The sequence below is a fragment of the Oncorhynchus clarkii genome, chromosome 5 (assembly GCF_045791955.1).
Source record: "Oncorhynchus clarkii lewisi isolate Uvic-CL-2024 chromosome 5, UVic_Ocla_1.0, whole genome shotgun sequence".
Taxonomy (NCBI): domain Eukaryota; kingdom Metazoa; phylum Chordata; class Actinopteri; order Salmoniformes; family Salmonidae; genus Oncorhynchus; species Oncorhynchus clarkii.
This window is the reverse complement of record NC_092151.1, coordinates 1462562-1534492: the sequence shown is the minus strand read 5'-3', so window position 1 is coordinate 1534492 and position 71931 is coordinate 1462562. Positions and strand designations below refer to the sequence as shown.

General features: G+C 45.8%; 2 protein-coding genes across 5 annotated transcripts; one reads left to right on the top strand and one right to left on the bottom strand.

Moving 5' to 3' along the window:
• Positions 1–17645: 17645 nt before the first annotated feature.
• LOC139408250 (Ras association domain family member 6) lies at positions 17646–45583 on the top strand. Its single transcript, XM_071151926.1, has 11 exons — positions 17646–18188; positions 19496–19571; positions 20975–21053; positions 31942–32096; positions 32191–32294; positions 37057–37259; positions 42179–42280; positions 42400–42451; positions 42696–42814; positions 42924–43021; positions 43296–45583. The coding sequence occupies exons 2-11, from the start codon at positions 19525–19527 to the stop codon at positions 43366–43368; spliced, it is 1032 nt and encodes a 343-aa protein (XP_071008027.1). The 5' UTR covers positions 17646–18188; positions 19496–19524; the 3' UTR covers positions 43369–45583.
• Positions 45584–50222: 4639 nt separating this feature from the next.
• Positions 50223–59216, bottom strand: LOC139409814 (cystatin-1). Of its 4 annotated transcripts, none has more exons than XM_071155196.1 (5): positions 58695–59216; positions 54230–54349; positions 53231–53382; positions 51151–51255; positions 50223–50551 (listed from the first exon to the last, which is right to left on the bottom strand). In XM_071155196.1, the coding sequence occupies exons 2-5, from the start codon at positions 54333–54335 to the stop codon at positions 50465–50467; spliced, it is 450 nt and encodes a 149-aa protein (XP_071011297.1). In that variant the 5' UTR covers positions 54336–54349; positions 58695–59216; the 3' UTR covers positions 50223–50464. The 4 variants fall into 4 exon arrangements, with proteins under 4 accessions (XP_071011297.1, XP_071011295.1, XP_071011296.1 ...); XM_071155194.1 differs by having other exon boundaries at positions 54230–54367; positions 58695–59215; XM_071155195.1 differs by lacking the exon at positions 58695–59216 and adding an exon at positions 54448–54921.
• Between the last annotated feature and the right edge of the window lie 12715 nt (positions 59217–71931).

The window sequence follows — 71931 nt, the reverse complement described above, 5'->3', positions numbered from 1 at the left end:
GGTCAGTCAACTGGGGTGATTATCTAGAAAAAAGGTTTATATAATAGCACCACCAGTGTTGCTACTGGGTTCTCACCTTATTTCCTGCCATTCAGAAGGGCTCCACTGCTACCTGTTGACCTTGTCTTTGGGTTACAGATAAAGGAACAGGATAAATCATATTTATTATGCTAAGAAGTGGCAGCAAGAGATGCCAGAAACCTACGACATTCCCATAAGAAACATAGAGAAATCAACAGTAAAGGGAGAAGCCTACTACGATGGGAATAAAAATTAGTTATGGTGAGGAACATGTCAGGAACATGTCAGAAAGCAGGGGACCAAAGAGCTAAGATTACCCCAGCATAGAGATCACACTGGGAGGACCGAGGAAAGGTGATGACAGCACTGTCTATGAGGTCAAACCTGAGAGGGGTACTAGCAGGGCCTTGGTTCTGCATCGCAATATGCTCATGTCATGTATTTCCCTACCATTTGAGGAACCAGTTCAAGCACAGAGTAAAGATCATTGGAGAAGGGAACCACTCCAGCATAGAGGACTGTGGAGAAGGGAACCAACCCAGCGTAGAGGACTGTGGAGAAGGGAACCACCCCAGCGTAGAGGACTGTGGAGAAGGGAACCAACCCAGCGTAGAGGACTGTGGAGAAGGGAACCACCCCAGCGTAGAGGACTGTGGAGAAGAGAACCACTCCAGCATAGAGGACTGTGGAGAAGGGAACCACCCCAGCGTAGAGGACTGTGGAGAAGGGAACCACCCCAGCGTAGAGGACTGTGGAGAAGGGAACCAACCCAGCGTAGAGGACTGTGGAGAAGGGAACCACCCCAGCGTAGAGGACTGTGGAGAAGGGAACCAACCCAGCGTAGAGGACTGTGGAGAAGGGAACCACCCCAGCGTAGAGGACTGTGGAGAAGAGAACCACTCCAGCATAGAGGACTGTGGAGAAGGGAACCACCCCAGCGTAGAGGACTGTGGAGAAGGGAACCACCCCAGCGTAGAGGACTGTGGAGAAGGGAACCAACCCAGCGTAGAGGACTGTGGAGAAGGGAACTACCCCAGCAAAAGCAGCAATATGCTGGGAGCGCTGAGTCTGAGAGCTCAGACGAGGATTCTTAGCCAGTATTCATCAACAGGTCCCGAAGGGGTGAAGAGAGCAGACAGTGTAGTACACAGCTAGTATGTGATAATAGTGAGGAACAGGGTCAGAATGATAGAAACATCACTGTGAAGGAGTGCCAGCCTGTCCTCGGGGAGACCCCGTAGGCTCAGAGACTATAAAGTGGACACTAATTCATTGGGGTCACATATGACCTTGCCCTGCCATTCATCCCTGCAGAGGAGGCCCAGAAACATTCTAATCTATAACACTTTAGGTCTGCCAAGCTCTTATCAGGATACCAACTAGAGATTATCAGGTTTTTTCTTAACCTTAACTAATCCCAGCATGATAATGGTGCGTGTGGGTCTTTGTCCATACAGGTAGATATGTCTAACTAGTTATATGGCTGGTAGTTCAGCTTTCTCAGGTGTTCTCATGACTTATGTCCTCTGATTTTGTTTTGGGGCCAGTGAAATGTTTGGGATAACATTAACATTTTGATGGGAGGGTGTTGTAAAGGGGCTTAATACACCTGTATACACCTATTGTATTCCAGCCACTAGGGGGCGTGAAGCCCCACCTATTGTATTCCAGCCACTAGGGGGCGTGAAGCTCCGCCTATTGTATTCCAGCCACTAGGAGGGCGTGAAGCCCCACCTATTGTATTCCAGCCACTAGGGGGCGTGAACCCCCACCTATTGTATTCCAGCCACTAGGGGGCGTGAAGCCCCACCTTTTGTGTTCCAGCCACTAGGGGGCGTGAAGCCCCACCTATTGTATTCCAGCCACTAGGGGGCGTGAAGCCCCGTGGGAAATAAATATGAAAAGTTGAAGTGGAGAGGAATAAAAACAAAGCAAAAATGCTGTAAACTGTTTCATCTAGGATTACAATTCACCTTTCACCTTTCACCTTGGAGTGTCTACTACATGCTCACAGGCAAGGAAACATAAGTATATAGGAGAACCTGTTTCTTTGTTAACGGAATAGCCGCATGTGTGCACTCCCTCAAATCGTTTGGAGTAAATATAATTTACATTTTTTTCATTTTTGTTCAATTGTATTTTTCATAATATATAAAGGCTGTAACGTATCAAAATGTGGAAAAAGTCAAGGGGTCTGAATACTTTCCGAAAACACTGCATGTTAATTAACGGTAAATTGCCGTGAGACCTGCAGTTATTTGCTTGACAATCACTGGCTGACAAAATGTCATGAACGCCACAGCCCTAGAACAGAGTGCCCCATGATGGCGGTGGCGTTATGGTGAGGGCAGGCATAAGATATGGACAACAAACACAATTGCATTTTATCAATGGCAAAGAGAGATGAACCTGGGGTAGAGTCCCCTAAGCCAACTGGTCCTGGGGCTCTGTTGACAAACACAAACATACCCCACAGAGCCCCAGGACAGCAAGACAATTAGACCCAATAAGAAGTTCAATACTTGGCACGTTGGAAAGAATTAACAAAAAAACAGAGTAAACTAGAATGCTATTTGGCCCTAAACAGAGAGTACACAGTGGCAGAATTCCTGACCACTGTGATTGACCCACAAATAAGGAAATCTTTGACAATGTACAGTGAGCATAGCCTTGATATTGAGAAAGGCCGCAGTAAGCAGACATGGCTCTCAAGAGAAGACATGCTATGTGCACACTGCCCACAAAATGAGGTGGAAACTGAGCTGCACTTCCTAACCTCCTGCCCAATGTATGACCATATTAGAGACACATAATTCCCTCAGATTACACAGACCGACAAAGAATTAGAAAACAATTTCCAATTTTGATAAACTTCCTTATCTACTGAGTGAAATATAGAAGGTAACTACACCCTGCACTGCCCTCTAGTGTTATAGAAGGTAACTACACCCTGCACTGCCCTCTAGTGTTATAGAAGGTAACTACACCCTGCACTACCCTATAGTGTTATAGAAGGGAACTACACCCTGCACTGCCCTCCAGTGTTATAGAAGGTAACTACACCCTGCAATGCCTTCTAGTGTTATAGAAGGTAACTACACCCTGCACTACTCTATAGTGTTATAGAAGGGAACTACACCCTGCACTGCCCTCCAGTGTTATAGAAGGTAACTACACCCTGCACTGCCTTCTAGTGTTATAGAAGGTAACTACACCCTGCACTACCCTATAGTGTTATAGAAGGGAACTACACCCTGCACTGCCCTCCAGTGTTATAGAAGGTAACTAACTACACCATGCACTGCCCTCTAGTGTTAGAGAAGGTAACTACACTCTGCACTGCCCTCTGGTGTTATAGAAGGTACCTACACCTTGCACTGCCTTCTAGTGTTATAGAAGGTAACTACACCCTGCACTGCCCTCTAGTGTTATAGAAGGTAACTACACCCTGCACTACCCTAGTGTTATAGAAGGTAACTACACCCTGCACTGCCCTCCAGTGTTATAGAAGGTAACTACACCATGCACTGCCCTCTAGTGTTAGAGAAGGCAACTACACCCTGCACTGCCCTCCAGTGTTACAGAAGGTAACTACACCCCACACTGCCCTCTAGTGTTATATAAGGTAACTACACCCTGCACTGCCCTCTAGTGTTAGGGAAGGTAACTACACCCTGCACTGCCCTCTAGTGTTATAGAAGGTAACTACACCCTGCACTGCCCTCTAGTGTTATAGAAGGTAACTACACCATGCACTGCCATCTAGTGTTAGAGAAGGTAACTACACCCTGCACTGCCCTCTAGTGTTAGGGAAGGTAACTACACCCTGCACTGCCCTCTAGTGTTAGGGAAGGTAACTACACACTGCACTGCCCTCCAGTGTTATACAATGTAACCACACCCTGCACTGCCCTTTATGAGAAGTATGTTACTGAGGGGACTGTTACAGAGGAGACTGTTACAGAGGGGACTGTTACTGAGGGGACAGTTACTGAGGGGACTGTTACTGAAGGGACTGTTACTGATGGTACTGTAACTGAGAAGACTGTTACTGAGAGGACTGTTACTGCCATTGGGGATGTGTTACTGAGAGGACTGTTACTGAGAGGACGGTTACTGAGAAGACTGTTCCCTAGAGGACTGTTACTGCCAGTGTGGACGTGTTACTGAGGGGACTGTTACTGAGGGGACTGTTACTAAGAGGACTGTTACTGAGAGGAATGTTACTGAGAGGACTGTTACTGAGAGGAATGTTACTGCCAGTGGGGACGTGTTACTGAGAGGACTGTTACTGAGTGGAATGTTACTGAGGGGAATGTTACTGAGGGGACTGTTACTGAGGGGACTGTTACTGAGGGGACTGTTTCTGAGAGGACTGTTACTGAGAGGACTGTTACTGAGGGGACTGTTACTGAGGGGAATGTTACTGAGGGGACTGTTACTGAGAAGACTGTTACTGAGAGGAATGTTACTGAGAGGAATGTTACTGCCAGTGGGCACGTGTTACTGAGAGGACTGTTACTGAGAGGACTTTTACTGAGAGGACTGTTACTGAGAGGAATGTTACTGAGTGGAATGTTACTGAAGGGACTGTTACTGCCAGAGGGGACTGTTACTGAGAGGACTTTTACTGAGGGGACTGTTACTGAGGGGACTGTTACTGAGGGGACTGTTACTGTCGATGGGGACTGTTACTGTCGATGGGGACTGTTACTGTCGATGGGGACTGTTACTGAGAGGACTGTTACTGTTGATGGTGACTGTTACTGAGAGAACTGTTACTGTTGATGGGGACTGTTACTGTGAGGACTGGTACTGTTGATTGGGACTGTTACTGTGAGGACTGGTACTGTTGATTGGGACTGTTTCTGTGAGGACTGTTACTGTCGATGGGGATTGTTACTGAGGGACTGTTACTGCCAGTGGGGATGTGTGACTGAGAGGACTGTTACTGAGAGGACTGTTACTGAGTGGACTGTTACTGAGAGGACTGTTACTGAGACGACTGTTACTGAGAGGAATGTTACTGCCAGTGGGGACGTGTTACTGTGAGGACTGTTACTGTTGATTGGGACAATTACTGCCAGTTGGGATGTGTTACTGAGAGGACTGTTACTGTCGATGGGGACTGTTACTGCCAGTGGGGACTGTTACTGAGAGGACTGTTACTGAGAGGAATGTTACTTAGGGGACTGATACTGAGGGGACTGTTACTGCCAGTGGGGACATGTTACTGAGAGGACTGTCACTGAGAGGACTGTTACTGAGGGGACTGTTACTGAGAGGACTCTTACTGAGGGGAATGCTACTGCCAGTGGGGACATGTTACTGAGAGGACTGTTAATGAGAGGAATGTTACTGAGAGGACTGTTACTGAGAGGAATGTTACTGCCAGTGGGGACGTGATACTGAGAGGACTGTCACTGAGAGGACTGTTACTGAGAGGACTGTTACTGGGGGGACTATTATTACCAGTGGGGACGTATTACTGAGAGGACTGTTACTGATAGGACTGTTACTGAGAGGACTGTTACCGAGAGGACAGTTACCGAGGGAACTGTTACTGAGGGGAATGTTACAGGGGGGACTGTTACAGAGGGGACTGTTACTGAGGGGACTGTTACTGAGAGGACTATTACTGAGAGGACTGTTACTGAGGGGACTGTTACTGAGAGGACTGTTTCTGTCAATGGGGACTATTACTGAGAGGACTGTTAATGTGAGGATTGGTACTGTTGATTGGGGACTGTTGCTGTGAGGACTGTTACTGTCGCTGGGGATTGTTACTGAGGGGACTGTTACTGCCAGTGGGGATGTGTTACTTAGAGGACTGTTTCTGAGAGGAATGTTACTGAGGGGACTGTTACTGAGAGGACTGTTACTGCCAGTGGGGACGTGTTACTGAGAGGACTGTCACTGAGAGGACTGTTACTGAGAGGACTGTTACTGAGGGGGCTATTATTACCAGTGGGGACGTATTACTGAGAGGACTGTTACTGAGAAGACTGATACTGAGAGGACTTTTACTGAGAGGAATGTTACTGCCAGTGGGGACGTGTTACTGAGAGGACTGTTACTGAGGGGACTGTTACTGAGGGGACTGTTACTGAGGGGACTCTTACTGAGAGGACTGTTACTGAGGAGACTGTTACTGCCAGTGGGGACATGTTACTGAGAAGACTGTTAATGAGGGGACTGTCACTGGGGGGACTGTTACTGAGAGGACTGTTACTGAGGGGACTGTTACTGAGGGGACTGTTACTGAGAGGACTGTTACTGAGAGGACTGTTACTGAGAGGACTGTTACTGCCAGTGGGGACATGTTACTGAGAGGACTGTTACTGAGAGGACTGTCACTGGGGGGACTGTTACTGAGAGGACTGTTACTGAGGGGACTGTTACTGAGGGGACTGTTACAGAGTGGACTGTTACTGAGGGGACTGTTACTGAGGGTGACTGTTACTGAGAGGACTGTTACTGAGGGGACTGTTACTGAGCGGACTGTTACTGTCAATGGGGACTGTTACTGAGATAACTTTTACTGTTTATGGGGACTGTTACTGTGAGGACTGGTACTGTTGATTGGGACTGTTGCTGTGAGGACTGTTTCTGTCGATGGGGATGTGTTACTGAGAGGACTGTTACTGAGAGGACTGTTATTGAGGGGACTGTTACTGAGAGGACTGTTACTGAGGGGACTGTTACTGAGGGGACTGTTACTGAGAGGACTGTTACTGTTGGTGGGGACGTGTTACTGAGAGGACTGTTACTGAGAGGACTGTTACTGCCAGTGGGGACATGTTACTGAGAGGACTGTTACTGAGGGGACTGTTACTGAGGGGACTGTTACTGCCAGTGGGGACATGTTACGGAGAGGACTGTTACTGAGAGGAATGTTACTGAGAGGATTGTTACTGAGAGGAATGTTACTGCCAGTGGGGACGTGTCACTGAGGGGACTGTTATTGAGGGGACTGTTACTGAGAGGACTGTTACTGAGAGGACTGTTACTGAGAAGACTGTTACTGAGAGGAATGTTACTGAGGGGACTGTTACTGAGAGGACTGTTACTGTGAAGACTGTTACTGTCGATGGGGACTTTTATTGCCAGTGGGAACGTGTTACTGAGGGGACTGTTACTGAGGGGACTGTTACTGAGGGGACTGTTACTGGGAGGAATGTTACAGAGAGGACTGTTACTGAGGGGACTGTTACTGAGGAGACTGTTACTGTCAGTGGGCACGTGTTACTGAGATGTCTGTTACTGTCGATGGGGACTGTTACTGCCAGTGGGGACTGTTACTGAGAGGACTGTTACTGCCGATGGGGACTGTTAGTGCCAGTGGAGTGGGCACATGTTACTGAGAGGACTGTTACTGCCGATGGGGACTGTTAGTGCCAGTGGAGTGGGCACGTGTTACTGAGAGGACTGTTACTGTCGATGGGGACTGTTACTGCCAGTGGGGACTGTTACTGAGAGGACTGTTACTGCCGATGGGGACTGTTAGTGCCAGTGGAGTGGGCACGTGTTACTGAGAGGACTGTTACTGTCGATGGGGACTGTTACTGAGAGGACTGTTACTGAGAGGACTGTTACTGAGAAGGCTGTTACTGAGAGCACTGTTACTGAGAAGGCTGTTACTGAGAGGAATATTACTGCCAATGGGGATGTGTTACTGAGAGGACTGTTATTGCCAGTGGGTACGTGTTACTGCGAGGACTGTTACTGAGGGGACTGTTACTGAGAGGACTGGTACTGAGAGGAATTTTACTGCCAGTGGGGACGTGTTACTGAGAGGGCTGTTACTGAGGGGACTGTTACTGAGAGGACTGTTACTGAGAGGAATTTTACTGAAAGGACTGTTACTGAGAGGACTGTTACTGAGAGGACTGTTACTGAGAGGAATGTTACTGCCAGTGGGGACGTGTTATTGAGAGGACTGTTACTGAGAGTACTGTTACTGAGAGCACTGTAACTGAGAGGATTGTTACTGAGAGGGATATTACTGCCAATGGGGATGTGTTACTGAGAGGACTGTTACTGCCAGTGGGTACGTGTTACTGAGAGGACCGTTACTGGGGGGACTGTTACTGAGAGGAATGGTTCTGCCAGTCTGGACATGTTACTGAGAGTACTAATACTTAGAGAACTGTTATTGAGAGGACTGTTACTGAGAGGACTGTACTGAGAGGACTGTTACTGAGAGGACTGTTACTGCCAGTGGGGACGTGTTACTGAGAGGACTGTTACTGAGAAGACTGTTACTGAGAGGAATGTTACTGAGAGGACTGTTACTGAGAGCACTGTTACTGAGAGGATTGTTACTGAGAGGAATATTACTGCCAATGGGGATGGGTTACTGAGAGGACTGTTACTGAGAGGAATTTTACTGAGAGGACTGTTACTGAGAGGACTGTTACTGAGAGGAATGTTACTGCCAGTGGGGACGTGTTATTGAGAGGACTGTTACTGAGAGGACTGTTACTGAGGGGACTGTTACTGAGAGGACTTTTACTGCCAGTGGGGACGTGTTACTGAGAGGACTGTTACTGAGAGGATTGTTACTGAGAGGACAGTTACTGTCATGTATTGTCATGTTGTGTCTTGTTTCTGTCCTTTCCCTTCACCCTGTCTCCCTCTGCTGGTTGTTATTAGGTTACCTTTTCTCCCCCTCTTTCCCCCAGCTGTTCCTTGTCTCCTCCTAACTACCTCGTCACCCCTTTTCCCACCTGTTCCCTTTTTCCCTCTGATTAGTCCTCTATATCTCTCTCTGTTTTTGTTCCTGTCTTTGTCGGATTCTCGTTTGTGTTACTCATGCCTGAACCAGACTATCGTCGTGTTTGCTGCAACCTTGTCCTGTCCTGTCGGAATCTGCCTGTTCATCTAACCTTGTCCTGTCCTGTCGGAATCTGCCTGTCCATCTGAGCCTACGTGTGTTTCGTCATTAAAGTAACTCTGTTTTGTTAATTCGCTTTTGGGTCCTCATTCACGCACCTTAACAGAAGAATCCGACCAAGAATGGACCCAGCGACTTCGGATCCTCTCCACTCTGCCGTCGAGATCCAGGGAGCGATGCTAGGCAGACACGAGCAGGAATTGTCTGCTGCTCGACATGCCGTTGAGACCCTGGCCACCCAAGTCTCCAACCTCACAGAACAGGTTCACCATCTCCGCCTCGATCCACCGGCCACTTCCAGGGCTTTCGAATCTCCGGAGCCCAGAATCAATAACCCGCCGTGTTACTCTGGGGAGCCCACTGAATGCCGCTCGTTCCTCACCCAGTGTGATATTGTGTTTTCTCTCCAGCCCAACACTTACTCCAGGAGCACTGCTCGTGTCGCCTACGTCATATCTCTCCTTACTGGACGGGCTCGTGAGTGGGGGACGGCAATCTGGGAGGCAAGGGCTGAGTGTACTAACCAGTATCAGGACTTTAAGGAGGAGATGATACAGGTTTTTGATCGATCTGTTTTGGGGGAGGAGGCTTCCAGGGCCCTGTCTTCCCTATGTCAAGGTAATCGATCCATAACAGACTACTCTATTGAGTTTCGCACTCTTGCTGCCTCCAGTGGCTGGAACGAGCCGGCTTTGCTCGCTCGTTTTCTGGAGGGTCTCCGCGCAGAGGTAAAGGATGAGATTCTCTCCCGGGAGGTTCCTTCCAGCGTGGATTCCTTGATTGAACTCGCTATTCGCATTGAGCGACGGGTTGATCTTCGTCACCGAGCTCGTGGAAAGGAGCTCGCGTTCTCCGTTGCCCCCCTCTCCGCATCACTACCATCTTCCTCTGCCGGCTCGGGTGCTGAGCCTATGCAGCTGGGAGGTATCCGCATCTCGACTAAGGAGAGGGAACGGAGAATCACCAACCGCCTCTGTCTCTATTGCGGTTCTGCTGGTCATTTTGTCACTTCATGTCCAGTAAAAGCCAGAGCTCATCAGTAAGCGGAGGGCTACTGGTGAGCGCTACTACTCCTGTCTCTCCTTCAAGATCCTGCACTACCTTGTCGGTCCATCTACGCTGGACCGGTTCGTCAGCTTCCTGCAGTGCCTTAATAGACTCTGGGGCGGAGGGCTGTTTTATGGACGAGACCTGGGCTCGGGAACATGACATTCCTCTCAGACAGTTAAGGGAGCCCACGGCCTTGTTCGCCTTGGATGGTAGTCCTCTCCCCAGGATTCAGCATGAGACGCTACCTTTAACCCTCACTGTCTCTGGTAATCATAGCGAAACCATTTCTTTTTTAATTTTTCGTTCACCTTTTACACCTGTTGTTTTGGGCCATCCCTGGCTAGTTTGTCATAATCCTTCTATTAATTGGTCTAGTAATTCTATCCTCTCCTGGAACGTCTCTTGTCATGTGAAATGTTTAATGTCTGCTATCCCTCCTGTTTCCTCTGTCTCTTCTTCACAGGAGGAGCCTGGTGATTTGACAGGGGTGCCGGAGGAATATCACGATCTGCGCACGGTGTTCAGTCGGTCCAGGGCCACCTCTCTTCCTCCACACCGGTCGTATGATTGTAGTATTGATCTCCTTCCGGGAACCACTCCCCCCCGGGGTAGACTATACTCTCTGTCGGCTCCCGAACGTAAGGCTCTCGAAGATTATTTGTCTGTAGCTCTTGACGCCGGTACCATAGTCCCCTCCTCCTCTCCCGCCGGAGCGGGGTTTTTTTTTGTTAAGAAGAAGGACGGGTCCCTGCGCCCCTGCATAGATTATCGAGGGCTGAATGACATAACAGTGAAGAATCGTTATCCGCTTCCTCTTATGTCTTCAGCCTTCGAGATCCTGCAGGGAGCCAGGTTTTTCACTAAGTTGGACCTTCGTAACGCTTACCATCTCGTGCGCATCAGGGAGGGGGACGAGTGGAAGATGGCGTTTAACACTCCGTTAGGGCACTTTGAATACCGGGTTCTTCCTTTCGGCCTCGCTAACGCTCCAGCTGTCTTTCAGGCATTAGTCAATGATGTCCTGAGAGACATGCTGAACATCTTTGTTTTCGTTTACCTTGACGATATCCTGATTTTTTCACCGTCACTCCAGATTCATGTTCAGCACGTTCGACGTGTCCTCCAGCGCCTTTTAGAGAATTGTCTTTTTGTGAAGGCTGAGAAGTGCACTTTTCATGCCTCCTCCGTCACATTTCTCGGTTCTGTTATTTCCGCTGAAGGCATTAAGATGGATCCCGCTAAGGTCCAGGCTGTCATTGATTGGCCCGTCCCTAAGTCACGCGTCGAGCTGCAGCGCTTTCTCGGCTTCGCGAACTTCTATCGTCGTTTCATCCGTAATTTCGGTCAGGTGGCAGCTCCTCTCACAGCCCTTACTTCTGTCAAGACGTGCTTTAAGTGGTCCGTTTCCGCCCAGGGAGCTTTTGATCTCCTCAAGAATCGTTTTACATCCGCTCCTATCCTTGTTACACCTGACGTCTCTAGACAGTTCGTGGTCGAGGTTGACGCGTCAGAGGTGGGCGTGGGAGCCATTCTTTCTCAGCGCTCCCTCTCTGACGACAAGGTCCACCCTTGCGCGTATTTTTCTCATCGCCTGTCGCCGTCGGAACGTAACTATGATGTGGGAAACCGCGAACTGCTCGCCATCCGCTTAGCCCTAGGCGAATGGCGACAGTGGTTGGAGGGGGCGACCGTTCCTTTTGTCGTTTGGACTGACCATAGGAACCTTGAGTACATCCGTTCTGCCAAACGACTTAATGCGCGTCAGGCGCGCTGGGCGCTGTTTTTCGCTCGTTTCGAGTTCGTGATTTCTTATCGTCCGGGCTCTAAGAACACCAAGCCTGATGCTTTATCTCGTCTCTTCAGTTCTTCAGTAGCCTCCACTGACCCCGAGGGGATTCTCCCTGAGGGGCGTGTTGTCGGGTTGACTGTCTGGGGAATTGAGAGGCAGGTAAAGCAAGCACTCACTCAAACTCCGTCGCCGCGCGCTTGTCCCAGGAACCTTCTTTTCGTTCCCGTTCCTACTCGTCTGGCCGTTCTTCAGTGGGCTCACTCTGCCAAGTTAGCCGGCCACCCTGGCGTTCGGGGTACGCTTGCTTCCATTCGCCAGCGTTTTTGGTGGCCCACCCGGGAGCATGACACGCGTCGCTTCGTGGCTGCTTGTTCGGTCTGCGCGCAGACTAAGTCCGGTAACTCCCCTCCTGCCGGCCGTCTCAGGCCGCTTCCCATTCCCTCTCGACCGTGGTCTCACATCGCCTTAGATTTTGTCACCGGACTGCCTTCGTCAGCGGGGAAGACTGTTATTCTTACGGTTGTCGACAGGTTCTCTAAGGCGGCTCATTTTATTCCCCTTGCTAAGCTTCCTTCTGCTAAAGAGACGGCACAAATCATCATCGAGAATGTTTTCAGAATTCATGGCCTTCCGTCAGACGTCGTTTCGGACAGAGGTCCGCAATTCACGTCTCAATTTTGGAGGGAGTTTTGCCGTTTGATTGGGGCTTCCGTCAGTCTCTCTTCCGGCTTTCACCCCCAGTCTAACGGTCAAGCAGAACGGGCCAATCAGACTATTGGTCGCATCTTACGCAGTCTTTCTTTTCGCAACCCTGCGTCTTGGTCAGAACAGCTCTCCTGGGCAGAATACGCCCACAACTCGCTTCCTTCGTCTGCGACCGGGCTATCTCCTTTTCAGAGTAGCCTCGGGTACCAGCCTCCGCTGTTCTCATCTCAGTTCGCCGAGTCCAGCGTTCCCTCCGCTCAGGCTTTTGTCCAACGTTGCGAGCGCACCTGGAAGAGGGTCAGGTCTGCACTTTGCCGTTATAGGGCGCAGACTGTGAGGGCTGCTAATAAGCGTAGAACTAAGAGTCCTAGATATTGTCGCGGTCAGAGAGTTTGGCTCTCCACTCAGAACCTTCCCCTTAAGACCGCTTCTCGCAAGTTGACCCCGCGGTTCATTGGTCCGTTCCGTATTTCCCAGATCATCAATCCTGTCGCAGTTCGACTTCTTCTTCCGCGATATCTTCGTCGCGTCCACCCGGTCTTCCATGTCTCCTGTGTCAAGCCCGTTCTTCGCGCCCCCGCTCGTCTTCCCCCCCCCCCCCCCCATCCTTGTCGAGGGCGCACCCATCTACAGGGTCCGTAGGATTTTGGACATGCGTCCTCGGGGCCGTGGTCATCAGTACCTAGTAGATTGGGAGGGGTACGGTCCTGAGGAGAGGAGTTGGGTTCCCTCTCGGGACGTGCTGGACCGTGCGCTGATCGATGATTTCCTCTGTTGCCGCCAGGTTTCCTCCTCGAGTGCGCCAGGAGGCGCTCGGTGAGTGGGGGGGTACTGTCATGTATTGTCATGTTGTGTCTTGTTTCTGTCCTTTCCCTTCACCCTGTCTCCCTCTGCTGGTTGTTATTAGGTTACCTTTTCTCCCCCTCTTTCCCCCAGCTGTTCCTTGTCTCCTCCTAACTACCTCGTCACCCCTTTTCCCACCTGTTCCCTTTTTCCCTCTGATTAGTCCTCTATATCTCTCTCTGTTTTTGTTCCTGTCTTTGTCGGATTCTCGTTTGTGTTACTCATGCCTGAACCAGACTATCGTCGTGTTTGCTGCAACCTTGTCCTGTCCTGTCGGAATCTGCCTGTTCATCTAACCTTGTCCTGTCCTGTCGGAATCTGCCTGTCCATCTGAGCCTACGTGTGTTTCGTCATTAAAGTAACTCTGTTTTGTTAATTTGCTTTTGGGTCCTCATTCACGCACCTTAACAGTTACTGCCAGTGGGGATGTGTTACTGAGAGGACTGTTACTGAGAGGATTGTTACTGAGGGGACTGTTACTGCCATTTGGGACGTGTTACTGAGAGGACCGTTACTGGGGGGACTGTTACTAAGAGGAATGGTTCTGCCAGTCTGGACATGTTACTGAGAGTACTATTACTTAGAGAACTGTTATTGAGAGGACTGAAACTGAGAGGACTGTTACTGAGAGGAATGTTACTGAGAGGACTGTTACTGCCAGTGGGGACGTGTTACTGAGAGGACTGTTACTGGAGGGACTGTTACTGAGAGGATTGTTACTGAGAGGACTGTTACTGCCAGTGGGGACGTGTTATTGAGAGGACTGTTACTGAGGGGACTGTTACTGCCAGTGGGGACTGTTACTGAGGGGACTGTTACTGAGAGGACTGTTACTGAGGGGACTGTTACTGCCATTGGGGACATGTTACTGAGAGTACTGTTACTGACTGAGAGGACTGTTACTGAGGGGACTGGTACTGAGAGGAATGTTACTGAGGGGACTGTTACTGCCATTGGGGACAGGTTACTGAGAGTACTGTTACTGACTGAGAGGACTGTTAATGAGAGGACTGTTACTGAGAGGACTGTTACAGAGGGAACTGTTACTGAGGGGACTGTTACTGCCAGTGGGGACTGTTACTGGCAGAGGGGACTGTTACTGTGAGGACATTTACTGAGGGGACTGTTACTGAGGGGACTGTTACTGAGGGGACTGTTACTGTCGATGGGGACTGTTACTGAGGGGACTGTTACTGTCGATGGGGACTGTTACTGAGAGGACTGTTACTGACGGGACTGTTACTGAAGGGACTATTACTGAGGGGACTGGTACTGAGAGGAATGTTACTGAGGGGACTGTTACTGGGGGGACTATTACTGAGGGGACTGTTACTGAGGGGACTATTACTGAGGGGACTGTTACTGCCATTGGGGACGTTTTACTGAGAGGACTGTTACTGAGAGGACTGTTACCGAGGGAACTGTTACTGAGGGGACTGTTACTGCCAGTGGGGACTGTTACTGCCAGAGGGGACTGTCACTGAGAGGACATTTACTGAGGGGACTGTTACTGAGGGGACTGTTACTGAGAGGAATGTTACTGCCAGTGGGGACGTGTTACTGAGAGGACTGTTACTGAGGGGACTGTTACTGCCAGTGGGGACTGTTACTGCCAGTGGGGACGTGTTACTGAGGGGACTGTTACTGAGGGGACTGTTACTGAGAGGAATGTTACTGTCGATGGGGACGTGTTACTGAGAGGACTGTTACTGAGAGGACTGTTACTGAGAGGAATGTTACTGGAGGGACTGTTACTGAGAGGACTGTTACTGAGAGGACTGTCACTGAGAGGACTGTCACTGAGAGGACTGTTACTGAGAGGACTGTTACTGAGGGGTCTGTTTACTGAGAGGACTGTTACTGAGAGGACTGTTACTGAGATAACTGTTACTGAGAGGACTTTTACTGAGAAGACTGTTACTGAGAGGACTGTTACTGAGGGGACTGTTACTGAGAGGAATGTTACTGTCGATGGGTACGTGTTACTGAGAGGACTGTTACTGAGAGGACTGTTACTGAGAAGACTGTTACTGAGAGGACTGTTACTGAGAGGACTGTTACTGAGGGGACTGTTACTGAGAGGAATGTTACTGTCGATGGGGACGTGTTACTGAGAGGACTGTTACTGAGAGGACTGTTAATGAGAGGACTGTTACTGAGGGGACTGTTACTGAGAGGAATGTTACTGTCGATGGGGACGTGTTACTGAGAGGACTGTTACTGAGAGGACTGTTACTGAGGGGACTGTTACTGAGAGGACTGTTACTGAGAGGACTGTTACTGAATGGACTGTTACTGAGGGGACTGTTACTGAGAGGAATGTTACTGTCGATGGGGACGTGTTACTGATAGGACTCTTACTGAGAGGACTGTTACTGAGAGGACTGTTACTGAGAAGACTGTTACTGAGAGGACTGTTACTGAGGGGACTGTTACTGAGAGGAATGATACTGTCGATGGGGACGTGTTACTGAGAGGACTGTTACTGAGAGGACTGTTACTGAATGGACTGTTACTGAGGGGACTGTTACTGAGAGGACTGTTACTGAGAGGACTGTTACTGAGAGGAATGTTACTGTCGATGGGGACGTGTTACTGAGAGGACTGTTACTGAGAGGACTGTTACTGAGAGCACTGTTACTGAGAGGACTGTTACTGAATGGACTGTTACTGAGGGGACTGTTACTGAGAGGACTGTTACTGAGAGGACTGTTACTGTCGATGAGGACGTGTTATTGCCATGTTACTGAGTCCTGGTAGCGCAGCTATTACTGTTTGTTGGGACATATCTTTTGTCACACTGTAAACACCTAGAACCAGTCGCAACCAGTCAGAACATTCTGCTCTCATCCTCCATTTCATAGTCTAATGGCCCAGCCTTTATTTTATGTATGTATCTTAAAGACACATTGATACCAAAAGTCTTAAAGGGTGAGCTAATTCTGATTTAAATTGCTTCACTGTCTAGATCTGTGTCCACTTAAAAGAAATGCGTTTAGTGTTTTTAACATCTACACCTGTCTAACAATGTGGGGACAATCATAATGAGTAGAAGATCAGGACAAATGACGCATGTCATCACCAGGTATAAACGGGGCTTTAGAGTAAAGGATAACAATGATTCTAACATAGTTATTGATCACATTAGCCACATTACATCTTACACAGTATTTTACACAACGGAACAGTGTTGTGGTGCATTAGGAACGCATGGACTTCTGGGGAAACCGGTGATCTAAGGTGGTTGAGTGGTGTCTGGCCCTCTGGGTAAACAGGTGACGTGAGGTGGTTGAGTGATGTCTGTCCTTCTGGGTAAACAGGTGATTTGAGGTGGTTGAGTGGTGTCTGGCCTTCTGGGTAAACAGGTGATTTGAGGTGGTTGAGTGATGTCTGTCCTTCTGGGTAAACAGGTGATTTGAGGTGGTTGAGTGGTGTCTGTCCTTCTGCGTAAACAGGTGATGTGAGGTGGTTGAGTGGTGTCTGGCCTTCTGGGTAAACAGGTGATTTGAGGTGGTTGAGTGGTGTCTGGCCTTCTGGGTAAACAGGTGATTTGAGGTGGTTGAGTGGTGTCTGGCCCTCTGGATGAACAGGTGATTTGAGGTGGTTGAGTGGTGATTGGCCCTCTGGGTAAACAGGTGATTTGAGGTGGTTGAGTGATGTCTGGCCCTCTGGGTAAACAGGTGATCTGAGGTGGTTGAGTGGTGTCTGGCCCTCTGGATGAACAGGTAATTTGAGGTGGTTGAGTGGTGTCTGGCCCTCTGGATGAACAGGTGATTTGAGGTGGTTGAGTGGTGATTGGCCCTCTGGGTGAACAGGTGATTTGAGGTGGTTGAGTGGTGTCTGGCCTTCTGGGTAAACAGGTGATTTGAGGTGGTTGAGTGGTGTCTGGCCTTCTGGGTAAACAGGTGATTTGAGTTGGTTGAGTGGTGATTGGCCCTCTGGGTAAACAGGTGATTTGAGGTGGTTGAGTGGTGATTGGCCCTCTGGGTAAACAGGTGATTTGAGGTGGTTGAGTGGTGATTGGCCCTCTGGGTAAACAGGTGATTTGAGGTGGTTGAGTGGTGTCTGGCCCTCTGGGTAAACAGGTGATCTGAGGTGGTTGAGCGGTGAAGTGTTGTTCCCGGAGGTAAAAGTGTGTTAATTCATACACACTCTACCCTGTGGTGTGACACACACACACACACACACACACACACACACACACACACACACACACACACACACACACACACACACACACACACACACACACACACACACACACACTCAGCCACCTCCCTCTCTTACCGTCTGCCTCTACATGTTCTGTAATGATTAACTCCTTTTCTGCCTCCACGCTCTTCTCTTTCACTTCACAACGTCAACGTGCTTCTCATTCTGGACACGCAGGAAAAGACACAGGAACACACGCAGGAAGAGACACAGGAAGAGACACAGGAAAATACACAGGAATACACGCAGGAAGAGACACAGGAAGAGACACAGGAAGAGACACAGGAAGAGACACAGGAAAAGACACAGGAACACACGCAGGAAGAGACACAGGAAGAGACACAGGAAAATACACAGGAATACACGCAGGAAGAGACACAGGAAGAGACACAGGAAGAGACACAGGAAGAGACACAGGAAGAGGCACAGGAACATACACAGGAAGAGACACAGGAAGAGACACAGGAAGAGACACAGGAAGAGACACAGGAACACACACAGGAACACACACAGGAAGAGACACAGGAACACACACAGGAAGAGACACAGGAACACACACAGGAAGAGACACAGGAACACACACAGGAAGAGACACGGGGAATTACAACACCAGTATGGAGGGATGATGACCTGGCTAGCAGCTCAATCACACAGAATTCAGGCTGTAAGAAGGTGAGTTATTATTGTGCTGTATATGTGTGCTTCGTAAACAAATAATGAATCGGCCAGAGTTCGTATTCCTGCCGTAATCAAATGCTTCTCATTTGCATGTGTTTGAGTAGGGAAAAGTCAGTCTGTAAAAGTGTAGACAAAGACATGAATTGATAACTTGTCTCATTAATGATGTGAATACAGTGAGGGCTACTCATGTTGTTTTGAAAGAGTCTATCCTCTAAACTGGTGTGGTGTGGAGCAGGCAGGCAGGCAGGCAGGCAGGCAGGCAGGCAGGCAGGCAGGCAGACCAGTATAACGCCCCTCCGGCTACATGTTATTAAGAGCTCACAGGATTGGATGTTACAAACAGGGACAATTCATTTCTGTTGAAAGTACTGCTGCTGTTGACTCTGGAATGTTTCCGTTGGGTCCCTGGTTCCAAGGTCTTTTCTCTCTGCTGAGAGGACGCACTGTGAAAGTTACAACACACAGGTTCAGACAGAGCCAGGCCACTCCCTCTGAAGTAGTCTACCGACTGAGGCACGTATTAAATCTCTCAGCAGAGACATTATTTAGAGAAAGAGAGAGAGATAAAGAATGAGTGAGAGGGAGAGTTAAGAGGCTTCATCTGGGTTAGTGTTTAGTGGGTTGCTCTATTCACTATGTTTAAGCATGGTCTGACTGACTGACTGTCTGATTGACTGTCTGACTGACTGACTGTCTGACTGACTCTCTGACTGACTGACTGACTGACTGACTGTCTGACTGACTGTCTGACTGACTAACTGACTGACTGTCTGATTGACTGTCTGACTCTCTGACTGACTGACTGACTGACTCTCTGACTGACTGACTGACTGACTGACTGACTGACTGTCTGACTGACTGACTGTCTGACTGACTGACTGACTGTCTGACTAACTGACTGACTGACTGATTGACTGACGGACTGACTGACTGTATCGCTGGCAGCTGTTGGTTTTAAATAGTTTGGATTCCTTTCCAACAACCAGCACAGGTTTAGACATAGAGGGGAGGCATTAGGATACTGTTTTAGCATCCCAAATGTCACCCTATTCCCTATAAAGTGTGTAGGTCTAGGTCGAAAGTAGTGCACTATAGAGGGAATAACATGCCATTTGGGAGAGTCTCAACTATCAGAACGCTGTCTGACACAACAACATTACTCTGACCAATAGAATACAGATGATTTCTGAAGTGGAAACATGTTACAATGAAATGCACTGCAGCCATTTGTTTCAGACGTAGAAGGATTGTTAACGTGTTTACTGGGTTAATAACACGGTTAATATTTGTCCTTGCAGGTGACTATCGGGTTTGAATCCATGACTCCATGATGAATACACATGTAGTTATGAGAGACGGGCGAGTGCTGTCAAGGTATGTCATTACTGTGTTTTTTTACTGACTCTGTTGATTGTTCCAAGATGATATAATACGTGAAGGTCCGTACAGAAGGCTTGAGAAGGAACTAGAAGTCTAAATTAGAGTTCAAAAGTCCAAGCGAGATACTGTATATACATAACAACCAAGTGAGCTATAACAAAGGAGAGTTGTGCTTTCAGTTTTCACACTGTATATCTCAGCTGTGTATTATCTTGTGCTTTATATCCAAACTAATATCTTGGATGTTACTCCAGAATGTTTTGGCATTCTAACAATTCACTATTAAACATACACAGTGAAATTGCAAGAGTTAATTCAACTCCTATGGAGTTAAATTAAACAGTATTTTGGGGTTTATATGGTCCAACCCTTATATTGTGTTAAAACTACTCTGGTCATGGTGTTGATATTTTTGGAGTTAAACGATGGTAAATGGAGCAAATATCAAACTCTCAGAGAGTTGATTAAATTGAACTCCAACTGCCATTTCACTATTTTCAGTGTTGTTGTTTTTTTAAATGTAACCTTTATTTAACTAAGCAAGTCAGTTAAGAACAAATTCTTAATTAGATCACGCACAACAAATATCTCCTGTTTTTAGATCACTCACAACAAATATCCTGTTTTTAGATCACTCACAACAAATATATCCTGTTTTTAGATCACTCACAACAAATAGCTCCTGCTTTATGCTCACTCACAACAAATAGCTCCTGCTTTTAGCTCACTCACAACAAATATCTCATTACTTTTAGATCACTCACAACTTTCATTTCAAATGCCTGTCACCATGTCATCTGGAACATTTATCTAACTAACGGTTTTCATAAATCCATTCACTTTCAGATTGGATTAGTTTAGAAAAAAATGGTTTCTTACCTTTTTGTGTAGCATAAAATCAAAAAACACAGATATTGAAATAAACAATTAAAAAAAAATCTGCCTGCAACAGAGCATGTGGGATTGACAATGAGGCCAATCCCACATCTGTGGATAACTCCATAGATTTAACTCCCTGTCTCTGGTTACTTAATGGAGTTAAAAGTACTCCGTCCCAATGAACTCCAGTTATCAGCATTAACTTAAATGTTTTGGGGTGGTAGTGTAGTCTAGTGGTTAGAGCAGTGGACTGCAACTGGAAGGTTGTGAGTTCAGACCCCGGAGCTGACAAGGTACAAATCTGTTGTTCTGCCACCTGAACAGGCAGTTAACCCACTAATCCTAGGCTGTCATTGAAAATATGAATTTGTTCTTAACTGACTTGCCTAGTTAAAATAATAAACTCCAGGCAGTGTACCACTCTCTTGAGGGATTAGATAACTCCCAATAGAGTCAATTTAACAATATATTTTTTTTTAACTATCCTTGATTTACTGTGTACCTTGTGTTTCTGACAGGGCTGAGTTCTTGTCATTGCTGAACACATACAACTGTTTTCTGAAAGACAAGACCCAGCAGCATCTTGTCTTCTATGAGGTAGGTTGACCCTCGCTGCTCCATTGAATTATTTACATGTTTTATTTGCAGCAAAGGAAACACGTAATAAAAACAATTAAAATATTTACTAATTAAATCAAACTTCTGCAGTTTACATTTTAGTTAAAGTTGAATTTATTTGAAAATAAGAACTAATAAATACAAACACCAGTGTGGTGAAACCCAAGGGCTGATATGAAACCAAAACTATATACACAAGTACAACAATTAAACACGTTTGTTACAACAGAGAACACAAACAACTAATTATGAATGTATAAATCAATAATCACAAAAAAATATGTATTTTTTTGTTTAAATGTGAATGTGAGAGTTAAGCTGTATGGAGGACATTACTGAGTAGTTTGGTTCATCAGGCTGACCTCCAGTCTTCATGGAGGAGATTACTGAGTAGTTTGCTTCATCGGGCTGACCCCCAGTCTTCATGGAGGAGATTGCTGAGTAGTTTGGTTCATCAGGTTGGCTCCCAGTCTTCATGGAGGAGATTACTGAGTAGTTTGGTTCATAAGGCTGACCTCCAGTCTTCATGGAGGAGATTACTGAGTAGTTTGGTTCATCAGGCTGACCCCCGGTCTTCATGGTTCATCACGCTGACCCCCAGTCTACATGGAGGGGATTACTGAGTAGTTTGGTTCATCAGGCTGACCCACAGTCTTCATTGGTTCATCAGGCTGACCCCCGGTCTTCATGGTTCATCACGCTGACCCCCAGTCTTCATGGAGGAGATTACTGAGTAGTTTGGTTCATCAGGTTGACCCCCAGTCTTCATGGAGATTACTGAGTAGTTTGGTTCATCAGGTTGACCCCCAGTCTTCATGGAGATTACTGAGTTTTGGTTACTGAATTTGGCAATGTGAAGATAAGAATTCCAGAGTTTGGAATTCCAGAGCAGTGGGGAGGGTGAAGTTTATCACAGTGTCTGGTGTTATATAGATAGATTTCAGAATTAACCTGGAAGAATCCATTGAAGGGTTTAGGTAAATTGGGACCTGGTAGAATCCATTGAAGGGTTCAGGTAAACTGTCTGGGACCTGATAGAATCCATTGGAGGCTTTAGGTAAACTGGGACCTGGTAGAATCCATTGAAGGGTTTAGGTAAACTGGGACCTGGTAGAATCCATTGAAGGGTTTAGGTAAACTTGGACCTGGTAGAATCCATTGAAGGGTTTAGGTAAACTGGGACCTGGTAGAATCCATTGAAGGGTTTAGGTAAACTTGGACCTGGTAGAATCCATTGAAGGGTTTAGGTAAACTTGGACCTGGTAGAATCCATTGAAGGGTTTAGGTAAACTTGGACCTGGTAGAATCCATTGAAGGGTTTAGGTAAACTTGGACCTGGTAGAATCCATTGAATGGTTTAGGTAAACTGGGACCTGGTAGAATCCATTGAAGGGTTTAGGTAAACTGTCTGGGACCTGGTAGAATCCATTGAAGGGTTTAGGTAAACTGGGACCTGGTAGAATCCATTGAAGGGTTTAGGTAAACTGGGACCTGGTAGAATCCATTGAACGGTTTAGGTAAACTGGGACCTGGTAGAATCCATTAAATGGTTTAGGTAAACTGGGACCTGGTAGAATCCATTGAAGGGTTTAAGTAAAGTGGGACCTGGTAGAATCCATTGATGGGTTTAGGTAAACTGGGACCTGGTAGAATCCATTGAAGGGTTTAGGTAAACTGGGACCTGGTAGAATCCATTGGAGGGTTTAGGTAAACTGGGACCTGGTAGAATCCATTGAAGGGTTTAGGTAAACTGGGACCTGGTAGAATCCATTGGAGGGTTTAGGTAAACTGTCTGGGACCTGGTAGAATCCATTGAAGGGTTTAGGTAAACTGGGACCTGGTAGAATCCATTGAAGAGTTTAGGTCAACTGGGACCTGGTAGAATCCATTGAAGGGTTTAGGTAAACTGGGACCTGGTAGAATCCATTAAATGGTCTAGGTAACTGGGACCTGGTAGAATCCATTGAAGGGTTTAGGTAAACTGGGACCTGGTAGTCCATTGAAGGGTTTAGGTAAACTGGGACCTGGTAATATCCATTGAAGTGTTTAGGTAAACTGGGACCTGATAGAATCCATTGAAGGGTTTAGGTAAACTGGGACCTGGTAGAATCCATTGGAGGGTTTAGGTAAACTGGGACCTGGTAGAATCCATTGAAGCGTTTAGGTAAACTGGGACCTGGTAGAATCCATTGAAGGGTTTAGGTAAACTGGGACCTGGTAGAATCCATTGAAGGGTTTAGGTAAACTGGAACCTGGTAGAATCCATTGGAGGGTTTAGGTAAACTGTCTGGGACCTGGTAGAATCCATTGAAGGGTTTAGGTAAACTGGGACCTGGTAGAATCCATTGGAGGGTTTAGGTAAACTGGGACCTGGTAGAATCCATTGAAGGGTTTAGGTAAACTGTCTGGGACCTGGTAGAATCCATTGAAGCGTTTAGGTAAACTGGGACCTGGTAGAATCCATTGAAGCGTTTAGGTAAACTGGGACCTGGTAGAATCCATTGAAGGGTTTAGGTAAACTGGGACCTGGTAGAATCCATTGAAGGGTTTAGGTAAACTGGGACCTGGTAGAATCCATTGAAGGGTTTAGGTAAACTGTCTGGGACCTGGTAGAATCCATTGAAGGGTTTAGGTAAACTGGGACCTGGTAGAATCCATTGAAGGGTTTAGGTAAACTGGGACCTGGTAGAATCCATTGAAGGGTTTAGGTAAACTGTCTGGGACCCCAGTCTTCATGGAGGAGATTACTGAGTAGTTTGGTTCATAAGGCTGACCTCAAGTCTTCATGGAGGCGATTACTGAGTAGTTTGGTTCATCAGGCTGACCCCCGGTCTTCATGGTTCGTCACGCTGACCCCTAGTCTTCATGGAGGGGATTACTGAGTAGTTTGGTTCATCAGGCTGATCCACAGTCTTCATTGGTTCACTAGGCTGACCCCCAGTCTTCATGGAGGAGATTACTGAGTAGTTTGGTTGATCAGGCTTACCAGTCTTCATGGAGGAGATTACTGAGTAGTTTGGTTCATCAGGTTGACCCCCAGTCTTCATGGAGATTACTGAGTAGTTTGGTTCATCAGGTTGACCCCCAGTCTTCATGGAGATTACTGAGTAGTTTGGTTCATCAGGTTGACCCCCAGTCTTCATGGAGATTGCTGAGTAGTTTGGTTCATCAGGTTGACCCCCAGTCTTCATGGAGGAGATTACTGAGTAGTTTGGTTCATCAGGTTGACCCCCAGTCTTCATGGAGATTACTGAGTTTTGGTTACTGAGTTTGACAATGTGAAGATAAGAATTCCAGAGTTTGGAATTCCAGAGCAGTGGGGAGGGTGAAGTTTATCACAGTGTCTGGTGTTATATAGATAGATTTCAGAATTAACCTGGAAGAATCCATTGAAGCGTTTAGGTAAACTGGGACCTGGAAGAATCCATTGAAGGGTTTAGGTAAATTGTCTGGGACCTGGTAGAATCCATTGAAGGGTTTAGGTAAACTGGGACCTGGTAGAATCCATTGATGGGTTTAGGTAAACTGTCTGGGACCTGGTAGAATCCATTGAAGGGTTTAGGTAAACTGGGACCTGGAAGAATCCATTGAAGGGTTTAGGTAAACTGGGACCTGGTAGAATCCATTGAAGGGTTTAGGTAAATTGTCTGGGACCTGGTAGAATCCATTGAAGGGTTTAGGTAAACTGGGACCTGGAAGAATCCATTGAAGGGTTTAGGTAAACTGGGACCTGGTAGAATCCATTGAAGGGTTTAGGTAAACTGGGACCTGGTAGAATCCATTGAAGGGTTTAGGTAAACTGTCTGGGACCTGGTAGAATCCATTGATGGGTTTAGGTAAACTGGGACCTGGTAGAATCCATTGAAGGGTTTAGGTAAACTGGGACCTGGTAGAATCCATTGAAGGGTTTAGGTAAACTGGGACCTGGTAGAATCCATTGAAGGGTTTAGGTAAACTGGGACCTGGCAGAATCCATTAAATGGTTTAGGTAAACTGGGACCTGGTAGAATCCATTGAAGGGTTTAGGTAAACTGGGACCTGGTAGAATCCATTGAAGGGTTTAGGTAAACTTGGACCTGGCAGAATCCATTGAAGGGTTTAGGTAAACTGGGACCTGGCAGAATCCATTAAATGGTTTAGGTAAACTGGGACCTGGTAGAATCCATTGAAGGGTTTAGGTAAACTGGGACCTGGTAGAATCCATTGAAGGGTTTAGGTAAACTTGGACCTGGCAGAATCCATTGAAGGGTTTAGGTAAACTGGGACCTGGCAGAATCCATTAAATGGTTTAGGTAAACTGGGACCTGGTAGAATCCATTGAAGGGTTTAGGTAAACTGTCTGGGACCTGGTAGAATCCATTGAAGGGTTTAGGTAAACTGGGACCTGGTAGAATCCATTGAAGGGTTTAGGTAAACTGGGACCTGGTAGAATCCATTGAAGGGTTTAGGTAAACTGTCTGGGACCTAGTAGAATCCATTGAAGGGTTTAGGTAAACTGGGACCTGGTAGAATCCATTGAAGGGTTTAGGTAAACTGGGACCTGGTAGAATCCATTGAAGGGTTTAGGTAAACTGGGACCTTGTAGAATCCATTGAAGGGTTTAGGTAAACTGGGACCTGGTAGAATCCATTGAAGGGTTTAGGTAAACTGGGACCTGGTAGAATCCATTAAATGGTTTAGGTAAACTGGGACCTGGTAGAATCCATTGAAGGGTTTAGGTAAACTGGGACCTGGTAGAATCCATTGAAGGGTTTAGGTAAACTGGGACCTGGTAGAATCCATTAAATGGTTTAGGTAAACTGGGACCTGGTAGAATCCATTGAAGGGTTTAGGTAAACTGGGACCTGGTAGAATCCATTAAATGGTTTAGGTAAACTGGGACCTGGTAGAATCCATTGAAGGGTTTAGGTAAACTGGGACCTGGTAGAATCCATTGAAGGGTTTAGGTAAACTGGGACCTGGTAGAATCCATTGATGGGTTTAGGTAAACTGGGACCTGGTAGAATCCATTAAATGGTTTAGGTAAACTGGGACCTTGTAGAATCCATTGAAGGGTTTACGTAAACTGGGACCTGGTAGAATCCATTGAAGGGTTTAGGTAAACTGTCTGGGACCTGGTAGAATCCATTGGAGAGTTTTGTTAAACTGTCTGGGACCTGGTAGAATCCATTGGAGAGTTTTGTTAAACTGTCTGGGACCTGGTAGAATCCATTGGAGAGTTTTGTTAAACTGTCTGGGACCTGGTAGAATCCATTGGAGAGTTTTGTTAAACTGTCTGGGACCTGGTACAATCCATTGGAGAGTTTTGTTAAACTGTCTGGGACCTGGTACAATCCATTGGAGAGTTTTGTTAAACTGTCTGGGAGGTATGAGTATTTGCAGATTAAAATTTATAATTGGCGTACATTAATGTCGTAAATAGGCAAGATAGAGTTTCTTAAACAAAGGTGCAGATGGAGCCACGTAATTAGAGGTGGCTAGTCTTGCAAATATATTTTGTATGGTGAGTAATTTGTGTAGGTAGGAGGCAAATGTACTGGCCCAGACAATATTACAGTAAATGAGATATGGGTAAATGAAGCTACAGTAAAGAGTTAGGAAGCAAGCCTGATGAACCAAACCAGAAATCTTTCTGATGAAACCAACACATTTCTTCACTTCACTTCAGACTGAATGAGAATGATTTTTCCAGGATACCTTCTCATTAATTACAACTCAGACAAATCTAGTGGATGTGCCTTGGTCCATTTCATTGCCACCAATTGAGATTCTGGCTCTTTTTTCTTTTTTTTTACAATCTTTCTTATTCTTACTAGTGAATACAATACAGTTAGATCTTTTTTATATTTAAATATAATTTGTTTTTCTGGAACCATTCAGAAATATATCCATTCCTGAGTTGGCTTCATTAATTTTAGTGTGATAAATCCAGTTGGATTCATTAATTTTAGTGTGATAAATCCAGTTGGCTTCATAAATTTTAGTGTGATAAATCCAGTAAGCTTCATTAATTTTAGTGTGATAAATCCAGTTGGCTTCATTAATTTTAGTGTGATAAATCCAGTTGGCTTCATTAATTTTAGTGTGATAAATCCAGTTGGCTTCATTAATTTTAGTGTGATAAATCCAGTTGGTTTCATTAATTTTAGTGTGATAAATCCAGTAGGCTTCATTAATTTTAGTGTGATAAATCCAGTTGGCTTCATTAATTTTAGTGTGATAAATCCAGTTGGCTTCATTAATTTTAGTGTGATAAATCCAGTAGGCTTCATTAATTTTAGTGTGATAAATCCAGTTGGCTTCATTAATTTTAGTGTGATAAATCCAGTTGGCTTCATTAATTTTAGTGTGATAAATCCAGTTGGCTTCATTAATTTTAGTGTGATAAATCCAGTAGGCTTCATTAATTTTAGTGTGATAAATCCAGTTGGTTTCATTAATTGTAGTGTGATAAATCCAGTTGGCTTCATTAATTTTAGTGTGATAAATCCAGTTGGCTTCATTAATTTTAGTGTGATAAATCCAGTTGGTTTCATTAATTTTAGTGTGATAAATCCAGTTGGCTTCATTCATTTTAGTGTGATAAATGCATTTGGCTTCATTCATTTTAGTGTGATAAATCCAGTTGGCTTCATTCATTTTAGTGTGATAAATGCAGTTGGCTTCATTAATTTTAGTGTGATGAATCCAGTTGGCTTCATTAATTTTAGTGTGATACATCCAGTTGGCTTCATTCATTTTAGTGTGATAAATCCAGTTGGTTTCCTCAGCAAAGAGAATGGGAAGTACGGTAGAAGATACAGCAGCAAGGTCATGGAGATTAGGAATAACTAAGGTCCAATGATCATACCCTGTGGGACGCCACAGGATATCTTGGCCCTGGTACATGCACATCCATTTGCATAAACAAATTGTTCTCTATCATAAACATAACGACAGTGCATTCGGAAAGTATTCAGACCACATTTTGTTACGTTACAGCCTTATTTTAAAATGGATTCAATATGTTTTTTTCGCTCATCAATCTACACACAATACCCTATAATGACAAAGCAAAAACAAGTTTAGAATTTTATTGCTAATTTATATATATATAAAAAACTGAAATATCACATTAACATAAGTATTCAGACCCTTTACTCAGTACTTTGTTGAAGCACCTTTGACAGCGATTACAGCCTCCAGTCTTCTTGGGTATTACGCTACAAGCTTGGCACACCTGTATTTGGAGAGTTTCTCCCATTCTTCTCTGCAGATCCTCTCAAGCTCTGTCAGGTTGGATGGGGAGCGTCGTTGCACAGCTATTTTCAGGTCTCTCCAGAGATGTTAGATCGGGTTCAAGTTAGATCGGGTTCAAGTCCGGGCTCTGGCTGTGCCACTCAAGGACATTCAGAGACTTGTCCCACTATTGCGTTGTCTTGGCTGTGTGTTTAGGGTCGTTGTCCTGTTGGAAGGTGAACCTTCACCCCAGTCTGAGGTCCTGTGCGCTCTGGGGCAGGTTTTCATCAAGTTTCTCTCTGTACATTGCACTGTTCATCTTTCCCTTGATATTGACTAGTCTCCCAGTCCCTATGACTGAAAAACATCCCCACAGCATGATGCTGCCACCACCGTGCCTCACCGTAAGGATGGTGCCAGGTTTCCTCTAGATGTGATGCTTGCCATTCAAGCCAAAGAGTTCAATCTTTCATCAGACCAGAGAATATTATTTCACATAGTCTGAGAGTCCTTTAAGTACCTTTTTGCAAACTCCAAGCGGGCTGTCATGTGCCTTTTACTGAAGAGTGGCTTATGTCTGGCCACTACCATAAAGGCCTGATTGATGGAGTACTGCAGACATGGTTGTCCTTCTGGAAGGTTCTCCCATCTCCACAGAGGAACTGAGAGAGTGACTATCGGTTTCTTGGTCACCGCCTTGACCAAGGCCCTTCTCCCCCGATTGCTAAATTTGGCCGGGCGGCCAGCTCTAGGAAGAGTCCTGGTGGTTCCAAACTTCTGTCGTTTAAGAATGACGGAGGCCACTGTGTTTTTGAGGACCTTCAATGCTGCAGAACATTTTTGGTACCCTTCCCCAGACCTGTGCCTCGACAGAATCCTGTCTCGGAGCTCTACGGACGATTCCTTCAACATTGCATGGTGTTTGCTCTGACATGCGCTCTCAACTGTGGAACCTTATAAAGACATGTGTTTGCCTTTACAAATCATATCCTACTAATTGAATTTACCACAGGTGGACTCCAATCAAGTTGTAGAAACATCTCAAGGATGATCAGTGGAAACAGGATGCACCTGAGCTCAATTTCGAGTCTCATAGCAAAGGGTCTGAATTATTATGTAAATCCATTTTAAAACATTTTTTTTTATAAATGTGAAACAAATTATTTAAACCTGTTTTCACTTTGTAACTATCGGGTATTGTGTGTAAAGGATTTTCTTTTTTAAATGTAAAAAAATGATTGACTCCATTTGTAAATAAGGCTGAAACAAAACGTGGGAAAGGGAAGGGGTTAGAATACTTTCAGAATGAGCTGTATAATTATATGTATAACCATGAAACTGTAGTAATGCAATTTGGAAAGTAATATTTCATGACCAACATTTGGATCAATATCAAGAGCGCCAATCAAGATATGCCAAGACCGTATTCATTGTTTTAAAGGGCAGTAAAGATTTTATCAACGAGTTGCTAAAGAGCCACATCTGTGGAGTGGTTTTTACCAAAACCATATTCGTTCTCATATAGAATACAGAATATAGAATACAGGGTTGATTTAAATGCTTCAACATTCTCTTAAATTCATTATAATTAACATTCTCTTATACACCATGTTTCTAGGATTTTAGAAAAACATAGTACTGATATGGGGTGGTAATTTGTAAAAACAATCTGGGATCCCCAAATCTATAGAGGGGGATAACTTTGGCAATTTTTTTAATCTTTAGGAGCATTACCAGTTTGCAATGATTTGGTGAAAATATACATTCGAGGCTCAGCAATCATGAGACACTGATTTCACCAAAGAGGCACCAATCTCATCATGACCTGCTGCTGATATCTCTAAGTTACCAATTACTTCCATCCCCTCCATTACACCAGGAGGATCAAACAGAAGCAGAAGAGGGACATGTCCCTTAATGTAATCCAGGAGATTTACATCAGTTCTCTATTTTCTTTGACAGAGAGGAACCAACATTCACCAAAAAAGTTTTTAAATTAACATGAAATACAGTCAAGATCAATATCGGTCTTATTTCCCACAATACATTGAGATGGAATAGTTGTAGATGCCTATTTCTTATTCAACAGTTGATTGATGATTTTCCAAGTTGACTTTATATATTATTTAAGGATTCTTGGAATATGTTAGGAAAATATATTTTTGGGGATATCCGAAGTAAGAGATTAAATTTGCTCATACACTTTTTGTAATGTGCAGAGAATGTTTTGAGACCGGTTGTAAACCAAGGTCTCCTGAAACCTTCTTGTGCTCTCTTACATGGTTTGACTAAGGGAAAGCAGTGGGGAAATACACAATTAAATGATGTGAGAAAAGTCAGGTAAAGCAGACTCCACATCAGCCTGATTATAAACATTTTACCATGAAATATCATCAATCAACATCTTAATGAGCTCACAATTACTTTAGTTAAATATTCTACCCTTAATGCTACTAATCATTCCCATCTGTTCATGTCCAACTGCCAAAAAGAAGTGGAAAATTGGAAAGTGGTCAGAAATGTCAGAATACAGTATACCTGTATTAGCCACATCATTCAAAGAATTAGTAAAAATATGATCAATAAGGGTGTCAGGTGAACTGGTCAGTCTGTGGTCTTATAGATGAGGGGATACAGGTGAACTGGTCAGTCTGTGGTCTTATAGATGAGGGGATACAGGTGAACTGGTCAGTCTGTGGTCTTATAGATGAGGGGATTCAGGTTAACTGGTCAGTCTGTGGTCTTATAGATGAGGGAATACAGGTGAACTGGTCAGTCTGGGGTCTTATAGATGAGGGAATACAGGTGAACTGGTCAGTCTGTGGTCTTATAGATGAGGGGATACAGGTGAACTGGTCAGTCTTTGGTCTTATAGACGAGGGGATACAGGTGAACTGGTCAGTCTGTGGTCTTATAGATGAGGGGACACAGATAGATGGAGTATCAGGTGTCAGTGAGTGGTTCTCATTTTTAATTTCACTTATGTTGAAAACATCCAATAGAAATTAATCACCCAATCAAATCCAAGGTTGATGCAAGGATATCAGTGAAACGACCAATGTCAGAATCGGGTGGACGATAGATGCATCTAATTACCACTTTTTAACCACCCAAAAAACAGCTCAGTTTACAGCTCTGGACCCCTGTGCCGTTAAAACCTAACCAACGTGTTTACAGTTCTGGACCCCTGTACCGTTAAAACCTAACCAACGTGTTTACAGCGCTGGACCCCTGTACCGTTAAAACCTAACCAACGTGTTTACAGCTCTGGACCCCTGTACTGTTAAAACCTAACTAACGTGTTTACAGCTCTGGACCCCTGTACCGTTAAAACCTAACTAACGTGTTTACAGCTCTGGACCCCTGTACCGTTAAAACCTAACCAACGTGTTTACAGCGCTGGACCCCTGTACCGTTAAAACCTAACCAACGTGTTTACAGCTCTGTACTGTTAAAACCTAACCAACGTGTTGACAGCTCAGTACCGTTAAAACCTAACCAACGTGTTTACAGTTCTGGACCCCTGTACCGTTAAAACCTAACCAACGTGTTTACAGTTCTGGACCCCTGTACCGTTAAAACCTAATCAACATACAGTATATGTTATATTTGAAATGTTAAGACTAAGAACTGTGTTTATCTCCACTAGAGAGATGGAGAGGTGGTGTTCGAGGGATTCCTGACTATCTCCTGGGGAGTACGGCAGCCCATCAGGCTCAAAATACAGGATGACAAACAACAACCATTCACCAGCCTCCTGTCACCTGACCCAGTCAGTCCAGTCAGTCCTCATGGACGCAAGAGGTTACCTTTGACCTTTATCATGCATTATGTCAATACCATAGTTAAAATGGAGTAATACAAGCATCACTCAGGCTAAACCCTCTCTGTCTGTCAGGGGGATGACACGATGGGGGGAGTTTGAAGATCTCCATCAGATCAATGAGACAGAGGAGACCAACAAGCAGCATCCTGCAGAGGAGACCAGCAACCACACGACAGGTAATCTCACCTTAACTATAGCAACCACATTACAGGTAACCTCACCTTAACGATAACAACCACACTACAGGTAACCTCACCTTAACTATAGCAACCGCATTACAGGTAACCTCACCTTAACAACCACACTACAGGTAACCTCACCTTCACTATAACAACCACACTACAGGTAACCTCACCTTAACTAACTCCTCTCTCGGAGGACCTGAGCCCTAGGACCATGCCTCAGGACTACCTGACATGATGACTCCTTGCTGTCCCCAGTCCACCTGGCCGTGCTGCTGCTCCAGTTTCAACTGTTCTGCCTTATTATTATTGGACCATGCTGGTCATTTATGAACATTTGAACATCTTGGCCATGTTCTGTTATAATCTCCACCCGGCACAGCCAGAAGAGGACTGGCCACCCCACATAGCCTGGTTCCTCTCTAGGTTTCTTCCTAGGTTTTGGCCTTTCTAGGGAGTTTTTCCTAGCCACCGTGTTTGTACACCTGCATTGCTTGCTGTTTGGGGTTTTAGGCTGGGTTTCTGTACAGCACTTTGAGATATCAGCTGATGTACGAAGGGCTATATAACTACATTTGATTTGATTTGATTTGATTTGAACTATAACAACCACACTACAGGTAACCTCACCTTAACAACCACACTACAGGTAACCTCACCTTAACCTTAACAACCACACTACAGGTAACCTCACCTTAACAACCACACTACAGGTAACCTCACCCGAACCACACTATAGGTAACCTCACCCTAACCACACTACAGGTAACCTCACCTTTACAACCACACTACAGGTAATCTCACCCTAACCACACTACAGGTAACCTCACCTTAACCTTAACAACCACACTACAGGTGACCTCACCCTAACCACACTACATATAACCTCACCCTAACCACACTACAGGTAACCTCACCTTTACAACCACACTACAGGTAACCTCACCTTAACCTTAACAATCACACTACAGGTAACCTCACCTTAACAACCACACTACAGGTAACCTCACCCGAACCACACTACAGGTAACCTCACCCTAACCACACTACAGGTAACCTCACCTTTACAACCACACTACAGGTAATCTCACCCTAACCACACTACAGGTAACCTCACCTTAACCTTAACAACCACACTACAGGTAACCTCACCTTAACAACCACACTACAGGTAACCTCACCCTAACCACACTACAGGTAACCTCACCCTAACCACACTACAGGTAACCTCACCCTAACCACACTACAGGTAACCTCACCTTTACAACCACACTACAGGTAACCTCACCTTAACAACCACACTACAGGTAACCTCACCCTAACCACATTACAGGTAACCTCACCTTGACAACCACATTACAGGTAACCTCACCCTAACCACATTACAGGTAAACTCACCTTCACAACCATACTGCAGGTAAACTCCCCTTAACAACCACACTGTAGGTAAACTCCCCTTAACAACCACACTGCAGGTAACCTCACCCTAACCACATTACAGGTAAACTCACCTTAACAACCACACTGCAGGTAAACTCACCTTAACAACCACACTGCAGGTATTTCCCTTCAGTTCATTGACACTAAATCCATCAGTTGAATGAATAGTTGATTGAAGGTCTAAATTAATCTCCAATTAATGTCTCCATAGAGAAATGAACTAAATTTGCTGTACGGTGTCCATATTAGGACAACGTCATTTTAACGAATGAGTCATGAGACAGTTGCAACTCCTGCTGAGACTGAAACATCTCTTGCTGAGACTGTCCTAATATGGATACCGTACACCTATTCTGTCTCAGGATACAGGGGTTATTGAAAGCTCTGTATTATAAGGCTGTGAGATGTCAACCCTTATCCGATCGTGATTATTTGCCCATAAAACATTATGATGTGTAATATATATATGTATATTTCGTACCAGTCAAAAGTTTTAGAACACCTACTTAATCAAGGGCTGTTCTTTATTTGTACTATTTTCTACATTGTAGAATAACAATGAAGACATCAAAACTATGAAATAACACATATGGAGATATGTAGTAACCAAAAAAGTGTTAAAACAAAACCAAATATATTTTAAACTCTTCAATGTAGCCACCCTTTGCCTTGGTGACAGCTTTGCACACTCTTGCATTTGCATTCTCTCAACCAGCTTCACCTGGAATGCTTTTCAAACAGTCTTGAAGGAGTTCCCACATATGCTTAGCACTTGTTGGCTGCTTTTCCTTCACTGCGGTCCAACTCATCCCAAACCATCTCAATTGGGTTGAGGTTGGGTGATTGTGGAGGCCTAGTCATCTGATGCAGAGTTCAATCACTCTCCTTCTTGGTCAAATTGCCCTTTCAAAGACTGGAGGTGTATTTGGGGTCATTGTCCTGTTGAAAAACAAATGGTAGTCCTAAGGACAAACCAGATGGGATGGTATATCGCTGCAGAATTCTGTGGTAGCCATGCTTATTAAGTGTGCCTTGAATTCTAAATAAATCACTGAGTGTCACCAGCAAAGAACCCACACAACATCACACCTCCTCCTCCATGGTGGGAACATGTGGAGATCATCCGTCCACCTACTCTGCGTCTCACAAAGACACTGCGGTGAACCAATTTTTTTTTATTTGGACTCATCAGACCAAATGACAGGTTTTCACAGGTCTAATGTCCATTGCTTGTGTTTCTTGGCCCAAGCAAGTCTCTTCTTATTATTGGTGTCCTTTAGTAGTGGTTTCTTTGCAGCAATTTGACCATGAAGGCCTGATTCACGCAGTCTCCTCTGAACAGTTGATGTTGTGATGTGTCTGTTACTTGAACTCTGTGAGGAATTTATTTTACCTACAATCTGAGGCTGGTAACTCTAATGAACTTATCCTCTGCAGAGGTAACTCTGCGTCTTCCTTTCCTGTGATGGACCTCATGAGAGCCAGTTTCATCATAGCACTTGATGGTTTTTGTGAATGCCCTTTAAGAAACTTTCAACGTTTTTGACATTTTCCGTATTGACTGACCTTCATGTCTTAGAGTAATGATGGTCTGTCGTTTCTCTTTGTATATTTGAGCTGTTCTTACCATAATATGGACTTGGTCTTTTACCAAATAGGGCTATCTTCTGTATACCACCCCTACTTTGTCACAAGTCAACTGATTGGCTCAAACGCATAAAGGAGGACATAAATTCCACAAAATAACTTTACGGCACACCTCTTAATTAAAATGAATTTCAGGTGACTACCTCATGAAGCTGGTTGAGAGAATGCCAAGAGTGTGCAAAGCAGTCATCAAGGCTACTTTGAAGAACCTAAAAAAAATGTTTTAGATTTGTTTACATTTTTTTGGGTTACTACATAATTCGATGTGTTATTTCATAGTTTTGATATCTACACTATTGTTCTACAATGTAGAAAATAAAGAAACCCATGAATGAGTAGGTGCATTTTGACTGGAACTGTATATTTACACCACTAGTCAAACGTTTAAGAACAACTAAAAGGGAAGGGGAGCAACTGTCCATTTTTAAGTCAGAGGGGACGCAACCACTGGTGAGGGATGAGTTGATGAGGGAAGTGAGGAATGGGAGGTCTCCAGAGAGGGTCCGGAGAAGAGAGGAGGGGATGATCAATAGGATGTGAATGAGTAAAAGATATCGTCAATCTTTTTTTCAAAGTCATTGACTAAAAGTCACCTGCAGAGAGGGGGGGGGGGGGATTAAGGATGGAGGAGAAGGTAGAAAATAGTTTCAGGGTAGAACCATGACATTTAATGGTAGAAAGTGGCTTTAGCAGCAGATACAGAGGAACAGAAAGAGACAGGGGGGAGTGAAAGGATGATAGGTCCTCGGGAAGTTTAGTATTTAAAAAAATATTTGCTCAGCTGCCCGCAGCCCTGTTCTGTAAGCTTCACAATGAGTCACTCAGCGACGTAGCAGGAGCGGAAGGCCGACCCAGCTGGGAGGAAAGGGGAGAGTGCGAGTCATAAGATGCGGAATGGGAGTGGAGTAGGGTCGAAACAGAGAACAGGGACCTGGAGGGGGTTACAGTGAGATTAATAGGAGAACAGAGACCTGGAGGGGGGTTACAGTGAGATTAGTAGGAGAACAGAGACCTGGAGGGGGTTACAGTGAGATTAGTAGGAGAACAGAGACTGGGGGGGTTACAGTGAGATTAGTAGGAGAACAGAGACCTGGAGGGGGGTTACAGTGAGATTAGTAGGAGAACAGAGACCGGGGGGGTTACAGTGAGATTAGTAGGAGAACAGAGACCTGGAGGGGGGTTACAGTGAGATTAGTAGGAGAACAGAGACCTGGAGGGGGTTACAGTGAGATGTGGAGGGGGGTTACAGTGAGATTAATAGGAGAACAGAGACCTGGAGGGGGGTTACAGTGAGATTAGTAGGAGAACAGAGACCTGGAGGGGGTTACAGTGAGATTAGTAGGAGAACAGAGACCTGGAGGGGGGTTACAGTGAGATGTGGAGGGGGGTTACAGTGAGATTAATAGGAGAACAGAGACCTGGAGGGGGGTTACAGTGAGATTAGTAGGAGAACAGAGACCGGGGGGGTTACAGTGAGATTAGTAGGAGAACAGAGACCTGGAGGGGGGTTACAGTGAGATTAGTAGGAGAACAGAGACCTGGAGGGGGTCACAGTGAGATTAGTAGGAGAACAGAGACTAGTAAAGATGAGGTTAAGAGAATTGCCTGTCTTGTGAGTTGGAGGGGATTGGGAAAGGGTGAGGTAATATCGCCCAACTCTACTGTCCAGGGAGCTACAGGAGTTATGAAAGCTGTACGCTGCGTCCCACCCCCACAAAGCAGAAGACAGAGGTGGAGGAGGAGCAGTCCAACCTGATCCGCTGTATGAGTGATGCTTCCTTGGTGAAGAGGAGGGTGAAGAGGAGTCCCTCACAGAGAGAGAGAAACAGGCAACACTGCTTCTCCATCAACGGACACTTCTATAACTACAAGGTAACGTCAATGAGAGAACTGACCTGATCATTACCTATCTAGGACATGATTTGATCCATCAAATTTCTTTCTTTCTTTCTTTCTTTCTTTCTTTCTTTCTTTCTTTCTTTCTTTCTTTCTTTCTTTCTTTCTTTGCATGCTGGGAGTGTTTAGTGCATGCTGGGAATTTTGTGAGCGGTGTCTGGAGTTAGATCGCCTGTGTAATCTTTCTTGTTTTCTTTTCTTGGTGGTTTTCTTTTCTATGAATGATGATTTTTTTGTGGTAGAGGCTTTGGGAGATGCACAGAGGGTCCTCGTAATGCCTGACCCACTAATGTAGGGAGAGGTGGGCCTCATAATGCCTGGACCCACTGGTGTACAGAGAGGTGGTCCTCGTAACGCCTGGGCCCAATGATGTAGGGAGAGGTGGTCCTCGTAACACCTGGGCCCACTGATGTAGGGAAAGGTGGGCATCGTAACGCCTGGGCCCACTGATGTAGGGAAAGGTGGGGATCATAACGCCTGTGCCCACTGATGTAGGGAGAGGTGGGCATCGTAACGCCTGGGCCCACTGATGTAGGGAAAGGTGGGGATCATAACGCCTGGGCCCACTGATGTAGGGAGAGGTGGGCATCGTAACGCCTGGGCCCACTGATGTAGGGAGAGGTGGTCCTCGTAACGCCTGGGCCCACTGATGTAGGGAGAGGTGGTCCTCGTAACACCTGGGCCCACTGATGTAGGGAGAGGTGGGCATCGTAACGCCTGGGCCCACTGATGTAGGGAGAGGTGGTCCTCGTAACGCCTGGGCCCACTGATGTAGGGAGAGGTGGGCATCGTAACGCCTGGGCCCACTGATGTAGGGAGAGGTGGGCATCGTAACGCCTGTGCCCACTGATGTAGGGAGAGGTGGGCATCGTAACGCCTGGGCCCACTGATGTAGGGAAAGGTGGGGATCATAACGCCTGGGCCCACTGATGTAGGGAGAGGTGGTCCTCGTAATGCCTGGGCCCACTGATGTAGGGAGAGGTGGGCATCGTAACGCCTGTGCCCACTGATGTAGGGAGAGGTGGGCATCGTAACGCCTGGAACCACTGATGTAGGGAAAGGTGGGGATCATAACGCCTGGGCCCACTGATGTAGGGAGAGGTGGGCATCGTAACGCCTGGGCCCACTGATGTAGGGAGAGGTGGTCCTCGTAACGCCTGGGCCCACTGATGTAGGGAGAGGTGGTCCTCGTAACACCTGGGCCCACTGATGTAGGGAGAGGTGGGCATCGTAACGCCTGTGCCCACTGATGTAGGGAGAGGTGGTCCTCGTAACACCTGGGCCCACTGATGTAGGGAGAGGTGGGCATCGTAACGCCTGGGCCCACTGATGTAGGGAGAGGTGGGCATCGTAACGCCTGTGCCCACTGATGTAGGGAGAGGTGGGCATCGTAACGCCTGGGCCCACTGATGTAGGGAAAGGTGGGGATCATAACGCCTGGGCCCACTGATGTAGGGAGAGGTGGTCCTCGTAATGCCTGGGCCCACTGATGTAGGGAGAGGTGGGCATCGTAACGCCTGGGCCCACTGATGTAGGGAGAGGTGGGCATCGTAACGCCTGGGCCCACTGATGTAGGGAGAGGTGGGTATCGTAACGCCTGGGCCCACTGATGTAGGGAGAGGTGGGCATCGTAACGCCTGTGCCCACTGATGTAGGGAGAGGTGGGCATCGTAACGCCTGGGCCCACTGATGTAGGGAAAGGTGGGGATCATAACGCCTGGGCCCACTGATGTAGGGAGAGGTGGGCATCGTAACGCCTGGGCCCACTGATGTAGGGAGAGGTGGTCCTCGTAACGCCTGGGCCCACTGATGTAGGGAGAGGTGGGCATCGTAACGCCTGGGCCCACTGATGTAGGGAAAGGTGGGGATCATAACGCCTGGGCCCACTGATGTAGGGAGAGGTGGTCCTCGTAACGCCTGGGCCCACTGATGTAGGGAGAGGTGGGCATCGTAACGCCTGTGCCCACTGATGTAGGGAGAGGTGGGCATCGTAACACCTGGGCCCACTGATGTAGGGAGAGGTGGGGACGACAGTGGTAGAGCAGCCACAAGCACCTGTTGCTGAGGAACAAGTTGTCCATGTTGAGGGTACTGACTTGCTGCTTGTACCAGAGGGGAACATAGTGTCTGATGTTCAGCAGAAAAATATTGTTGGAGGAGGTAAGGAAGGATCTTGGGGTGCCATTTCCCCAGACTGGTGAGGAGATGCCCAGTACGAGTGATGGGGTACAGAAGAGGGTTCAGGTGGAGCTAGTCTCCCAGGTAGTGGAGGAGATGCCCAGTACTCGTGATGGGGTTCAGGTGGAGCTAGTCTCCCAGGTAGTGGAGGAGATGCTCAGTACGAGTGATGGGGTGCAAGTGGGGAGTATTGAGAGGGATGTGGCAGAGGGGAGTCAGACTGTGGCCTCAGTTGAGGAGGATCAGGAGAAGGATATGGACATCTCTATTGATAAGATAGCAGCTGGTGACGACTCAATTTACAATGTAGATGAGGTAAATTGATTCCTGGATCAGACTTTGGGGAAATCTGTCAAATTGGCAGATTTTTTGGGATGTTGATAAGTTTGTGAGGTCAGCTGTGGTGTTACAGAAGATGGTGGGGTTAGACCAGTTGAGTGTGAAGAGAAGAGTTTCCTCTTGAGGAAATGTGTTACTGCTGTTACGGCAATAAAAGGTAGTGGGAAACATGGTCAGGTTCAGAGAAATGAGAACAATGATGATGATCCTTTTAGGGTGGGTTTTTTCTTCTGGCTTCTGGTTGTCTCTTTTCTATATTGACAATCAATTGCAAGGATCCTTAATCAACGTGGACAATCCGAGTGTGATATATAATAATCGTATAGTACATAGCAAACTCACTTGGAGTATAGTGGCTTTGAGACGAGCCTTGATTTTCCTTTTCAAACTGGGTGACTGAAGCAAAATGGCTACCTTTTATCTAGATGTGATCACAATGAAGATTTTGCGTCACAAAGAGTTTGAAGAAGGATGTAAGGCAACTTGTAAGGGCCCTTATGATGGAGAATAGAGCAAGGCTTTGGGCCAGAGAATGATGATGACTTTGTGGATGAACTGATCTACAATTATGGAGTGGGAGAATATCGCCTGGGCAATGACTTCCTGGGTTTGACTCTGCAGTCTAGCCAGACTGTCAGCAATGCTAAGCAGCTTGGTTGGCCCCTCACTGAGGGGATCTCCTTGGTTGGCCCCTCACTGAGAGGATCTGCTTGGTTGGCCCCTCACTGAGAGGATCTGCTTGGTTGGCCCCTCACTGAGAGGATCTGCTTGGTTGGCCCCTCACTGAGGGGATCTGCTTGGTTGGCCCCTCACTGAGAGGATCTGCTTGGTTGGCCCCTCACTGAGAGGATCTGCTTGGTTGGCCCCTCACTGAGAGGATCTGCTTGGTTGGCCCCTCACTGAGGGGATCTGCTTGGTTGGCCCCTCACTGAGGGGATCTGCTTGGTTGGCCCCTCACTGAGAGGATCTGCTTGGTTGTTTGAGTGTTTATTGTGTTGTGGGTTCCCAGACCCAATAAAGTTTTTTTAAAACTGTCTCTGTCTCTCTCCTCTCTCTCTCTCTCTCTCTCTCTCTCTCTCTGTCTCTCTCTGTCTCTGTCTCTCTCGTCTGTCTCTCTCGTCTGTCTTTCTCTGTGTCTGTCTCTGTTTCTCTCTCTTTCTCTGTCTCTGTTTCTCTCTCTTTCTCTGTCTTTGTTTCTCTCTCTTTCTCTCTCTTTGTGTCTCTTGTGTCTGTCTCTGTTTCTCTCTCTTTCTCTGTCTCTGTTTCTCTCTCTTTCTCTGTCTTTGTTTCTCTCTCTTTCTCTCTCTTTGTGTCTCTTGTGTCTGTCTCTGTTTCTCTCTCTCTCTCTGTCTCTGCTTCTCTGTCTCTGTTTCTCTCTCTCTCTCTCTCTCTCTTTGTGTCTCTTGTGTCTGTCTCTGTTTCTCTCTCTCTCTGTCTCTGTTTCTCTCTCTTTCTCTCTCTTTGTGTCTCTTGTGTCTGTCTCTGTTTCTCTCTCTCTCTCTCTCTTTGTGTCTCTTGTGTCTGTCTCTGTTTCTCTCTCTCTCTGTCTGTTTCTCTCTCTTTCTCTCTCTTTGTGTCTCTTGTGTCTGTCTCTGTTTCTCTCTCTCTCTCTCTCTTTGTGTCTCTTGTGTCTGTCTCTGTTTCTCTCTCTCTCTGTCTCTGTTTCTCTCTCTTTCTCTCTCTTTGTGTCTCTTGTGTCTGTCTCTGTTTCTCTCTCTTTCTCTCTCTTTGTGTCTCTTGTGTCTGTCTCTGTTTCTCTCTCTCTCTCTCTTTGTGTCTCTTGTGTCTGTCTCTGTTTCTCTCTCTCTCTGTCTCTGTTTCTCTCTCTTTGTGTCTCTTGTGTCTGTCTTTGTTTCTCTCTCTTTCTCTCTCTTTGTGTCTCTTGTGTCTGTCTCTGTTTCTCTCTCTCTCTCTCTCTTTGTGTCTCTTGTGTCTGTCTCTGTTTCTCTCTCTCTCTGTCTCTGTTTCTCTCTCTTTCTCCCTCTTTGTGTCTCTTGTGTCTGTCTCTGTTTCTCTCTCTCTCTCTCTCTTTGTGTCTCTTGTGTCTGTCTCTGTTTCTCTCTCTCTCTGTCTCTGTTTCTCTCTCTTTCTCTCTCTTTGTGTCTCTTGTGTCTGTCTCTGTTTCTCTCTCTCTCTCTCTCTTTGTGTCTCTTGTGTCTGTCTCTGTTTCTCTCTCTCTCTGTCTCTGTTTCTCTCTCTTTCTCTCTCTTTGTGTCTCTTGTGTCTGTCTCTGTTTCTCTCTCTTTCTCTCTCTTCGTGTCTCTTGTGTCTGTCTCTGTTTCTCTCTCTCTCTCTCTCTTTGTGTCTCTTGTGTCTCTCTCTCTTTCTCTCTCTTCGTGTCTCTCTCTCTCTGTCTCTGTTTCTCTCTCTCTCTCTAGACGGCTATATTCACTCCAACCTATGGAACATCCACTAACGTCCGTATCAACAGCAAAATGACAACACATCAGGTCATATCACAGCTCCTTCAGAAATTCAAGGTGAATTATGTCAAATGACCAGGTTGTATTGTTGTTAGATCACTTGGGGGAAGTCTTCTGGTTTGGTTCTAATAGTACGTGTGTCTGGTTCACTGCTGTGTTTCCATGTTGTGTTGCAGATAGAAAATGATCCTAATGAGTTTGCCCTCTACTGTGTCCATCAAAGTGGAGGTACGTTGAGCCATTCTCTTCCAGAACACAACTGATGCTGCTATCCTTCTGACATCATTAACACGTTGGACGGGGTATAATTGGTGTAAACTGGGGCTCTCCAGGGTTCTCCATTGTTAGGGTTCTCCAAGGTTATGGTTCTCCAGGGTTAGGGTTCTCCATTGTTAGGGTTCTCCAAGGTTATGGTTCTCCAGGGTTAGGGTTCTCCAGGGTTAGAATTAATAGTGTCTGTTTCCTCCTATAGAGAAGAAGAAGCTGTCGGACTCAGATCTGCCGCTGTGGGAGAGGCTTGTTCAGGGCCCAGCAGAGACCATCATGAAGATGTTCCTCATGGACAGAGATGAAGAGGAAGTCAGCAACGATGTGAGTGTCTGCCCTTCAGCAGGGTTTTGGGGCCAGAATGAGTTTTGGACACTAGCCACACACAGTGCACTAACCCCCCTGCCCATGACTAGCTCTGCTCTCTCCCCAGGTGGCCCAGTACCTCAATCTGGAGCTGCCCATCCTGGAGGGGGTTCTAGTGAAGCTGGAGGAAGAGGAGAACAGAGCGGTGCAGAGAATCACCACCAAGTGAGTTATGAAGGAGTTAAACTATCCTAACTGTTACCTAAAGTAGAGGGGGGCCGAAACATTCAGACTAGGTTCTGGGTTAACATGCACTAAATCAACCCTGTCAGATCAACTGGGTCAATCTGGACTCTAAACCGTACTGTGTTTATTCTGTGTCACCTGTAGTTAAATGGTGATCTGTCACCTGTAGTTAAACGGTGATGTGTCACCTGTAGTTAAACGGTGATGTGTCACCTGTAGTTAAACGGTGATGTGCTATTTTTGTGTCCTATAGGTACAACCAGCAGCAAATAGTCTTGTCTCAGCTTCTCAGCTCCAAGATCACCAAGACCGAGACAGAGGTGTAAGGAGTGGACTTCACACAGACTGGACTTCACACAGACTGGACTTCACACAACACATACCAGAACAACAGTACACAGAATACATGAAGGGACATAGTGTCCAGGGAAGAGGATGTTCAAGATTAAACTAATATCTGTGTCCCAAATGGCACCCTATTCCCTATATAGTGCACTACTTTAGACCAGAGCCCTATTCCCTATATAGTGCACTACTTTAGACCAGAGCCCTATTCCCTATATAGTGCACTACTTTAGACCAGAGCCCTATTCCCTATATAGTGCACTACCTTAGACCAGGACGTTGCGCTGTATAGGGAATAGGGTGCCATTTGGGACTCAGGCATACTACACCATAACTAAACCTGAAAGACTGCAGGAGGAAACAGATGTCCAGGGAAGGTATTGTTCAATGTCAACCTGAAAGATGATGATCAGTGATGAATTGAAAGCAACAAGTAGAAAAAAGTTAAATATGGAAATATTTTTCAATGAACCTGATGCATCTAATAGAAAGCCCTTTTGGTACCAGAAGGACTAGTCATCCCTCCAACTACACAGCTGAACTAGTAGTCATCCCTCCACCTACACAGCTGAACTAGTAGTCATCCCTCCACCTACACAGCTGAACTAGTAGTCATCCCTCCACCTACACAGCTGAACTAGTAGTCATCCCTCCACCTACACAGCTGAACTAGTAGTCATCCCTCCACCTACACAGCTGAACTAGTAGTCATCCCTCCACCTACACAGCTGAACTAGTAGTCATCCCTCCACCTACACAGCTGAACTAGTAGTCATCCCTCCACCTACACAGCTGAACTAGTAGTCACCCCTCCACCTAGACAGCTGAACTAGTAGTCATCCCTCCACCTACACAGCTGAACTAGTAGTCATCCCTCCACCTAGACAGCTGAACTAGTAGTCACCCCTCCACCTACACAGCTGAACTAGTAGTCATCCCTCCACCTACACAGCTGAACTAGTAGTCATCCCTCCACCTAGACAGCTGAACTAGTAGTCACCCCTCCACCTACACAGCTGAACTAGTAGTCATCCCTCCACCTACACAGCTGAACTATTAGTCATCCCTCCACCTACACAGCTGAACTAGTAGTCATCCCTCCACCTACACAGCTGAACTAGTAGTCATCCCTCCACCTACACAGCTAACAGCTAGCTCCTGAATGAGTTGTCATCCCTCCACCTACACAGCTAACTCCTGTTTCTGTAATAGAGGCTTGACAACACAACAAATAAATGCTAGCTAGCTGCCAGTTTGTTACTGTTGAATCATGAAGTGATTCAGTCATTTTTCAATAACACGCGGCTAGCTAACTAACTGGCTGGTGGAGGTGTTATGATCACTAACATCATGGCTGGAATGTACTTTTGACCAATCAGATTACTTGTCCCGGACTAACTGTTTAATAAGCCCTATAAAGTGATTGTCTGATCATAGCAAAGATTATAATTACCTAATATTGGCCAGTGGCGTCATTTACATTGGGAGCTTCCTCCGGATGCTTCATGTTTTTCTGGAGGCCGTACATATATTTTCAGATTCCTGTGATTACAGGACGTGACTTAACTGGGGGTCATAGGGGTGGTTTTGAAGAGTTTAAAATATTTGTGACCAGGGGACAGTTTTGACCCGGCATGTGAAATCTGAATTCAATCTGCCCAAAAGGATTGTTGACCTCCATTGGTCCTAATTGTCTTACAGTACCAGAGGCGTCTATACTGTATGTCCCCACCACCTTCTTCAAAATAGTTTCCATTTTTAACCAAAATCCTGGAAAAAAATTTTTCAAACAGCTGAATGATTTTTAAAGTGCCAACTGTATTTTTGACAAATACCAATCTGGTTTTGCAGCCCACCACAGCACAGAGACAGCGGTAGTTCAAGTGGTAAATGATCCCAGAGCCAACAGAGAGACAGCCTTAGTTAGAGGCAAATGATCCTAGAGCCAATACAGATGCCAAACAGCTCTATGTCCTTGTATTTAAATGGTGCATTCCTGACTGTTGACCATGATGTCCTTCTGGACAGACCGGAGAGGTGGGTTGGACTCTCCGGTACAGAGGTGGGTTGGACTCTCCGGTACAGAGGTGGGTTGGACTCTCCGGTACAGAGGTGGGTTGGACTCTCCGGTACAGAGGTGGGTTTAGCACCTTGTGTACCGGACAATAATTTTTCGTCAACCTTGGTGAACATAACATTTTTCCATATATCCACAAAGGACACATTTCCATCGTTATAATGTCCATTGCTCGTGTTTCTTGGCCCAAGCAAGTCTCTTCTTATTATTGGAGTCCTTTAGTAGTGGTTTCTTTGCAGCAATTCAACCATGAAGACCTGATTCACAGTCTCCTCTGAACAGTTGATGTTGAGATGCGTCTGTTACTTGAACTATGTGAAGCATTTATTTGGGCTGCAATTGCTAATGCTGGTAACTCTAATGAACGTATCCTCTGCAGCAAAGGAAACTCTGGGTCTTCCTTTCCAGTGGCGTTCCTCATGAGAGCCAGTTTCATCATAGCGCTTGGTGGTTTTTGAGAATGCACTTGAAGAAACTTTCAAAGTTCTTGAAATGTTCCGCACTGACCGACCTTCATGTCTTAAAGTAATGATGGACTGTCGTTTCTCTTTGCTTATTTAAGCTGTTCTTGCCATAATATGGACTTGGTCTTTTACTAAAGAGGGCTATCTTCTGTATACCACCCCTATCTTGTCACAAGTCAACTGATTGTCTCAAACGCATTAAGAAGGAAATAAATTCCACAAATGAACTTTTAACAAGGCACACCTCTTAATTAAAATGCTTTCCAGGTGACTACCTCATGAAGCTGGTTGAGAGAAGGCCAAGCATGTGCAAAGCTTTCATCATTGCTTTCATCATTGTTTAACACTGTGTTGGATATAACATGATTCCATGTGTGTTGTTTGTTCGTTTTGATGTCTTCACTATTATTCGACAATGTAGAAAATAATAAAGATGAAGAAAAACCCTGGGATGAGTAGGTGTGTCCACACTTTGACTGGTACTGTTTATTTGGACTGTTTTTTATTTATTTTTTTTATTTATTTTTTACTTCAGTTTATTTGAGAAAATACTTTCTTAACATGTATTTTTCTTAACTGCATTGTTGGTTAATATGGGCTTGTAAGTAAGAATTTCACTGTAAGGACAAAATAGTGCTGGTTTTTGTTGGTCACCCAATAGTGCACTTGGCTGAACATATCAGCCTCTGAAGTGCCTTGCAGTCCGCAGGGGAGTTGCCGTACCATGACGTCATGCATCCCAACAGTATGCTCTCGCTGGTGCTCCTGTAAATCAATGTGAGGCCCCCGGGACAAACTTCTTCAGCATCCTGAGGTTGAAGAGTCGCTGTCGTGCCTTCTTCACCACAGTGTCCGTGTGGTTTGACCATTTCAGCTTCTCTAAGATGTGTACACCAAAGAATTTGAAGTTATTGACGGTCTCCACGGTAATGAGGATGAGGTTGAGTTCAGCCTGGTTCCTCCTGAAGTCCACAATCAGCTCCTTTGTTTTGCTAACGTTGAGGGAGAGGTTGTTTACCTGGCACGACGCCATCAGAGTGCCTAACTCCTCATTGTAGGCCGTCTCGTCGCTGTTGGTAATCAGGCCTAATACTGTTGTGTTGTCAGCGAACTTGGTGATGGAACTGTCTGAGGCCATGCAGTCCTACAGAGTGGGCATCTCTGTCCCAGTAGGGAACACTGTCATCTCTGTCCCAGTAGGGAACTATGTAATCTCTGTCCCAGTAGGGAACTATGTAATCTCTGTCCCAGTGGGGAACTATGTCATCTCTGTCCCAGTGGGGAACTATGTCATCTCTGTCCCAGTAGGGAAATATGTAATATCTGTCCCAGTAGGGAACACTGTCATCTCTGTCCCAGTAGGGAACTATGTAATCTCTGTCCCAGTAGGGAACTCTGTCATCTCTGCCCCAGTAGGGAACTATGTCATCTCTCTCCCAGTAGGGAAATATGTAATATCTGTCCCAGTAGGGAAATATGTCATCTCTATCCCAGTAGGGAACTATGTCATCTCTGTCCCAGTGGGGAACTATGTCATCTCTGTCCCAGTAGGGAACTATGTCATCTATGTCCCAGTAGGGGACTATGTCATCTCTGTCCCAGTAGGGAACTATGTCATGACTGTAACCAGTAAGTAACTATGTAATCTCTGTCCCAGTAGGGAACTATGTAATCTCTATCCCAGGAGGGAACTATGTAATCTATGTCCCAGTAGGGAACTATGTCATCTCTGTTCCAGTAGGGAACTATGTCATCTATGTCCCAGTAGGGAACTATGTCATCTCTGTCCCAGTAGGGAACTATGTCATCTCTGTCATCTCTGTCCCAGTAGAGAACTATGTCATGACTGTAACCAGTAAGTAACTAAGTCATCTCTGTCACAGTGGGGAACTATGCAATCTATATCCCAGGAGGGAACTATGTCATCTCTGTCCCAGTAGGGAACTATGTCATCTCTGTCCCAGTAGGGAACTATGTCATGACTGTAACCAGTAAGTAACTATGTCATCTCTGTCCCAGTAGGGAACTATGTAATCTCTATCCCAGTAGGGAACTATGTTATCTCTATCCCAGTAGGGAACTATGTCATCTCTGTCCCAGTAGAGAACTATGTCATGACTGTAACCAGTAAGTAACTATGTCATCTCTGTCCCAGTAGGGAACTATGTAATCTCTATCCCAGTAGGGAACTATGTCATCTCTGTCCCAGTAGGGAACTATGTCATCTCTGTCCCAGTAGGGAACTATGTAATCTCTATCCCAATAGGAAACTATGTCATCTCTGTCCCAGTAGGGAACTTTGTCATCTCTGTCCCAGTAGGGAACTATGTCATATCTGTCCCAGTAGGGAACTATGTAATCTCTGTCACAGTGGGGAACTATGCAATCTCTATCCCAGGAGGGAACTCTGTCATCTCTGTCCCAGGAGGGAACTATGTCATCTCTGTCCCAGGAGGGAACTATGTCATCTCTGTCCCAGGAGGGAACTATGTCATCTCTGTCCCAGGAGGGAACTATGTCATCTCTGTCCCAGGAGGGAACTATGTCATCTCTGTCCCAGTGTCATCTCTGTCCCAGGAGGGAACTATATCATCTCTGTCCCAGGAGGGAACTATGTCATCTCTGTCCCAGGAGGGAACTATGTCATCTCTGTCCCAGGAGGGAACTATGTCATCTCTGTCCCAGTAGGGAACTATGTCATCTCTGTCCCAGTAGGGAACTATGTAATCTCTATCCCAATAGGAAACTATGTCATCTCTGTCCCAGTAGGGAACTATGTCATCTCTGTCCCAGTAGGGAACTATGTCATATCTGTCCCAGTAGGGAACTATGTAATCTCTGTCACAGTGGGGAACTATGCAATCTCTATCCCAGGAGGGAACTCTGTCATCTCTGTCCCAGTAGGGAACAATGTCATCTCTGTCCCAGGAGGGAACTATGTCATCTCTGTCCCAGGAGGGAACTATGTCATCTCTGTCCCAGTAAGGAACTATGTCATCTCTGTCCCAGTAAGGAGCTATGTCATCTCTGTCCCAGTGTCATCTCTGGTCCCGTTTGGAACTCTGTCATCTCTGTCCAAGTAGGGAACTATGTTATCTCTATCCCAGTAGGGAACTATGTCATCTCTGTCCCAGTAAGGAACTATGTCATCTCTGTCCCAGTAAGGAGCTATGTCATCTCTGTCCCAGTAAGGAGCTATGTCATCTCTGGTCCTGTTTGGAACTCTGTCATCTCTGTCCAAGTAGGGAACTATGTCATCTCTGTCCAAGTAGGGAACACTGTCATCTCTGTCCAAGTAGGGAACACTGTCATCTCTGTCCCAGGAGGGAACTATGTCATCTCTGTCCCAGGAGGGAACTATGTCATCTCTGTCCCAGGAGGGAACTATGTCATCTCTGTCCCAGGAGGGAACTACGTCATCTCTGTCCCAGGAGGGAACTACGTCATCTCTGTCCCAGGAGGGAACTACGTCATCTCTGTCCCAGGAGGGAACTACGTCATCTCTGTCCCAGTAAGGAACTACGTCATCTCTGTCCCAGGAGGGAACTACTTCATCTCTGTCCCAGGAGGGAACCATGTCATCTCTGTCCCAGTAGGGAACTATGTCATCTCTGTCCCAGTAGGGAACTATGTCATCTCTGTCCCAGTAGGGAACTCTGTCATCTCTGTCCCAGTAGGGAACTCTGTCATCTCTGTCCCAGTAGGGAACTCTGTCATCTCTGTCCCAGTAGGGAACTCTGTCATCTCTGTCCCAGTAGGGAACTCTGTCATCTCTGTCCCAGTAGGGAACTCTGTCTTCTCTGTCCCAGTAGGGAACTCTGTCATCTCTGTCCCTGTAGGGAACTCTGTCATCTCTGGTCTTGTAGGGAACTCTGTCATCTCTGTCCCAGTAGGGAACTCTGTCATCTCTGTCCCAGTAGGGAACTCTGTCATCTCTGTCCCTGTAGGGAACTCTGTCATCTCTGTCCCTGTAGGGAACTCTGTCATCTCTGTCCCTGTAGGGAACTATGTCATCTCTGTCCCAGGAGGGAACTATGTCATCTCTGTCCCAGGAGGGAACTATGTCATCTCTGTCCCTGTAGGGAACTATGTCATCTCTGTCCCTGTAGGGAACTATGTCATCTCTGTCCCTGTAGGGAACTATGTCATCTCTGTCCCTGTAGGGAACTATGTCATCTCTGTCCCTGTAGGGAACTCTGTCATTTCTGTCCAAGAGTAAAATGAATCTGGTCATCCACTGATAACATTCCCCCAAAATCATATGATTAAAAACCACAAAAAATAGGTCCTTAAATAATGTCAGTTGAAAACAATTTTATTAGAAACAAAATCACATCAAATCCTAAAAGAAATCTAAGCAGTTTTGAAAAGTCAAGTCATTCAATGATGAAGCATTCCGTTGTAGCGTAACTCTGTAGATAGTCATTGTCATGTTCAGGTAGTCAGTAGACCGTGATGACTGGTCTAGAGTCAGTGTTACTTATTACAGGAGGAAGAGGACAGATCATGTAGTTGTTGGTTGAAACTGATCTGGAGTCAGATTTGCTTCTGGCAAGAGGAGTTGGTGATCTCGTACTTTTCATTGCGAGGGTTAAACCACACCTCAAATGTACATGTCAGGCGCTGTAAAACAAACGATTACGTCACATTAATGTCAATAAACTGTATAGACACTGTGATCTATGAGGTCAATATTACATGGTGTACTGTATGTATAGCCTGAGTACCAGACCTGTCTGGGACATGACATGGAGTGGAATGATAACACAAACCGTTCTGGTACCACCAGGTATGTACTGCATGCTATAAAATTGTAATTTTGTTTTACTTACGTAAGTAAAAGGCTCTAATGCCCAGCTCAGTATCTGCATTAAGTGCTTAAATCTCTCCATTAAAAGGAAAGAACTGCTAAATCTGTAGCTTTCCAATGCAGAAGCACTTATATCATAATTACACTTATGTAACACCATGTGGCACCCTATTCCCTTAGTAGTGCACTACTCTGGTGAAAAGTAGTGCACTACTCTGGTGAAAAGTAGTGCACTACTCTGGTGAAAAGTAGTGCACTACTCTGGTCAATAGTAGTGCACTACTCTGGTCAATAGTAGTGCACTGTATAGGGAATATGGTGCCATGTGGGACATACATCCAGTTTCTAAGTCCCGTACAGTATATCCATATCATCTTTGCTCTGTATATCCATGAGCATCAGAAAAAGTAACCTTTTTCCCCAGAACACAGGACTCCACATCTGAGTTGTGCTCTGTCTTGAGGCACTTGGTCTTCCCGATGATCACCTCGATCCTATAGTTGATCATGTTAGTCACCTGTTTGGGTCATATAAAGGAGAGCCTTAGTAAGAAACAACCATACCACCTGTTGACATCAGCTTTTTAGTTGAATAAATTAATAATAAGAGATGTTTGTGCAATTATATACAATTCATGTTATACATGAATAGCAGAAGTTGTGTAAATGACTTTACCACTTAAAGGGAGGTAGTTAGAAGTATAGGACAGTGTCCCAAATGAAAAAGGTAGTGCACTCTAGGGTTAATAGGAGGGCATTTAGGATGTAGCCTAGAGGAAATAGGGGACCATTTATGATGTTGCCTAGAGGAAATAAGGGCCATTTAGGATGTAGTCTAGAGGAAATAGGGGACCATTTAGGACGTAGTCTAGAGGAAATAAGGGCCATTTAGGATGTAGTCTAGAGGAAATAGGGGACCATTTAGGACGTAGTCTAGAGGAAATAGGGGACCATTTAGGATGTAGCCTAGAGGAAATAGGGGACCATTTAGGATGTAGTCTAGAGGAAATAGGGGACCATTTAGGATGTAGTCTAGAGGAAATAGGGGACCATTTAGGATGTAGCCTAGAGGAAACAGGGGACCATTTAGGATGTAGCCTAGAGGAAACAGGGGACCATTTAGGATGTAGCCTAGAGGAAATAGGGGACCATCTAGGATGTAGCCTAGAGGTAATAGGGGACCATCTAGGATGTAGCCTAGAGGTAATAGGGGACCATTTAGGATGTAGGCTAGAGGAAATAGGGGCCATTTAGGATGTAGTCTAGAGGTAATAGGGGACCATTTAGGATGTAGCCTAGAGGAAATAGGGGACCATTTAGGATGTAGCCTAGAGGAAATAGGGGACCATTTAGGATGTAGCCTAGAGGTAATAGGGGCCATTTAGGGTGTAGCCTAGAGGAAATAGGGGACCATTTATGATGTAGCCTAGAGGTAATAGGGACCATTTAGGATGTAGCCTAGAGGAAATAGGGGACCATTTAGGATGTAACAGAGGAAATAGGGGACCATTTAGGATGTAGCCTAGAGGAAATAAGGGACCATTTAGGATGTAGCCTAGAGGAAACAGGGGACCATTTAGGATGTAGCCTAGAGGAAACAGGGGACCATTTAGGATGTAGCCTAGAGGAAATAAGGGACCATTTAGGATGTAGCCTAGAGGAAACAGGGGACCATTTAGGATGTAGCCTAGAGGAAATAGGGGACCATTTAGGATGTAACAGAGGAAATAGGGGACCATCTAGGATGTAGCCTAGAGGAACTAAGGGACCATTTAGGATGTAGCCTAGAGGAAATAGGGGACCATTTAGGATGTAGTCTAGAGGAAACAGGGGACCATTTAGGATGTAGCCTAGAGGTAATAGGGGACCATCTAGGATGTAGCCTAGAGGAAATAGGGGACCATCTAGGATGTAGCCTAGAGGAAATAGGGGACCATCTAGGATGTAGCCTAGAGGAAATAGGGGACCATTTAGGATGTAGCCTAGAGGAAATAGGGGATCATTTAGGATGTAGCCTAGAGGAAATAGGGGACCATTTAGGATGTAGCCTAGAGGAAATAGGGGACCATTTATGATGTAGCCTAGAGGTAATAGGGGACCATCTAGGATGTAACCTAGAGGAAATAGGGGACCATCTAGGATGTAGCCTAGAGGTAATAGGGGACCATTTAGGATGTAGTCTAGAGGAAATAAGGGCCATTTATGATGTAGCCTAGAGGAAATAGGGGACCATTTATGATGTAGCCTAGAGGAAATAGGGGACCATTTAGGATGTAGCCTAGAGGAAATAGGGGACCATTTAGGATGTAGCCTAGAGGAAATAGGGGACCATTTAGGATGTAGTCTAGAGGAAACAGGGGACCATTTAGGATGTAGCCTAGAGGAAATAGGGGACCATTTAGGATGTAGCCTAGAGGAAATAGGGGACCATCTAGGATGTAGCCTAGAGGAAATAGGGGACCATCTAGGATGAAACCTGGATAATACTGTCACCTGAGTCTCAGCAGAGATGACATTGATTAGTCTGAAGAATTTCCTGGCATTAGACTGGGTGTTAAAGTGGTCCACAGCAGCTTTAGCAGTGGTCTGCACCTCCAGGCTCTCTGGGTCTCTGCTGAACCAGCCACCCAGAAGCTGGATGTTCTCTACAACCACAACACTCAGTTACATGGAGCTGAACAAGCAGTGAGGTTAGGAAGCTAACTCCTGTACTAAAGTAGGAGCAGTCAGTAAAAACAGAACAACAACACAGTCCAACTCCTCTGACTCATAGGAACCAGAGAGCTGAGTGGGCAGGATGGCGTCAATATTGCGGTAAAAAGGGAAAATAACCAGCCGCAAATTGAGTCACTTCTGCCTTCTGCCCAACTCAACATATGACATCAACTGCTCTGATATTTCTGAGACTCATTAATGTCTGGACAACAGACAGTTTTTTTAAACACCTTAGAATGGCATTTGGGGATTCGAAAAAGAGTTGAGGCCAAAAATGTATGTACCAATTGTTTGGATTGTATATATTTTTCTTAAAGTCCAAATTGGCACCAATTCCGGATTGCCCCATTAAATGTTTCACGTCCACCAGAGCAAGCAGACTTTTAAACACACTATGTCTTGTTAGTTCTGTTGACATCAACATTTTTAATGAATCATCAAATGAACTGGGTTTGGATGAAGGAATTGAACCATGTCATGCTTTCCCTGTTTGGGGTTCATTAGTAAAGTACACAATCATTCCAGTGTCAAGTTTGTAGTTACATTTCCTATAGTATCATTCATAACACACATTGTTACAACTTCAAAACAGACACGATCACAACACACTGAAATACATTACGTAGTTGAGTTCATCATAAACAAAAAGCAACAGCTTTGGATTGGATGCAGAGTTATCTTAAAATGGAATCTAGTCCGCAGTAGGACCAGTTAGTGAACAGGCATTAACTGAGGTAAATAACAGTAAGGTAAGATAAGCTAGTCCACAGTACTTACTCGCTGTGATAGGTTCCTCCTCTATGGGTTGAGGCTGCTCCTGTCCCTGGGCCACCAGGTAGAGAGTTGAGACCAGAGACAACAACGGCAACAACTGGGGAGCCATGGTGTTATGGTATCCTGGGAAGTTAGATGAAGCTGTTAGCTCGAAACAGAGACAGAGAGAGAGACAGAGACAGAGAGAGAGAGGGAGAGAGACACAGAGACAGCTGTATTACCAGTAGCTATCCTCTGTGGTCTGAGTCAGTTTGCTGTTGAATGAGAGAAAGGAAGGGTTCTGTATTTAGGCAGTGGAATGTTTAACCAGCCAGTTAAGTCCACACCCTCTTCCTGGCAGTAACAGCAGTAAGAGCTGAGTACTCAGTCAGCAGGGCTTTAATATAGATGACTGAGTACTGGGCATTGGGTGGGTTGGTATTATGCCAGTCAGCAGGGCTTTAATATAGATGACTGGGCATTGGGTGGATGGGTATTGTGTGGGTGTGTATTGTGTGGGTGTGTGTATTTTGTGGGTGTGTGTATTTTGTGGGTGTAGGGGTTTTCAAAGGTGTGGATGTTTCTATGTGAACCTAAATCACATTGTATTTGTCACATGCACCGAATACAACAGACTTTACCATCACGGACTGACTGACTAGCCCTTCCCAACGATGCAGAGTCTAAATATATATAAATAAATATTGACACACCCTACATTCACCAATGCTGTTCTTCATGTTCTGCTGTAGGTGACAGACAGGGCAACATGTGTGGACTAAAACAACATAAAACTGGCTGTATCACAAAGCATGATCAAATTCATTAGCCAGCGACAGTAATTGAGAAACATTGAGAAATAGTTTGAAAGATTTTTTGGGTGTCAAATTAACCAGTTATCTACCTTTCATAAGCAGCTAGCTAGTAATAGCTAGCTGGTAGCATGCTAGCTAGTTAGATCCCAAATCTTTCTAAACTAATATCTGACTAACTCAGAAATATGAAGTAATTTCTGAATGAAAAATAACTATAAATAATAATACATAATGATAATAATAAATAAATGAATTCAAATATACAGTTGAAGTCGGAAGTTTACATACACTTAGGTTGGAGTCATTAAAACTTGTTTTTTTCAACAAATTTCTTGTTATTAACAAACTATAGTTTTGGCAAGTCAGTTAGGACATCTACTTTGTGCATGACACAAGTCATTTTTCCAACAATTGTTTACAGACAGATTATTTCATGTCTCTATTTTGGTTCTGTCAGGGCGTGATTTGGGGTGGGCATGTTTTTTTCTGATCTATGTTTTCTATTTCTGTGTGTTTGGCCGGGTGTGGTTCTCAATCAGAGGCAGCTGTCTATCGTTGTCTCTGATTGAGAACCATACTTAGGTAGCCTTTTCCCACCTGTGTCTTGTGGTTAGTTATTTTCTGTTTAGTGTTTATGCACCTTACAGGACTGTTTCGGTTTCATTTATTCAAGTTGTTGTTGTGTTTTAGTGTTCAGTCAAATAAAGATCATGAACAAGTACCACGCTGTGCTTTGGTCCACACCTCCTTCCAACAGCTGTTACAATAATTAACTTTATCACAATTCCAGGGGGTCACAAGTTTACATACACTAAGTTGACTGTGCCTTTAAACAGCTTGTAAAATTCCAGAAAATTGTGTCATGGCTTTAGAAGCTTCTTATAGGCTAATTTACATAATTTGAGTCAATTGGAGGTGTACCTGTGGATGTATTTCAAGGCCTACCTTCAAACTCAGTGCCTCTTTGCTTGACATCATGGGAAAATCAAAAGAAATCAGCCAAGAAAAATTGTAGACCTCCACAAGTCTGGTTCATCCATGGGAGAAATTTCCAAATGCCTGAAGGTACCACGTTCATCTGTACAAACAATAGTACGCAAGTATAAACACTCAGCTGTCATACCGCTCAGGAAGGAGACGCGTTCTGTCTCCTAGAGATCAACGTACTTTGGTGCGAAAAGTGCAAATTAATCCCAGAACAACAGCAAAGGACCTTGTGAAGATGCTGGAGGAAACGGGTGCAAAAGTATCTATATCCACAGTAAAACTAGTAATATATCGACATAACCTGAAAGGCGGCTCAGCAAGGAAGAAGCCCTGCTCCAAAACCACCATAAAAAGCCAGACTACGGTTTGCAACTGCACATGGGGACAACGATTGTACTTTTTGGAGAAATGTCCTCTGGTCTGATGATACAAAAATAGAACTGTTTGGCCATAATGACCATCGTTATGTTTGGAGGAAAAAGGGGGAGGCTTGCAAGCCGAAGAACACCATCCCAACCGTGAAGCAAGGGGGTGGCAGCATCATGTTGTGGGGGTGTTTTTCTGCAGGAAGGTCTGGTGCACTTCACAAAATAGATGGCATCATGAGGGAGGAAAATGATGTGGACGTATTGAAGCAACATCTCACGACATCAGTCGGGAAGTTAAAGCTTGGTCGCAAATGGGTCTTCCAAATGGACAATGACCCCAAGCATACTTCCAAAGTTGTGACAAAATTTAAGGACAACAAAGTCAAGGTATGGGAGTGGCCATCACAAAGCCCTGACCTCAATCCTATAGAAAATGTGTGGGCAGAACTGAAAAAGCATGTGCGAGCAAGGAGGCCTACAAACCTGACTCAGTTACACCAGCTCTGTCAGGAGGAATGGGCCAAAATTCACCCAACTTATTGTGGGAAGCTTGTGGAAGGCTAACCGAAATGTTTGACCCAAGTTAAACAATTTAAAGGCAATGCTACCAAATACTAATTGAGTGTATGTAAAGGACTAGCCTCTTCTGGCTTCCATATGCAGACAACTACGGACCAGATCCTTGGGCTGACCAGAGGTGTACTGTTCCAGGTAATAGAGCCTATCCTGGTGACTGCTTGTCTTATCTTCTATACCATGCTCAAATGCACGCATAAATGGCCTAAAGTTTGGAGGATCACCGTCAAACATAGGTATCTCCCTAACAGGGAGTGTGGCCTGTTTGTGCTGTAGTACAAGGAGGTCAGCAATTTCATTCTGCCTTTGCATGACAGTAGAGAGGTCATCATGGCTGGTATTATGGCTGATACCCGCAGTGTTGATTCTGTGTTGATTGCTAGACCTTGATGTTGGCTGCTGAAGGGTGTGGTTCATGACTGTTTTCTGAATAGGTTTTGATGGCTTTGTGGTCGGTTGTTGTAAAACTCTTTGTAGTGTGGTCTTTCGAACTGCACCTAATGCAGCAAACTCAACCGGTTCCTTATAGACCTCGGGTTCCTGGTTCTCAAAATAAGAGTTCATTCCATCTTCTTGGCTTAGAAAATGGGCTGCCACAGCATGGGATTGAGAAGTTGACTCAACACTCTCCAGAACCTTCAGTTTGGCATTATATGCTGCTATGTCCGTTTCCAGTGCCATTTTTCCCATCCTAACATTCAGTTGAGCTTTCTGTTGTTCCAGTTGAGCTTTCTGTTGTTTCAGTTGAGCTTTCTCCAGTTCCAATGCATGCTTGTCCTGTAATGATGCTTGGAGAGCTAGTAGAGCTGCTCGTTCTGCCTCAGCTTTTAGGCGTGCAGGACACTGAGGAAGCAGTCTTAGAATACTTTGTTTTATTTGATGTTTTTGACACATTGGAAATGCTGTCGTGTGGTTCAATTAGCGTTTGTGGCTCGATTTCAGCTTTTTTCCATATTTCCACCTCTTTCAGGAAATGTTCATAAGTTCTCATTCTTGGTTGATAATAGTTAATGCTCTCCTGTTCGTGTTCCTCCTCGGTGACCAGCTCTAGCACAGAATCATGAGCATTCTTAAAGTCATTGAGAACAGCATGAAATGCTTCAAGACACTCATCCACAGTTTCAATGTTTCCTCTATCAACAAGAAGGGCTTTTATTTCATTCATTTTGCGTGTACACACTCCAAGTTTGCCTCTCCGGGCTGCATAGAGTGAATTTAGATGCTCCTCTGCCCTCTCCAGTGGAGTCTTATTTGGGATTTCATCCTCCATCATTCACTTTTAGTTCACTCAATTTACAATGATGGTTTTTGATTGTTAAAACGTAATGCCCCTTTAGACCTCCTTTAATGCTTTAAAACACAGTCCTCCATTTCAGCATATTGACCCATTTTGAATTGAACATGTGCAAGTTCGGCATTTTAGATGCGTTTTAAACATTTCATCCCATTATAAGTTGTCCCTTTAATGAAGTTTAAACACGCAGTATCCTTAGATTGCATTCGTTGCGTTGATGCATTGCATTTCCACGTTAGGCCAAATATTAGACATAAGATTAGGCTACATTGTGCGTAGGATCTCAGTGTTTCCCAAACTTCTTAATTGTTTTCACAGCGCTGTGTTTTGAATTCCACTCCCAAGTTTATCAAACATTACAATTAAAAGCACATTTGCGCTTCCATAATAAGCATGATCAAATGATCGCATTGAACAGGGCAGCTCATTCATTCGCAGTGGTTACTCACGGCTGGCGAATTCTAGTAGTTCAAATCCTTCCAAGCGAGCTGTCCTTACGATCCGAATGCAATTACAAATAGAACAATATCCAGCGTGTGTCCGAACCGGAGATTTCCTTCCGATAGAAATCCTTCACGGAGTTTTTTTGACTTGAATGTAGTGACTTCCTTTCGTCTTTACCGCTACACCCCTCGTATCTGCCTTCAGAGATCTAAATCTCTCTCTTCCTTCAATGTGCAGGATAGTGGGGTGCTTTCTTTGACATTTCAGACAGGTCATCCTTCTTTTACATTCTTTGCTTAAGTGTCCTCTCATCAAACAGCCAAAACAAAGGCCTTTTGATCTCAGAAACTCAACCTTGGCTTCGTGTGGCTGTGCCTTCACCTGTTGGCCGTCGACCAGGAAATGCTCACCAGCGCAAAATACACATGAGATACTGGGAGCATCAGAAGGGTAGGCGCCTGGTTTCTTGACTTTGAATGTTTGTTCTTTTAGAGGTTTTTCAGAGTCACAATCTGCCACTACATCTACTGCAGTGGCAAAGCTGCTTCCCTTACTCTTGGATTTGAACTGCTGTTTAAAGTCAGCTTCTGTTTTGGTTTTAAAAACTGCCATGTACTGCTATGGGATCCCCCTTTGCTCCTAACTATGCTAATTTGTATGTGGGTTACATGGAGAAACAGTCTATTTTCAAGCCTCTCAACAAAAAAAATCTTGCCTCACATCATTATTTGGAAACGGTACATTGATGATATTTTTGTTCTATGGAGGAGTGATGCCAAACAGCTCCAGGCGTTCTATGGAGGGGTGATGCCAAACAGCTCCAGGCGTTCCATGGAGGAGTGATGCCAAACAGCTCCAGCCGTTCTATGGAGGGGTGATGCCAAACAGCTCCAGGCGTTCCATGGAGGGGTGATGCCAAACAGCTCCAGGCGTTCCATGGAGGAGTGATGCCAAACAGCTCCAGGCGTTCCATGGAGGGGTGATGCCAAACAGCTCCAGGCGTTCCATGGAGGGGTGATGCCAAACAGCTCCAGGCGTTCCATGGAGGGGTGATGCAAAAGGGGTGATGCTTTTCTTAACTCCTGTTCTGAGCATCTGAGATTTACTATGTAATCTGATACACGTCAAATCAGTTTTCTTGATCTTCTGATCTTGTGTGAAGATAATGTTCTATACACTGATCTTTACAGGAAGCCTACTGATCGTAACAGTTTGTTGAGGGCTGATAGTTGTCCCCCACTTCCCTTGAAAAATAGTTTGCCCTACAGCCAATTCTGTCCAATCAAAAGAATTTGCAAAAAACAATCCGATTTCGACAGAAATATGGCTGAGATGCAAAGAAAGTTCAAGGAGAGGGACTACAAGAGTGATCAGATTAATATTGCCATTGAGAAAATTAAAAACAAAACGAGACATGACCTTTTTCAAGGTCAGTCTCGCAAAAAGACGCATTCTTGCGTTCTAACTACCCGCTATTCAAAGTGCTCTGAACAAATTAAGGGAATTGTTCAAACATTGGCACATCCTATAATCCGATGATAGTCTCGGTAATGTGTTTTCGGACTTTCCCTTGGTCGTATTCTCGAGGGGCAGAAATCTCAGAGACCAATTGGTAAACTCTGATTAACCACCCCAAGATATTCCTGAACAACGTCTATTTGCACCCCTACTGGATGGAAATTACAAATGTAAAGGCTGTGCTCAATGCAATGGTACTTATAAATGTAGATCATTCAAACACCCACAAACAGGGAAATCGATCCCAATAAAAGGTGTTATTACGTGCTCCACTAAGGCAGTTATTTATCTTATAACTTGTCCTTGTGGTAAAAATGATGTAGGTAAAACAAAGCGCGAATTAAGGGTACGTATCTCAGAGCATCGTAGCACCATTAGGTGTAAAAACTTTACTTATCCAGTTGCGGCCCACTTCTTGGAGGCAGGCCACTCGATTTCGTCTCTGCGTTATATTGGCATCGAACATGTCACCCTCCCTAGGAGAGGGGGTGACCTTGATAATTTATTGTTAAAACGAGAGGCTGCTTGGATCTTTAATTTAAAGACCCTTGCGCCCTTCGGTCTCAATGTAGACTTTGATCTGAAGCCATTCTTGTGATTATTGTGACTTTGCCATTGTAATTGTTTGTAAATTTGTGTAGTCAAATTAATATATGATCGTATGCTATCCATTTGTTGTTTGTATGCTGTTCTTTGTATGACATTTTAATATTTGATTATTAACCAATGATATTAGGCCACTCTTGGCCATGATTACAGACACCTGTGTCTTTTGATACTATATAAACGAGTCATCCCGCAGTGTTTGTGATTATACCCTGATGAAGACAGCTTGGCTGTCGAAACGTTGGTTTAACATTTTTGCATCTGAGCTCTTAGAGTGTGCGGCTCTCTTTTATTTTCAAATCACAAAGCCCTGACCTCAACCCTATAGAAAATGTGTGGGCAGAACTGAATAAGCATGTGCGAGCAAGGAGGCCTACAAACCTGACACCAGCTCTGTCAGGAGGAATGGGCCAAAATTCACCCAACTTATTGTGGGAAGCTTGTGGAAGGCTAACCGAAATGTTTGACCCAAGTTAAACAATTTAAAGGCAATGCTACCAAATACTAATTGAGTGTATGTAAACTTCTGACCAAATTGGAATGTGATGAAAGAAATTAAAGCTGAAATCACTCTGACATTTCACATTCTTAAAATAAAGTGGTGATCTAAACTGACCTAAGACAGGTCATTTTTACTAGGATCAAATGTCAGGAACTGTGAAAAACTGAGTTTAAATGTATTTGGCTAAGGTGTATGTAAACTTACGACTTCAACTGTATAAGTCAACATGAGTGCAGAGGACAAGGGGCAAACTAGATGATGACATAAGCGCTGATCACCTGATGCCTCATGTAGAGGAAACTCCTCGGATCCCTCATAAAATAAAATCTGCATCCTCCACCTCCACACCAGCAGGGGCAGTCTCCACAACCACCACACCAGCAGGGGCAGTCTCCACAACCACCACACCAGCAGGGGCAGCCTCCACAACCACCACACCAGCAGGTGCAGCCTCCACAACCACCACACCAGCAGGGGCAGCCTCCACAATCACCACACCAGCAGTGGCTGCCTCCACAACCACCACACAAGCAGGGGCAGCAGCTACTGATATAAACAAATGTATGTTTGTAATCTTGTCAGGTTGATCCATGTATATATCTCAGTACACTTACAGGTATATTTTTCCAGGAGTTGCAGAGGCTTGGGGAGGAAAATATGTATTTATGCTGTTGTCTAGAACATATTTTTTCAGGATCTCAACAGAACTGGTCCAAATATGGAGCTGGAAAGTGAGGTAAGACTGTGTTGCACATACAGTATATGTTAAACTATATGTGTGATTAATCTGTATTTATAAGGAAAACCTCAATTGTGGTTTTCCATGTATCCTTCATTGTCTTTCTTTTTTTCTGTCAGACCATCAATGCCCGCATGTTCCATTTGGTGCAGAATTTGAACAGGCAGTTTTCTACATTGACACTTTTTAAATTTAATTACATTTTTATTTACTGATAGCCAGGGGCACACTCCAACACAGACATCATTTACAAATGAAGCATGTGTGTTTAGTGAGTGCGCCAGATCAGAGGCAGGGGATGACCAGGGATGCTCTCTGTTTAGTGAGTCTATCAGATCAGAGGCAGTAGTGATGACCAGGGATGTTCTCTGTTTAGTGAGTCCTCCAGATCAGAGGCAGTAGGGATGACCAGGGAGGTCCTCTGTTTAGTGAGTCCTCCAGATCAGAGGCAGTAGGGATGACCAGGGATGTTCTCTGTTTAGTGAGTCCTCCAGATCAGAGGCAGTAGGGATGACCAGGGATGTTCTCTGTTTAGTGAGTCCTCCAGATCAGAGGCAGTAGGGATGACCAGGGAGGTCCTCTGTTTAGTGAGTCCTCCAGATCAGAGGCAGTAGGGATGACCAGGGATGTTCTTTGTTTAGTGAGTCCTCCAGATCAGAGGCAGTAGGGATGACCAGGGATGTTCTCTGTTTAGTGAGTCCTCCAGATCAGAGGCAGTAGGGATGACCAGGGATGTTCTCTGTTTAGTGAGTCCTCCAGATCAGAGGCAGTAGGGATGACCAGGGAGGTCCTCTGTTTAGTGAGTCCTCCAGATCAGAGGCAGTAGGGATGACCAGGGATGTTCTCTGTTTAGTGAGTCTATCAGGTCAGAGGCAGTAGGGATGACCAGGGATGTTCTCTGTTTAGTGAGTCCTCCAGATCAGAGGCAGTAGGGATGACCAGGGATGTCCTCTGTTTAGTGAGTCCTCCAGATCAGAGGCAGTAGGGATGACCAGGGATGTTCTCTGTTTAGTGAGTCCTCCAGATCAGAGGCAGTAGGGATGACCAGGGATGTTCTCTGTTTAGTGAGTCCTCCAGATCAGAGGCAGTAGTGATGACCAGGGATGTTCTCTGTTTAGTGAGTCCTCCAGATCAGAGGCAGTAAGGATGACCAGGGATGTTCTCTGTTTAGTGAGTCCTCCAGATCAGAGGCAGTAGGGATGACCAGGGATGTTCTCTGTTTAGTGAGTCCTCCAGATCAGAGGCAGTAGGGATGACCAGGGATGTTCTCTGTTTAGTGAGTCCTCCAGATCAGAGGCAGTAGGGATGACCAGGGATGTTCTCTGTTTAGTGAGTCCTCCAGATCAGAGGCAGTAGTGATGACCAGGGATGTTCTCTGTTTAGTGAGTCCTCCAGATCAGAGGCAGTAGGGATGACCAGGGATGTTCTCTGTTTAGTGAGTCCTCCAGATCAGAGGCAGTAGGGATGACCAGGGATGTTCTCTGTTTAGTGAGTCCTCCAGATCAGAGGCAGTAGTGATGACCAGGGATGTTCTCTGTTTAGTGAGTCCTCCAGATCAGAGGCAGTAGGGATGACCAGGGATGTTCTCTGTTTAGTGAGTCCTCCAGATCAGAGGCAGTAGGGATGACCAGGGATGTTCTCTGTTTAGTGAGTCCTCCAGATCAGAGGCAGTAGGGATGACCAGGGATGTTCTCTGTTTAGTGAGTCCTCCAGATCAGAGGCAGTAGGGATGACCAGGGATGTTCTCTGTTTAGTGAGTCCTCCAGATCAGAGGCAGTAGGGCTGACTAAGGATGTTCTCTTGATGTGTGCGTGAACTGGACCATTTTCCTGTCCTGCAAAGCGTTCTAAATTTAACGAGTACTTTTGTGTGTCAGAGGAAACGTATGGAGTAAAAAGTACCTTATTTTCTTTAGGAATATAGTGGAGTAATAGTAAGTTGTCAAAAATATAAAATAGTATATTACAGTACAGAGACCCCCGAAAACCTACTTAAGTAGTACTTTAAGGGATTGTTTGGTGCTACCTCTGAGATTACCACACAATGTTACAAATGAAAAACATGTCCTATTTGTATGATCTACATTTTACATGTTTTGGTGGGGAGGATAGGTTTCCGCTATTGCGACAATTTCAGAATGTTACAATTTCAGGTAAAAACTCAATAACAAGTCTCAAATATTAGGAAAATGTCTGTAAGCTGTTTTCAAAAACTTGCTCTGCTCTTACCATCTATACAACGACTGTGGTGCTATACCTCTGGGGGTAGCGTTCGAGACGTAGCAAGTATGCAAGTTTACATTTGAGTGATGTGTAGCCATCGGTCTTTCTACAAAAAGTGTAGTAAGTGTTTCTGGGGATTAAGGAGATTTTTAGCTACGGTAAATAGATCCCTAGCAACAATGGAAAACCATTTACTACGTATCATCATCATCTATCACCACCATGCTAAGGATCAACTTTAAAAGATCATCAGAGAGCTCCATTGTGCTGATATTTGCCTTTCATTCAAAAGACAATAGCTGATATTCAGTCCTTTATAATGATTTATTACTAAAAACACAAGGAAGGGGTAACATTAAAGTATTAGAACATGAAGGACAAACAATACAGCCATCCTTATGTTTGAGGGTGCGTGTGCATGATAGGGATCTAAAATATGTCATAGTTTCCTTTTTCATGATTACAATCTAGTGAACCCGAACCCTCCAAGATCCCCCCCACAGTTCCCCAATAGCTGTCTCTCAACCATTCAAGACCCCTCCCACAGCCCCCCCCCCCCACCCCCCGGGAAGAAAATAAATAAATACATTCCCCCAAGAACCCCCCCCCAATGCACCAACAACCAAGAGAATGAACCCCCACCCCCAAGAACCCCCCAATGCACCAACAACCAAGAGAATGAACCCCCACCCCCAAGAACCCCCCAATGCAACAACAACCAAGAGAATGAACCCCCACCCCCAAGAACCCCCCCCCCCAATGCACCAACAACCAAGAGAATGAACCCCCACCCCCAATAACCCCCCCCCAATGCACCAACAACCAAGAGAATGAACCCCCACCCCCAAGAACCCCCCAATGCACCAACAACCAAGAGAATGAACCCCCACCCCCAAGAACCCCCCAATGCACCAACAACCAAGAGAATGAACCCCCACCCCCAAGAACCCCCCAATGCACCAACAACCAAGAGAATGAACCCCCACCCCCAAGAACCCCCCAATGCACCAACAACCAAGAGAATGAACCCCCACCCCCAAGAACCCCCCAATGCACCAACAACCAAGAGAATGAACCCCCACCCCCAAGAACCCCCCAATGCACCAACAACCAAGAGAATGAACCCCCACCCCCAAGAACCCCCCAATGCACCAACAACCAAGAGAATGAACCCCCACCCCCAAGAACCCCCCCAATGCACCAACAACCAAGAGAATGAACCCCCACCCCCAAGAACCCCCAATGCACCAACAACCAAGAGAATGAACCCCCACCCCCAAGAACCCCCCAATGCACCAACAACCAAGAGAATGAACCCCCACCCCCAAGAACCCCCCAATGCACCAACAACCAAGAGAATGAACCCCCACCCCCAAGAACCCCCCAATGCACCAACAACCAAGAGAATGAACCCCCACCCCCAAGAACCCCCCAATGCACCAACAACCAAGAGAATGAACCCCCACCCCCAAGAACCCCCCAATGCACCAACAACCAAGATAATGAACCCCCACCCCCAAGAACCCCCCCCCCCCCCCAAATGCACCAACAACCAAGATAATGAACCCCCACCCCCAAGAACCCCCCCCCCCCCCAAATGCACCAACAACCAAGATAATGAACCCCCACCCCCAAGAACAACGCGACTCTAACCAGAGCATAACGGACCTATTTCTTATTTTTTTATTTATCATCCCCGGATCCCCACCGCAAACGGAACATTTTGTGCTCCTGGACTACAATATCCGGACCCACGACCGGTCCATCGATGTCACCGCATGAAGAGGAATAAACAGACTCACCCCATCGCGACGTCCCCCAAAGGCTAACTCTCTAGCCCTTGCTATCTCCTTGCTTGCAAATTCGGCCTGCTAACTGCTAGCTTGTTTAGCCCGGTCCGCTAACTGCTACCGGTTTAGCACCTACTAACTGTTAGCTTGTTAGCACAGGCCTGCTAACCGTCTGAATCGCCGCGTCCCAAACACTCACTGAACCCATATTTACTTTCTATCCCTTTTCGATTTTTAATTTGTTTATACCTTCCGGTAACCTGCCTCACCCAATTTGATACGGAACCGCCATTATTTTTAATTTTTAGAACACACTCAAGAACCTCCAGAAGCTAACCAGCTAACTGGCTACAAGCTATTTAGTCATTGTTAGTTTTCTAACCTGGATAACACTCGCCAGTCCAGCTTCCCTGCCCCATCCACCGCTGCCCCTTGGACACTAATCACTTGGCTACATAGCTGATGCATGCTGGACTGTCCATTAATCACGGTAATCCATTCTGCTTGTTTATGTTTTATCTGTCGGCCCCAGCCGCACTCAGGCTCTGTGTGTAGTTAATCCGAGCCCCCTCTGCCTAGTCAATCGCCATTCTACCTGCTGTTGTTGTGCTAGCTGATTAGCTGTTGTTGTCTCACCTACTGTTTTAGCTAGCTCTCCCAATTCAACACCTGTGATTACTGTATGCCTCGCTGTATGTCTCTCTCAAATGTCAATATGCCTTGTGTACTGTTGTGCAGGTTAGTTATCATTGTTTTAGTTTACAATGGAGCCCCTAGTTCCACTCTTTATACCCCTGATACCTCCTTTGTCCCACCCCCCACACATGCGGTGACCTCACCCATTACAACCAGCATGTCCAGAGATACAACCTCTCTCATCATCACCCAGTGCCTGGGCTTACCTCCGCTGTACCCGCACCCCACTATACCCCTGTTTGCGCATTATGCCCTGAATATATTCTACCATGCCCAGAAACCTGCTCCTCTTATTCTCTGTCCCCAACGCCCTAGGCGACCAGTTTTGATAGCCTTCAGCCGCACCCTCATACTACTCCTTCTCTGTTCCGCGGGTGATGTGGAGGTAAACCCAGGCCCTGCATGTCCCCAGGCACCCTCATTTGTTGACTTCTGTGATCGAAAAAGCCTTGGTTTCATGCATGTCAACATCAGAAGCCTCCTCCCTAAGTTTGTCTTACTCACTGCTCTAGCACACTCTGCTAACCCTGATGTCCTTGCCGTGTCTGAATCCTGGCTCAGGAAGGCCACCAAAAATTCTGAGATTTCCATACCCAACTATAACATCTTCCGTCAAGATAGAACTGCCAAAGGGGGAGGAGTTGCAGTCTACTGCAGAGATAGCCTGCAAAGTAATGTCATACTTTCCAGGTCCATACCCAAACAGTTCGAACTACTAATTTTGAAAATTACTCTCTCCAGAAATAAGTCTCTCACTGTTGCCGCCTGCTACCGACCCCCCTCAGCTCCCAGCTGTGCCCTGGACACCATTTGTGAATTGATCGCCCCCCATCTAGCTTCAGAGTTTGTTCTGTTAGGTGACCTCATCTGGGATATGCTTAACACCCCGGCAGTCCTACAATCTAAGCTAGATGCCCTCAATCTCACTCAAATCATCAAGGAACCCACCAGGTACAACCCTAACTCTGTAAACAAGGGCACCCTCATAGACGTCATCCTGACCAACTGGCCCTCCAAATACACCTCCGCTGTCTTCAACCAGGATCTCAGCGATCACTGCCTCATTGCCTGTATCCGCTACGGAGCCGCAGTCAAACGACCACCCCTCATCACTGTCAAACGCTCCCTAAAACACTTCTGTGAGCAGGCCTTTCTAATCGACCTGGCCCGGGTATCCTGGAAGGACATTGACCTCATCCCGTCAGTTGAGGATGCCTGGTCTTTCTTTAAAAGTAACTTCCTCACCATTTTAGATAAGCATGCTCCGTTCAAAAATGCAGAACTAAGAACAGATATAGCCCCTGGTTCACTCCAGACCTGACTGCCCTCAACCAGCACAAAAACATCCTGTGGCGGACTGCACTAACATCGAATAGTCCCCGCGATATGCAACTGTTCAGGGAAGTCAGGAACCAATACACACAGTCAGTCAGGAAAGCTAAAGCCAACTTCTTCAGGCAGAAGTTTGCATTCTGTAGCTCCAACTCCAAAAAGTTCTGGGACACTGTGAAGTCCATGGAGAACAAGAGCACCTCCTCCCAGCTGCCCACTGCACTGAGGCTAGGTAACACGGTCACCACCGATAAATCCATGATTATCGAAAACTTCAACAAGCATTTCTCAACGGCTGGCCATGCCTGCCGCCTGGCTACTCCAACCTCGGCCAACAGCCCCCCCCCCCCCCCCCTCGCAGCTACTCGCCCAAGCCTATCCAGGTTCTCCTTTACCCAAATCCAGATAGCAGATGTTCTGAAAGAGCTGCAAAACCTGGACCCGTACAAATCAGCTGGGCTTGACAATCTGGACCCTCTATTCCTGAAACTATCCGCCGCCATTGTCGCAACCCCTATTACCAGCCTGTTCAACCTCTCTTTCATATCGTCTGAGATCCCCAAGGATTGGAAAGCTGCCGCAGTCATCCCCCTCTTCAAAGGGGGCGACACCCTGGACCCAAACTGCTACAGACCTATATCCATCCTGCCCTGCCTATCTAAGGTCTTCGAAAGCCAAGTCAACAAACAGGTCACTGACCATCTCGAATCCCACCGTACCTTCTCCGCTGTGCAATCTGGTTTCCGAGCCGGTCACGGGTGTACCTCAGCCACGCTCAAGGTACTAAACGATATCATAACCGCCATCGATAAAAGACAGTACTGTGCAGCCGTCTTCATAGACCTTGCCAAGGTTTTCGACTCTGTCAATCACCGTATTCTTATCGGCAGACTCAGTAGCCTCGGTTTCTCGGATGACTGCCTTGCCTGGTTCACCAATTACTTTGCAGACAGAGTTCAGTGTGTCAAATCGGAGGGCATGCTGTCCGGTCCTCTGGCAGTCTCTATGGGGGTGCCACAGGGTTCAATTCTCGGGCCGACTCTTTTCTCTGTATATATCAATGATGTTTCTCATGCTGCGGGCGATTCCCTGATCCACCTCTACGCAGACGACACCATTCTATATACTTCCGGCCCGTCCTTGGACACTGTGCTATCTAACCTCCAAACGAGCTTCAATGCCATACAGCACTCCTTCCGTGGCCTCCAACTGGTCTTAAACGCTAGTAAAACCAAATGCATGCTTTTCAACCGTTCGCTGCCTGCACCCGCACGCCTGACCAGCATCACCACCCTGGATGGTTCCGACCTTGAATATGTGGACATCTATAAGTACCTAGGTGTCTGGCTAGACTCTAAACTCTCCTTCCAGACCCATATCAAACATCTCCAATCGAAAATCAAATCAAGAGTCGGCTTTCTATTCCGCAACAAAGCCTCCTTCACTCACGCCGCCAAACTTACCCTAGTAAAACTGACTATCCTACCGATCCTCGACTTCGGCGATGTCATCTACAAAATTGCTTCCAACACTCTACTCAGCAAACTGGATGCAGTTTATCACAGTGCCATCCGTTTTGTCACTAAAGCACCTTATACCACCCACCACTGCGACTTGTATGCTCTAGTCGGCTGGCCCTCGCTACATATTCGTCGCCAGACCCACTGGCTCCAGGTCATCTACAAGTCCATGCTAGGTAAAGCTCCGCCTTATCTCAGTTCACTGGTTACGATGGCAACACCCATCCGTAGCACGCGCTCCAGCAGGTGTATCTCACTGATCATCCCTAAAGCCAACACCTCATTTGGCCGCCTTTCGTTCCAATTCTCTGCTGCCTGTGACTGGAACGAATTGCAAAAATTGCTGAAGTTGGAGACTTTTATCTCCCTCACCAACTTCAAACATCTGCTATCTGAGCAGCTAACCGATCGCTGCAGCTGTTCATAGTCTATTGGTAAATAGCCCACCCATTTTCACCTACCTCATCCCCATACTGTTTTTATTTATTTATTTTTTTCTGCTCTTTTGCACACCAATATCTCTACCTGTACATAACCATCTGATCATTTATCACTCCAGTGTTAATCTGCATAATTGTAATTATTCGCCTACCTTCTCATGCCTTTTGCACACAATGTATATAGACTCCCCTTTTTTCTACTGTGTTATTGACTTGTTAATTGTTTACTCCATGTGTAACTCTGTGTTGTCTGTTCACACTGCTATGCCTTATCTTGGCCAGGTCGCAGTTGCAAATGAGAACTTGTTCTCAACTAGCCTACCTGGTTAAATAAAGGTGAAATAAAATAAATAAAAAAAATACCAACCCTCAGCTTCCCTCAGCCCATCCCATCCATCTCCAATTCCACATATCAACCCTCAGCTTCCCTCAGCCCATCCCATCTATCTCCAGTTCCACATACCAACCCTCAGCTTCCCTCAGCCCATCCCATCCATCTCCAATTCCACATACCAACCCTCAGCTTCCCTCAGCCCATCCCATCCATCTCCAATTCCGCATACCAACCCTCAGCCCATCCCATCTATCTCCAGTTCCACATACCAACCCTCAGCTTCCCTCAGCCCATCCCATCCATCTCCAGTTCCACATACCAACCCTCAGCTTCCCTCAGCCCATCCCATCCATCTCCAATTCCACATACCAACCCTCAGCTTCCTTCAGCCCATCCCATCCCAACCCTCAGCTTCCCTCAGCCCATCCCATCCCAACCCTCAGCTTCCCTCAGCCCATCCCATCCATCTCCAATTCCACATACCAACCCTCAGCTTCCCTCAGCCCATACCATCTATCTCCAGTTCCACATACCAACCCTCAGCCCATCCCATCTATCTCCAGTTCCACATACCAACCCTCAGCTTCCCTCAGCCCATCCCATCCATCTCCAATTCCACATACCAACCCTCAGCTTCCCTCAGCCCATCCCATCTATCTCCAGTTCCACATACCAACCCTCAGCTTCCCTCAGCCCATCCCATCCATCTCCAATTCCACATACCAACCCTCAGCTTCCCTCAGCCCATCCCATCTATCTCCAGTTCCACATACCAACCCTCAGCCCATCCCATCTATCTCCAGTTCCACATACCAACCCTCAGCCCATCCCATCTATCTCCAGTTCCACATACCAACCCTCAGCCCATCCCATCCATCTCCAATTCCACATACCAACCCTCAGCTTCCCTCAGCCCATCCCATCTATCTCCAGTTCCACATACCAACCCTCAGCCCATCTCATCTATCTCCAGTTCCACATACCAACCCTCAGCTTCCCTCAGCCCATCCCATCTATCTCCAATTCCACATACCAACCCTCAGCTTCCCTCAGCCCATCCCATCTATCTCCAGTTCCACATACCAACCCTCAGCCCATCCCATCTATCTCCAGTTCCACATACCAACCCTCAGCTTCCCTCAGCCCATCCCATCTATCTCCAATTCCACATACCAACCCTCAGCTTCCCTCAGCCCATACCATCTATCTCCAGTTCCACATACCAACCCTCAGCCCGTCCCATCTATCTCTGCTGGCCACCCACTTCGTGTTTCTACGCAACACATATCTTTCAACTATGCTGTGATGTTTAACATACAATTTCAATCTATCTAATCGAATAAAATCTACAGATTGCCTGTTGAAGATAAATAGGTTTTCCAAGGAGTATTAGTATATTAGTAATTGACTGACCCGGTCTCTCCCGATCTCTTAACAGTACTATTTCTATGGTCAGTTTTAGATCAATGTTCTGCATTTTCAGCCATTCTTGAACCTGAGACCAGAAACAGGCTACCTGAGGGCAATACCAAAATAAATGGTC

Coding starts and splice junctions, on each gene's coding strand:
- LOC139408250 (XM_071151926.1), top strand. CDS start 19,525: ATGATGAATACACATGTAGTTATGAGAGACGGGCGAGTGCTGTCAAG. Junction 37,260..42,178: donor GACACTTCTATAACTACAAG/GTAACGTCAATG, acceptor CTCTCTCTCTAG/ACGGCTATATTCACTCCAAC. Junction 42,452..42,695: donor CTGTGTCCATCAAAGTGGAG/GTACGTTGAGCC, acceptor TTCCTCCTATAG/AGAAGAAGAAGCTGTCGGAC.
- LOC139409814 (XM_071155196.1), bottom strand. CDS start 54,335: ATGGCTCCCCAGTTGTTGCCGTTGTTGTCTCTGGTCTCAACTCTCTAC. Junction 51,256..53,230: donor TCATCTCTGCTGAGACTCAG/GTGACAGTATTA, acceptor TGACCCAAACAG/GTGACTAACATGATCAACTA. Junction 50,552..51,150: donor CCTGTGTTCTGGGGAAAAAG/GTTACTTTTTCT, acceptor TTTGTTTTACAG/CGCCTGACATGTACATTTGA.